The sequence below is a fragment of the Apium graveolens genome, chromosome 7, assembly GCF_009905375.1.
Source record: "Apium graveolens cultivar Ventura chromosome 7, ASM990537v1, whole genome shotgun sequence".
Classification (NCBI taxonomy): Eukaryota; Viridiplantae; Streptophyta; class Magnoliopsida; order Apiales; family Apiaceae; genus Apium; species Apium graveolens.
In genome coordinates, this window is record NC_133653.1 from 204817971 (window position 1) to 204890059 (window position 72089).

General features: G+C 34.4%; 2 protein-coding genes across 3 annotated transcripts; both read left to right on the forward strand.

Annotated features, from left to right (window-relative positions):
* Positions 1–14791: 14791 nt before the first annotated feature.
* On the forward strand, positions 14792–15572 carry LOC141674397 (uncharacterized). The gene is made up of 2 exons (XM_074481105.1): positions 14792–15066; positions 15221–15572. Exons 1-2 carry the CDS (start codon positions 14792–14794, stop codon positions 15570–15572), a joined length of 627 nt encoding a protein of 208 aa, XP_074337206.1.
* A 5521-nt stretch (positions 15573–21093) lies between these two features.
* LOC141672278 (cyclase-associated protein 1-like) lies at positions 21094–26463 on the forward strand. 2 transcript variants are annotated; one of them, XM_074478846.1, is made up of 11 exons: positions 21094–21413; positions 22050–22218; positions 22308–22372; positions 23390–23678; positions 23778–23925; positions 24004–24113; positions 24205–24260; positions 24345–24401; positions 24575–24718; positions 26006–26093; positions 26248–26463. In XM_074478846.1, the coding sequence occupies exons 1-10, from the start codon at positions 21141–21143 to the stop codon at positions 26090–26092; spliced, it is 1398 nt and encodes a 465-aa protein (XP_074334947.1). In that variant the 5' UTR covers positions 21094–21140; the 3' UTR covers position 26093; positions 26248–26463. The 2 variants fall into 2 exon arrangements, 1 of the variants encoding a protein (XP_074334947.1); XR_012555435.1 differs by lacking the exon at positions 26248–26463 and having other exon boundaries at positions 24334–24401.
* Positions 26464–72089: the final 45626 nt, after the last annotated feature.

Sequence of the window (72089 nt, forward strand, 5' to 3'; positions counted from 1 at the left end):
ATTTAAAAAATTCATTAATTTATTCAATTAATTAATTTGTTTAATTTATATATAAATCTGAATTTTTTTCCAAAATTTTAAAAATTATTTAATCTGTTAATTATTTGTTGATTTAATTAATTAATTATTTATTTATTTATTAATTATTTATCTAAATTGATTAATTATTTTTATAATTAATTAGTTTAGTTAAATAATTTATTTTAAATTCATTTAAATTTCAAAAATTATGGAAAAATCATTTATAATTCTAATTTTTCCTAAATAGATATTTAAAATTATAATAAATATTTAATTAATTTGAATAAATAATTATTTTGAATAATAATTGAATTATTCCTATTAATTGAATATTAATTGAACCGTTTGTCCGTTTTAAATGAAACGAACGCTCCTAAATTCAGAAAAATGATCTGTTTCTGATAAAAATAGTTTTAAATCTTAATTTCATTCGGAAACGAGTCGGCGTTTGATATTTATTTATTTATAGACTCGATTAATTAGGAATACAATCTAGTAAGTACTAAAATTTAGGGAACAAGTCAGATATTGTTCAATAATACGAATAATGAATCGATTTCAATTCTAAAAATGTTTTAAAGACCACGATGACTATATGACTTATGTGCTATGTGATTTATATGGTTAATCGAGTCCTAAATGCTAGTTAATCATTATATGAGTCAATTAGTATCGTACGGGTAGACGATAAGGGTTGTGTGGATTCAGATTGATATATGATTGAGGTATAATGTAATAACCGGGCAAATTATGTGAATATTATAGGTTAAATAAATAAATATTGTGTGTTTTATAAATTTAAAGTAATTAATGCCATGATATGAGAGGTTATATCCGTTATGTGTGTTTCTGTGCGGGCCAGAAAAATTTTCGATTGATTAAAAATATGTTTAAATTGCAATTATATGAACTTATCTGCAATCGGGACGCGTATTTATCAGCGTCTTTATTAAGTTACCTGTTTTATTTGATTTTATGCGCGTTTGAATGTACTTTACGTGTTTTCGGGATTTTCTGGTAATTTAGGGATCGTTTCCGTTTTTTCAAAAATCAACGGACTGGGACCCCACCGGGACGACAAACCCCACAAATCGATGTTTTTATTTTTAAAAAATTATTCGTATTTCAAATACCCTTTATTTTTGTATTTTTGAATTATTCACAATTTTTGGGAAATTTTGACATTAATTTTGTATTTTATCATTTTTAAAATTATTCCCCGTAATTATTATTTTGGGGCTTAATTATTGTAATTTAGGTATAAAAACACCCTTAAATAATTTTGGGGATATAATTTGTTATAAGTATAAATAGCAGAATTATTTTATCTTATTTTATTTTTATTTCAGAAATTATTAAAAAAAATAATAATAATAATAAAACAAAAATCCAGAAATTCAATTTGGAGGTTAGGGTTTGTAATAACCCCAAATTTTGGAATTTTTGAAACCCTTATGAATAGTGATTTTGCAGATTATGCTGAATGAGAAAACTTTTCATGCCACACTATGTAGGGGTTCTTCTATTTTTATTCTGAGATCTTATTAGTACTTTATATGGGATATAAGTGTATGTAAAGATCGTCAGAATCCAAATCCGAACACTTTGATTTTTCCTGAAAATCCACCAGATACCGAAAGAATTGAGTATAAGGTAACAAGATAAAAAGGATTTAAATTCAAGGATTATAAGAGAGGATCATAAAAGGGATATAATGTATTGAGAAAGGTTAAGGGAACCTAAGTAATAAGATCCCGGGTATGATCCCTCAAACGAGAAACGAGAACGAAAGTTAAGCGAACCGTATAACAGATCAGCGGTCATTAGGCAAACAATTAGGAGTTAATCAAGGAGGTTAGGGATGATGAGGTCATCCAACCAATAAGAAGAGGGCAAGTAAGGGATGATGACATCATAAGCATGACATAAGGGGAAGGAGGTGTGGTTGAATGATAACCACACAAAGTTCAAGGTTAATAAGGTAATTAACCAAAATCAAAACAAAAACAACCAAGGCAAATCAAAACAAATCACAAAAAACACAAAAACACTCCATTTTCTTCATGAAGCTCTCGACTTCTTTCTTAGCAAAAGGGAAGTCCAAGCTCCTCCACTTGCTAATTTACAAGGTAATTATCCTAGCTTCTCCTAGTTAAGTTACATACTTCCTAGAAATCTTAGCTTCAAAATCCTTTCCTAGCATTTCCTATAAATCATTCAAGAAGATGGTGAATAGTACTTTCTTGAAATTAATTTTTGTGTTCTTGATTTCTTTGAAAGAACAAGCATGTAGGAGGTTAGATTAAGGCTTCCATGGGCATTCCAAGGATCTTTCATGGATTAAAAGCTTCAAGGAAGGTATAACTCTTCATTATCTTAGCATTTAGTTGTTTGGTATAAATGATTATGATGATGGAATGAGAGATTAAGTGTAGTAGTTGTTTTGTCATGATGAGATCTTAGTGGTTAAGTGCTTTTGTTGATTTTGGAGTTAAAAAGTAGCACTAGTTGTTCTTGATGATTCATGGTATGATTTGAGCTTGGTTTAAATGGTTTAAAGTGGTTGATGAGTGATATGGTCATATGGTTGTATTGGGATTGATTGGTGATGATTTGGTGTTGAATTGGTTGGTATAAAATTGGGAAATCGCGTAAACATAGCCGTCGTAATGTCCGATTTACTTTAGACTGCTTTTGTTCATAACATTAGGACCCGAGAACTCCCTGCTAGGTTTTGACCATTGCCATATTTAGATAGTTCATGTTACGAGCTTCGTTTTGATATGTGGTTCGTTTGATTCCGATGTACGGTTTAGGAGAAACGGCCGTTTTAATACTTTCGTATAAGTATATCTTTGGTTATTTAATACTCATTTCAAGTATAAGTTTTACAACTTCTACTTCAATTATTTGTATAAAGATTATTCTTTATGGGAATATTATTTAAATAATAATATTCAGATATTTTCTAATATATTGGGACTGATTTACTTTATTAAATCAGCATTACTCCAAACACTCTTTAAAGTGTTTTCGAGTCTTTAAAATGATTTTCAAAAGTGAGAGCGGATCCCAAAACTCATTTTTTATATATTTAAGATCTTCCTTTTAAAAGGGGATTTAAATACTCGCTCAAAACCAGAGGGATCCGGTTCTGTGGTGTATTTTATATTCGCAACAAGGTTGCGGTTTTGGTAAATGAATTGATTACTTACACAACATTCGGGAAGTAAGTCCATCTATCGAGTCGGCATAAGCAACATGGGCTCAGTGGGCGTCCATGATAGTATAAGTGGCTCAGTGGGAGTCCATCAAATGCGTAAGTGGCTGAGTGGAAGTCCAGCATAAGGTCCTATTGTGACCAGGGTGATGACCAGTGGGGAATTCATCCATCTACTAGTAGAAAAGGTTACTTATTGGTATCTTTGCCTGATCAGCAAGATATCAGGTTTATGCCAAAATTCTTTCCGTTCCAAATTTATTGGATATTGCAATTCTGTTCATACTTTACATGACAGAGGTTTTCAGGAAACGTATGTATATATATCGGGACTTAATGAAGTATCTCGTAACTTCATTATTTATAATGATATTCAAAGATTGAATCTATTCAAATCTTGTCTTGTAGTCTCATCTATGTGATGAACTTTTGAAAGCTCATTATAACTTGAACGGTGGTAGTTCAAGTAGTACTTGGAAAAGATATAAGTATATTGGAGTATCTTGTAACTTCATCTTTTAAACTTATATCTAGTAAATGATTATCTTATGCATGTCAAAGATTTTCAGAAAAACGTTGAGACAAGGTTAGATATATGAGATCACCTTGCAACGATATTTATTTTTATACAATTATAAACTGGAACTCTGTGTATATTATGCATGGAAGAGGACTTCCAAGATTTTGAAAAGTATATATATATATATATACTGAATATTTTGCGACTTCATCGCATTAAGATATCAAACTTGGTTCATTTCTTTTGACCAAGACTTTCATGAGTACTATGAGAAGGCTCATATACTGTTAATCATTATACATATTATTTTGGTGGGCTTGCATCTCACCCTTGCTTTCTTCTTTCATCACACAACAACAGATAGAAAAGATGAACAGGACCAAGCTCCCAATTCGCGAGCGGATAGGAAACGTTCCGCAGTTTCTTATAGGCGTTGATGTCGCTGTAGCTGAGGTAGGAACTACCAATAGGCTAGGCTTCAACTTTTGATGTACCAGATTTATGTATATTTATGAATTGTAATAATGGCAAAGAAATGTAAATTTATTCAGAAACCCTTTTAAGGTGTATTGGTAGATAATTGTGGAATAAAATGACTTGTGATTATTTTTGGATATTCATCTCTGAGACTATAACTTGTGGTGTGTGTGTTTATTGTGGGGTCACAGTATAGAGTAGTTGATTGTTTATTAAGATTGGGTGTTATTAAGGGAAGTGGAACTCGTGACAACCCGGATCCCCGACCCCGGATTTGGGGGTGTTACAGAAGTGGTATCAGAGCTAAGCGTTATAAACCTCAGAGATGATGTGACGTTAAGATAATAAGTTCACTAAGATAATAAGAACTCTTGCCAAGTTCATAGTCGGGCTACCTAACGTAGTACTGACAGTTAAAACCCTTATGGGAACCCTTATAAATATCGTGATAGAAGCGTAGTTCGTTATCGTATATGGTAGCGGGACTCCGAACCCTGAGGTTGAGGAGTAACAGCGCGATGATGTTTTATTACTAATTGGAGATCGGATTGTGGATCCGATAGAGCGTCCTAACGCAGGACCGGATGATGTTGATATTGAGGATGTAGCGGTTGAGGATGTTGTCCTAGAATGGATTGTTGCTGAGGAGGATCCCGTGAAGGATCCTGACAAGAATGAATAAAGGACCACTGAGGAATTGATGACCATGGTTAGGGCAACTCCCAGAGGTAGGATTGGCCGGTCACTGCCGGAGGTTCGTTCAAGTTTGTAAAGATAGTAGCCCCTTTAACGCGGCTTACTCGTAAGACTGAGAAGTTCGAATGGACAGAGAAATGTGAGAACAACTTTTAAGAACCGAAGCAAAGGTTGGTGACGTTCCCTATGTTGGCATTGCCGGATGGAAAATGAGATTTTGTGAAGTGTAGTGACGCTTCGCATAAGAAATTAGGGTGCTTCTTATACAGCACAACAAGGTAATCGCGTACGCGTCAAGACAATTAAGGGAATATAAAATTCGATATCCCCACCCATGAGCTTGGGCTAGTGGCAATAGTTTTGCCCTAAATATTGGAGGCACTACTTGTATGGAGAGAAGTGCGAGATTTACACAAGCCATAAGTGTTCTAGTGCATTTTCACGCAGAAAGAGCTCAACATACGTCAGAGAAGGCGGTTAGAGCTAATCAAGAATTATGATTGGGAGATTCTTTATCATTCGGGGAAAGCCAATGTGGTGGCTGATGCCCTTAGTAAAAAGGAGAGACTCAAGATAATAATGTCTTTGGGAGAGTTTATAAGAGATTTTGAGAAAATGGAAATAGAAGTGAAGGTAACCGGAGCCGGTACCGAAAAGCTGTTTTAGATTGCAATACAGACCGAATTATTGGAAAAGAACATATTGTGCCAGAAAAAGTGATGAATGAAGGCAGAGAGCCAATAAATAGATATGAGATTAATACCGAGAAAGATGATAAGGGAATAATGAGGTATATAGAATTTGGGTTCCAAAAGTTCAAGAGCTTAAGGATGAGAACTTAGATGAGAGCCATAGTTTGAGGAATAAGATTTAGGGCAAACCCTGAATGTGATAGTCAGGGAGGTTACCATCAAGAAAGAAAGAACCCATAACATAATAGAGTGGAAAACAAGGTTTTTAATGTATAAGATAACCCCGATTATGGGAGAAGGTTGAAACATTTCATACAGAGAAAACAGAAGTCGAAGAAGATAGGGAGAACTAGGACGGTACTCCTATGGGGCAATTCATGGATCTGCCTAAACAAAACTTATACTTTTATTCCCAACCACCACCTTGAGGAAACAATGCGGTAGAAAATCCTTTCATGACCTTTAAGTCGCTAAGCTCTCAGAGTTCCAAGGAACAGGTTGACCCAGTCGAGGCAAGAGCCTGGCTAAAGGAAATATAGGAATCATTTGAGATTCTAAATGATTGACGAAGCATAAAAGACTGTTTTTGTCACTTACCCTCCTAAGAGAGAGGCCACCCGCTGGTGAAAGGCCAAGGAAGGCACGGAGCAAGAGATTATAATAAACTGATTTAAGTTCAGTCAATTGTTTTCAGGAAAGTACTTCCCAAGGTTATGGAGATAGTGTAAAAGCTTTAGATCCAGAACAAAGGCAAACGAGTATGATGAATTGTGAATCTAAGTTGTAAAAGTTGTCAAGATTCGTTCTAAGGACACGAATCCAGAATGACGGGATGTTTGAAATCAATGCTTATATTGTGTTGGTTCATGAAATAATGATAAGAGAAAGGAAAATAAAAAGAAACTGAAGTGGAGAGGAATATAAAGGCAATAGAGTTTGAGGAATGATAAAGGAGTTGGGTATGAGGAAACCCTAAAGACTCGTAGCAATAGAAATAGAAAAGTATGTAATCGTCAGGATGAGGGTGATTCACCATGAGTTAAAATTGATGGTTGAAGGCATAAGAGATACATATATTTTATCCCCTGTAAGTTGGGAGGATTCGAGGAAACCTTGAGATAGTTCGAAGCAGAAATAATGAGACGCGGATAGACTGAGGAGACAAGGAAGTAAGAAATTAGGAAAATTGGATGAAGGAAGTGACCTTCAAGAATGTGAAGTGTAAGACCGGTGGCTCGATTCCCAGGAAGGGAGACGCCAGGTATGAGAGATATCCCAACATTGAGATGACTGTTGAGATAAACAACAAAAGTAAATAAGGAATTATTAAGAAGAAGTTCACGTTGAACACGACCAATATCTTCCAGAACATCCTTGTTATCATTACCAAATTAGGCTAAAAAAGTGGATAACCGTTGTTATCTTTTGGAGGCCATATTGATTGACCTCATTTTGAATACAGATGTTATTGTGAAAATTAGGCATATACTATCGAGGTGGGAATGATTGAATAAGATAATCTATCAAGTATATATGACTTGATTTATCCATGGAAGAGTGTAAGTATCTTTTAAAGGTGGAATTAAGGATAGAAACTCAGTAACTAAAATGAATCCTAGGGGAATGCATAAAGGTTGGCATTTCACCCTTAATAGGGATAGTATGAGTTTTGACAGTATGAATTGGAAAGAATTAAGGTAACAACAATCTTTAAGGATCAGTGGAGAATTTTTCAAAAGTATATAGACAATGGTTCTAGTATTAGTAAATGGTATTTTGATATGCCCTGTATCTAGGGAATACAGGAGGAACAATTCAAGGATAACCTTAGAGGTCTTACAAGGAGAAAAAGGTAATATTCAAAGTTCTCAAGAATAGAAATTTTGATAAAGGAAATATGACGTAATTATAATGATGCCAAGTGGGGCACATGTTTAACCACGAGAAGTATGGATCGAACCAGTAAAGGTCGAAATTGTTCAGGGCAAGTAGGGCCTAAGATAAAAGATGTTCTAAGTATGATTGAGAGTCAGTCGTGACAGTGATTAACCTCTAAAGACTGAGGCAATAACTTATGGAAAAATGGTGATATTTTTTTTTACTCATCTGATTTTAAGGAAAACATCTTCACTCAAGCAGTGATTGGAAATGAGGTAGAAAATTTAGTGAAGGTTGTTAAAATGACATTGATTGTAAGGAAATATTACTATCAGGAAGGGCCAAAGAGGTGGCCGACACTTTAAAGGTAAGAGGATAATTATAGGCGCTTGTGCCAAAGGAATACAGGAATGATGGTTAAAGCTGAAGGTTGTATTATGGTTTGGAAGATTGACATTCCTTCTGATGATTGTGCAATACCCAACCGTAATAGTAGTTGGTAAAGGTTTAATTCGTGTAATCTCCATGAGCGGGCTATCTATCTTAGAAGGTACTATCTTGAGAATGAGCATGGACCATGTTTCAAAAGGACTAAACGAACCTTTAAGTTAAGTCTTCTATCGAAGGCATATGATTAAGAATGGTATTAACCTGCTATCGTTGCTTTGATTGAAGCTCTTCTGCAATTTTATCTGCTTCATGTCATGTATGTATGGCAGGATCAGGAGTGTTTTTCATGAATCATGAATGGTGATTATGTTACCTCCTTAGAAGGATTTGATACGACATATATGGACTCCGTATGGTTAGATATTAAGATTTTATGGAAAGTGAATGACGACAGTAGGTCAGTGGTGGACCATAGTAATGCAGCAATGATTCTGCGAGTAATGAGCTGATTACAACCGTGAGAGTTGTATTGGAATGGATGTTGAGATTGAGTACCAATAATCGGGTCGTGGTAGTGTATAAGTTATCATTGATAGACTAATTAAGTAGAGTATCTACCTATTGAATATTTATTCCTTCTTATGAAAAGAGAGCCGTATTACTATATGAGGAAGGTTGCGGTGCAAGCATAGAATTATAGTAACGATGATGTCTAGAATGAGATCCCAGATTCGATTTTCGATATCGAGGGAGTTTCAAAGGTGATTGTGTATAAGCTCGAGGAGGAGCATGGGTCCATAGAATGATGGACGGAATAGTAAAAATAATTAGGCATGTGAAATACGATGCTATAATACTTGATGTTGATATAAATACATATATGTTTTGTTCTCCTATGACAAACCTCTATAGTTCAGAGGTAGATTCCAAGCCAGATATTTTATGGCAATAAACTTCTTTTTTTACGAATATACAATTCTCTTCAGTTCGTTCTTTTCTCTTCTTTTCATTTCATGTAAGCTGAGAGAACAACCCTTCCAGAAGGGGAGGTATTGCCGAATGACTATCTATCTGTGTGATAGAAGCCTAGTAGGATACCATCTATTGTTTAATTGCTTGTCAAGTACTAAAGGCTGGCCACCTTCTGTACTAACTATGCGATATAACAAGTGTTCATGATCATAGTGATCTCTCAACAAATTCCTTTACTTCTACATGATTGATCAAACTTTGGAAAATGGAAACAGCTGAAAAAGGAGTAGTAAGTTATGGTGGTATTCAGAATGGAAGCACATTCGTGATACTAAGGTTGACGTGGTTATTAAAAGGTTATAGAACGCTAACAAGCAAAAGTATAACCAGTATAGTATTAGGAACGGAAGGTAGTAGCGATTACGAACTGGAAAAGAATGGGTATTAAGAAGCAAAAGCTCTAATGCTAAAAGCTATAATAAGAGTCTGTGCAATAGACTTGAAAGAATTTGGAATGATCACTTAACACGGATTGAGTTTTCTTACGACAATAGATCATATGTCAGTATTGAGATATCGCCTTATGAAATCCTTGAGGGAAGACAATGTCGATCTCCCTTATGTTAGGATGAAGTTATAGAGCGCAAGATGCTCGGACCCGTAGTAGTCCAAAGGACCAGGGATATAATAGATCTAATTAGAGGACGGCTGGTAGTAACCCAAGATGGACATAAGAGGTATGCTGATTTGACTCGAAAGGACAAAGAGTATGAAATAGGGGACCTAGTAATGTTATAGGTATCCCTTGGAAAGGATTGATGAGGTTCGGAAAGAAAGGAAAGCTAAGTCTATAATTTGTTGGACCCTTGGATATATTAAGACGTATTGGGAAGCTAGCATATGCGCTAGCCCTACCCCCGAACATGTAGCAAGTTCTTACGTGTTCCACGTATCAATGTTAAGGAAGTGTAATTCGGATGCCAGATAAATAGGGGCATATGAGCGCATAAACATGCAACCCGACGTAACCTATATGGAGCAACCAGGAAGGGTTATAGAGTGAAAAGGGACAAGTGCTTAGGAGAAGGGTTATCAAACTATTCAGAGTTTGATGGAAGAACCACAATGTGGGAAAATTTACTCGAGAGTTAGAAAGTGCAATGTTAAGAGAGTATCCCTATTCATTTTGTATCTGATTCCGGGACGGAATCCTTTTAAGGAGGGGAGACTGTAATAACCCCAAATTTTGGAATTTTTGAAACCCTTATGAATAGTGATTTTGCAGATTATGCTGAATGAGAAAACTTTTCATGCCACACTATGTAGGGGTTCTTCTATTGTTATTCTGAGATCTTATTAGTACTTTATATGGATATAAGTGTATGTAAAGATCGTCAGAATCCAAATCCGAACACTTTGATTTTTCCTAAAAATCCACCAGATACCGAAAGAATTGAGTATAAGGTAACAGGATAAAAAGGATTTAAATTCAAGGATTATAAGAGAGGATCATAAAAGGGATATAATGTATTGAGAAAGGTTAATGGAACCTAAGTAATAAGATCCCGGGTATGATCCCTCAAACGAGAAACGAGAACGAAAGTTAAGCGAACCGTATAACAGATCAGCGGTCATTACGCAAACAATTAGGAGTTAATCAAGGAGGTTAGGGATGATGAGGGCATCCAACCAATAAGAAGAGGGCAAGTAAGGGATGATGACATCATAAGCATGACATAAGCATGACATAAGGGGAAGGAGGTGTGGTTGAATGATAACCACACAAAGTTCAAGGTTAATAAGGTAATTAACCAAAATAAAAAAAAACCAAGGCAAATCAAAACAAATCACAAAAAACACAAAACACTCCATTTTCTTCATGAAGCTCTCGGCTTCTTTCTTAGCAAAAGGGAAAGTCCAAGCTCCTCCACTTGCTAATTTACAAGGTAATTATCCTAGCTTCTCCTAGTTAAGTTACATACTTCCTAGAAATCTTAGCTTCAAAATCCTTTCCTAGCATTTCCTATAAATCATTCAGAAGATGGTGAATAGTACTTTCTTGAAATTAATTTTTGTGTTCTTGATTTCTTTGAAAGAACAAGCTTGTAGGAGGTTAGATTAAGGCTTCCATGGGCATTCCAAGGATCTTTCATGGATTAAAAGCTTCAAGGAAGGTATAACTCTTCATTATCTTAGCATTTAGTTGTTTGGTATAAATGATTATGATGATGGAATGAGAGATTAAGTGTAGTAGTTGTTTTGTCATGTTGAGATCTTAGTGGTTAAGTGGTTTTGTTGATTTTGGAGTTAAAAAGTAGCACTAGTTGTTCTTGATGATTCATGGTATGATTTGAGCTTGGTTTAAATGGTTTAAAGTGTTTGATGAGTGATATGGTCATATGGTTGTATTGGGATTGATTGGTGATGATTTGGTGTTGAATTGGTTGGTATAAAATTGGGAAATCGCGTAAACATAGCCGTCGTAATGTCCGATTTACTTTAGACTGCTTTCGTTCATAACATTAGGACCCGAGAACTCCCTGCTAGGTTTTGACCATAGCCATGTTTAGATAGTTCATGTTACGAGCTTTGTTTTGATATGTGGTTCATTTGATTTCGATGTACGGTTTAGGAGAAACGGCCGTTTTAAGTAACGACGTTTCGCGAACGAAATATTACCCCTCACCTTACTTTGAAACATAGGTTAAAGACCTAAAAGGGGTTAATTAGTGTATGAAACAATTATTTTAAGTGTGTTAGGCAGTTGGTAAGACACTCGGAAAGAATTGCCTTAAAACTCGTAATGGTTAATTTATTAAAAATGGTGGAGCCGAGGGTACTCGAGCGACTTAAGAGAATCATTAAGCGCAAAGCGAGCGTTAGAGTCTAAATTGGTTAAAGTATAAATTTACAAGTGACTTTGGTTTAATTCCAACTTATATGTTGTTTATAGGTTACCAGACTTGTCCCAAGCCATTAATAACCCCCAGTCGCTCAGACAAGTTTTCTACCCGTTATACTATTGTTGTGATGTATATATGTATATGCATTATCTTGTGATAAGTGCATGATTGTTATTAGCAAATTCTTGCGATATATTGGAGCATGTTGATATGATATATATGCATGCCTGTTTCGTATTCTTGATTTATATATCTGTTGGTTCAAATGCTTATTAGTTGCATAATACCTATGCTAGAGATAAGCAGTAGTTGTGTATACCCTAAGTGTAGGGGACCCAAAGGTGAACCTTTTTCAAAAACCGGAGTAGATGTTCCCGAGTATATTATATATATATATATATATTTATATATATATATATATTGATGTAGTTTTCAAAACTATTAATCGAATAAGGTTTATTCGATAACTTTATATTATTTAATGAATATTATTTCGAATATTCATTCGAGGGCTTATGACTCCTTTTATTTTATTAACTGAATATTATTTTAATATCCATTTGAGGACCTATGACTCCGATTATTTATTGAAATATATTCTTTATTTTATTAAAGAATAAGGTGTCGATAATCAAACTTATTTTTGATTATTCAAATAAAGATAGTACTTTCGTATAAGTATATCTTTGGTTATTTAATACTCATTTCAAGTATAAGTTTTACAACTTCTACTTCAATTATTTGTATAAAGATTATTCTTTATGGGAATATTATTTAAATAATAATATTCAGATATTTTCTAATATATTGGGACTGATTTACTTTATTAAATCAGCATTACTCCAAACACTCTTTAAAGTGTTTTCGAGTCTTTAAAATGGTTTTTTAAAATTTAGAGCGGATCCCAAAACTCATTTTTTATATATTTAAGATCTTCCTTTTAAAGGGGATTTAAATACTCGCTCAAAACCAGAGGGATCCGGCTCTGTGATGTATTTTATATTCGCAACAAGGTTGCGGTTTTGGTAAATGAATTGATTAGTTACCCAACGTTCGGGAAGTAAGTCCATCTATTTGAGTCGGCATAAGCAACATGGGCTCAGTGGGCATCCATGAAAGTGTAAGTGGCTCAGTGAGAGTCCATCAAATGCGTAAGTGGCTGAGTGGCAGTCCAGCATAAGGTCCTATTGCGACCAGGGTGATGACCAGTGGGGAATTCGTCCGTCTACTAGTAGAAAATGTTACTTATTGGTATCTTTGCCTGATCAGCAAGATATCAGGTTTATGCCAAGGTTTTCTCCTTTCCAAAATTCATTTGATATTGCAACTCTGTTTATAATTTTCATAACAGAGGTTTTCAAGGAGTGTATGAAATGTATATATATATAGGTGTATATATATATATATATATCGGGACTTAATGAAGTATCTCGTAACTTCATTATTTATAATGATATTTCAAGGATTGAATCTATTCAAGTCTTATCTTGTAGTCTCATCTGGGTGATGAACTTTTGAAACTGATTATAACTTGAACGGTGGTAGTTCAAGTAGTATTCGGATATAAGTATATTGGAGTATCTTGTAACTTCATCTTTTAAACTTATATCTAGTAAATGATTATCTTGTGCATGTCAAAGATTTTCGGAAAAACGTTGAGACAAGGTTAGATATATGAGATCACCATGCAACGATATTTTATACAGTTATAAATGGGAACTATGTGTATATTATACATGTCAGAGGATTTCAAAGATTGTGAAAAGTATATATGTATATATATACTGAATATTTTGCGACTTGGTCACGTTAAGATATCAGCTTGGTTCATTTCCTCTTGACCAAGACTTTCATGAGTACTATGAGAATGCTCATATATTGTTAATCATTATACATATTATTTTGGTGGGCTTGTTGCTCACCCTTACTTTCTTCTTTCATCACACAACAACAGATAGAAAAGATGAACAGGACCAAGCTCCCGATTCGCAAGCGGTTAGGAAACGTTTCGCAGTTTCCTGTAGGCGTTGATGCCGTTATAGCCGAGGTAGGATCTACCAATAGGCTAGGCTTTCAACTTCTGATGTACCAGATTTATGTATATTTATGAATTGTAATAATGGCAAAGAAATGTAAATCTGTTCAGAAACCCTTTTAAGGTGTAATGGCATATAATTTTGGAATAAAATGACTCATGTTATTTTTGGATATTCATCTCTGAGACTATAACTTGTGGTGTGTGTGTTTATTGTAGGGTCACGGTACAGAGTAGTTGATTGTTTAGTAAGATTGGGTGTTATTAAGGGTAATGGAACTCGTGATAACCCGGATCCCCGACCCCGGATTTGGGGGTGTTACACTATGTTACACTCATTTGACATGTTTCATATTCAACAAGTACTAAGACAGAAAAATGTGCAAGCTGACGCTTTGGCTGGATTGGGAGCTGTTCCGAAGGACACCAACTTGGTCAATATACTAATTTTTCACATAATGAAACCAGCAAGTGAAAGGTTAAGGGAGAACCCAAATGTAATTCTTTTGCATGAAGATGGAGATTCAATCAATTGGACGCACACACACAAAGATTATTTACTGCACGATACACAACCAGAAGGCCGTAATGAGTCAAGAACATTGTGAATGAGAGCTTCGCGTTTCACCATTGTCGATGACGTATTGTTCAAAAAATCAAGTACTGGACTACTCCAGAGATGTCTAGACAAGAATGAAGCTGAGATGGTGCTGCGAGATATCCATGAAGGGAAATATGGAAACCACACAGGTGGAAGAAATCTCTCTTCGAAGATATTACAAATGAGTTACTATCGGCATACTCTTAGACATGATGCCATAAAAATATGTCAAGAAATGTGATGCCTATCAACAACATGCTCCTGTTATACATCAACCCTCTGAACAACTCCATGCCACGGTGCCTTCTTGTACATTCATGAAATGGAGGATGGACATTGTTGGAAAAATGCCCCCCACACCGGGATAAAAAGTATTCATGCTAGCAATGACGGACTACTTCTCCAAATGGATTGAGGCAGAAGCATTTAAACAGATTACAAGTAAAGAAGTGATATCCTTCATAAAGAGAAATGTTCTTTATAAATTTGGTATTCTATCTGAGATTGTGTGTGACAATGGCTCTCAGTTTATAAGTGACAAAATAGAAGCTTTCTGTAGGAAATACAACATCAATTTGGTAAATTCGACACCACGGTATCCACAAGCAAATGGCCAAGCCGAGTCCAGTAACAAGGTCATTATTAATAGCTTGAAGAAGAGGTTATCCTTGCATAAGGGAAAGTGCTGAGGAGTTGCCATGGGTATTGTGGGCAGATAGAACAACACCTAAAACATCCACAAGATAGACTCCATACAGCTTAGTTTATGGCACATAATCTGTGCTTTCAACTGAGGTCATGACGCCAATAATCAGGTATGGATTGTCGACGTATGATTCTAATAAGCATGAGCTGACACATGACATAGACACTATTGATGAATTAAGGGAAGTGACAAAGATACGCATGGCTATATATCAGCAAAAAGTAGCCAGAAGTTATAACAAAAATGTTCATTTCCGAACATTCCAAGTAGGTGACATGGTATTGAGGAAGGTGTTCCATAACATGATGGACATGTCATCAGGGAAATTTGCAGATATATGGGAACGAACCTACTTGATAACGACTGTTATAGGATATGGTGCATATCAATTATCAACTCTTGATGGTGTGCAAATTCCTAGGAGCTGGAATGCTCTTCACCTAAAGTTTTATCATATATAAAGTCCACTTGCTCTATATAGATTTATTGTTTTCTTTAGATTGCATGAAATAAGTCAATAGGACATAGTTGCACTTGTAGTGAATCTTATTTAGAAGTACTTTGCAATTTATTTTTCTAACATGGATTGATTTTAACATGAATGTTACGTGAATCATTTGCCTTACTTGCAAAAAGTGATTGATAAATGCTAAGAAAATATTATGACTATTGTTCACATATAAATGCTACTTGTAAGCTTAGTTTTAATTCAATAAGGTAAGCTGTGCTTTAGAAATATAGTAGATTTGATTAAGTACAATTTATTCATAAAACAAATAAAGACTACGAGTAAATGATGAAGGGCTGATCATCCAACTACTACGAATGATTAAATTGAGTTTAACCTTATATCTGATACTTAAATGTATTTTTATAACGGATGATGAAAATATCAAATAGCGTGTTTCAAGAGGGAAAGACCTCTTAACCGCATAACGAGTGCATGCACCAACAAATAATTAAGAAATGTCGATGAATCACAAACTCTACGACCCCAACATGTAATGAATATATGAAAAAAGAAAATTTGATAGTTCTTGTAAGACACTACAAAATTCATCCAAATGACGAAATATGTGATCTATGTGTGTAGAACTGGGAGCATAAAACTACAAGATTGACAATAACAGAAAACATAGAAAGGGATCCCATTAACGTCATCATGAACAAAACAAAATACCAAATGGTCCCCTACTTACAAAGTGAAATATGGACTTAATCTTAAAAGCCAAAAAGGCCAAATCCACAAACAAAAAATACGATTAAGAAAGTTAACAAGTCTGAACTAACAATTTCATGAGCAAAGTTCAAAATAACAGAATGAAACAAGATTCATTCATCTTCAGGAACATGATCCTTGGTTGAGATAGGCTTAACATCATCGCCCTGAGTAATGTAGAGAGGAAAGGCGTCTTCAGGATAAGCTTCGTTATAGATACGAACAGTCTCGTTCACGTCCCACGACATCCATTCTCCACATTGATACTCCAGTATCATCTCAACTCTTGAATGCATAGCATGTTGGGTAATGACTTTTTGAGCCCCTTCGTGCATCCTAGCCTTCAAAGACTGCACCTTAGCAGCAAATTGATCAAACTCCTTCTGGACATCCATGCTAGCTTTCAAATTAGAAGTGGAAAAATCTTGAGCAGTTCATAACTTTTGGGCATAACCGTTGTGGGCAGCTTCCAAGGATTAAAGCTTCTTATATTCATTCTCGACAATCGCACGAACCATGAGGCTATCTTGGAGAGCCTACAACAAACAAAAAATGAAATATATATAATGTGTCACATGTTCAAATTGTATAAGTAACGTTATATTACCAAAATGACAACAAGAGACATGACTTACATGAAAGGTATAGCCGACTGCATCATCCAGAATGACATCCAGAGTCCTAGAAGAATGAGCTTCAACAGTTTGAGGCAACAACAAATCTCCCATCAGGAATGCGAATTCAGCAGGTTTGGAATGGATAGTATATCCATGAGTCATAAAGGGTATGTAGGTCTCAATTTTTCTAGTAGAGGCAGGGAGATTGGTCTTCAACTTCTTGGCATCAGGGCTAAAGTTGGGTGTGAGAAGAAAGGGGGTCTTAGAGGACTCGATTTCAGTTGATTTCTCATCGCGAGCCCTCTTAGAAAATAATTCTTTACTAGAAATGATCAGAGGTTTGATGACATGAGGCTTAAACTCTACAATTAAATAGAACGGCTCAATACTAGTTAGTAAAATGAGTGAAAGACACATGCTTGTAAAAAGATGTGTGACAAGAGTACATAAACGTCGAATACCTTTAGCATAAATGCGGCTAGAACTCATCTCGACAGCTTTGTCATCTTTGGGGCATTCTAGTGTCTCGGACGAAAGACTTTGGACAGAGTGAGAGGACTTTGTCAATGGAGTGTTAATGACGACTTTGCTCCTGGTCCTGTTAGCAGCGGTCTTGAGTAATGGTCTCTCAACAATCCTGGTGGCCTTGGATTTCTTCATTTTGTTGACAAAATCTTCAACATCCACGGTCCCAGAGTTTCTGATGGGACGATTCAGACAGTTGGACCACAACATGTCCCCAACAGGAAGTGCCATGATCTTGTCAATAATGTTCTTTGAGGTAGAGTAGCTCTTATCAAATTCAAAATTCGGTTCTGATAGTAAAAAATATATGCACATGAGAACAAAAAGGAAAAAGAGAATAGTATATAAAACTTTGGTCAAATCAAGGAAAAATGACAGATTCAACAAGAAATTCATGAAAAATTAGATTTACGGAGTGAAGGTTTTAAGAGTTACCATCAGAAGACCAACGATCAAGTAAATAAGAAGCATCATTTCCCATTGTGGCCTTGTTAGCAAAAATGTAATCTAGCTTCCATTCTCTATCATTCACGACATCACAATTAAGGATAAGGGGATCGTCCTTGTTCTTATTCACGAAACCGAGTCGACACCCACTAAATTTCTTAAGGGAATAAGAGTATTTAACGACGTTGGCGTCAATTTTCAAGTCATGTTTGGCCTCAATGGCGTCAAGGCAAGCTAAGGTTCTCCAAGAAAGAGGCATTAATTGAGCAGGAGCAACATGCATAGTGATTAAAACATCTTTTACTAAGTTAGAGAAAGAGAAAACCATACGGACATCGAAAGGATAATAGTAGAAGCATACCCAACCCTTCCGGTACCAATTAGCTCGTTCAGTTGAATCAAAGATCACAGCTTCACTTATTTCACTGAACAGTAACTTGGCCTCTTCAAGTTTTTCCTTCTTTATTGAGCTTGCATTGCTATCACGGGAATCCAAAAGATTGGTGGGAACCATTTGTTCGAGCCAGATAGAGTTTCAACGGCGTCGGTGTTGTGAGAAGAAGTGGTTTTGGAGGTCTTTTTTAGTCATTTCCATAAGATTTAAAGTTAGGGTTTTTGAGAGAGAAGAAAGATAAAGGGTTGAATGGACTGATGGGATTTATGGGGAGAAGGAAGGTGATAAAGTGGCGTGGAGAAATGAAACTAAATAAAAAGATAGACAACACAATAATCGAGGAGTCTATTTGGTATTGTTGTGACTTATCAACTTAGAAGATGGATAAATTTGATTTTATCAATTAACAAATAAATTGATAAAATCAGGGACTAATGTTAGGCTTCAGTTTCACCAACGTGTGGACGTGAAGCTGAACGTGATCACGACATGACGACAAGACGGGAAAGGATGCTGTCATGACACGATCGAGGCACATGACGTGTATGGAAGGAGTCAATAGACGAAGCTACAAATGAGGGATAAGTTAGAGACTAAGTCTAAACCAATAACCAGATCATGGAGAGAAAATAGGGGATAATGCTAGTTTGAATAGGAAAAATGTATTATAAAGAGATAAATTTTTACTTTGTACCATACACAATTCGACACACTTCTATTGTTAGAAAAAATAGAACAACTTGTAATAGGAGATCATAGTGAAATACTTTCGACGGGGCATCGATCCCACCCACGATTTTTACCAATTTGGATTTTCCGCGTCACCAACTTCTCGTCTTGTTTTCATTTATTTAACATATATCACAAAATCAAACCAAGTTAAATTTAGCTTTTGACCTTCAAATAATTTGTAAAAACAAAACATATACCCAAAAGATGGATTTTATTGTCTGCAATTATTACATATTACGTGATAAAACTTTGGATGAACATTTTATATCTGTGATACACGATCAACTGATAAATAATTTTATTTTATAAAAAAATGAGCTACTCTATTTGCATAATTTACATATCGTTTAACGAATCTTAACGTTACGTTTTGACTTATCAGTCGTGTTAAAAACCAACACCTGCATTCGTCCGTTATTAGACCACCATTCTACCATTATTCGATCCCTATAAAACAAACACGGATTGGATCTACGTATGTACCTGATCAATCTCAAGTTATCAATTTTCACGTCTATATTGCGTTGCTTATTCGATTTCACCCAAGGGTCTTACGAACTCCCATTCTGCAAAAATCGGAGTATTCAATTTTTGACAGTATTATGATCTTAGCTCTATCAAAATATTACCGAGATCCCGAACAATGAAGTTGTGACTTTATCCATGTAGATTCTCAAATAGTATTGTGTCGGAGTTAATCTTAATTTATATTATACTATAATAACTGGAATGCGTTATAATTTGTTTCAACGGTTATCTCCTAATTTTAGTTATTAAAAAAATAAATAAACAATGTTATATATTCGCTAAACTACTAAATTATACTAGTATAATTTGTTTCAATGGTTATATCCTAATTTTGGTTATTAAAAAATAAATAAACAGTGTTATATATTCGCTAAACTACTAAATTATTAAATTATTAGACACATAGTCTACTTATCGTACTAAACTACAATCACAACCTATCCTATTATTAAAAAATAGTGTTATATATCTGTTAAACCTAACTAAATTGTTAAACTATTTGATATAATATACTTATCCTACTAAACTACGACCATAAGTTATTCTATTATTTTTTTCATAAATTTATTATTATTAAATATTTATATAATTAATTTTAAAATTATAATATGATAGGATAAATAAAAAAAATTAAATATAAACAGGAACTCGTGGATCGCACAGGAAGCCGTGGATCGCACATTATTTAAGGTAGTTCTTTTATTGAACTTGTCATTACTCGAAACCATTCTCTGTCATATAACCCTTAATATAGGATGTTTTATTTTAAAACAAATTTTCGACACATGACGTTGTTTTTACCTATCGATAAAGTATAGAGGGAGTTTTTATTATAATATTATTTGGGGTCACATGAGTACTCATTAAACATTAAATTCTATAATTTTGCAATATTTTTATTGATGAAATGATATAAATGCACATAGTTCATCAACATTTATGATTCAAAAATCAATCAAATTTTGACACATATCTTCTTATTCTGTGCTCATAGGCACACAATAGAAAATTCTTATTACTTATTCACGTACAATAGAAGAGGGGATTATGTAGTCAACAATTAAATAATAATAAATAAAAATATTTTACCAAAAAAACTATTATAATAATGAATTAAATTTATATATTATAACCTGCATAGGGGTCAGGGGATGTTAATACCTACATTTGAAAATATTTAATGTAAGCTGCGAACATTTAATGGTGCCATCTCGGTGAAATTTTTGGTTGAAATCTTAATGTTTCCAGCATTTCAACAAGTTTGAGCAGAATCAAATATAAGCTTATTAAAAATATATTTTTTAACCAAATATTTGATCGAATTACAAATAATAAAATTGGCTAAACATTTTACTAAATTAAAAATAAAAAAAAAAGGTAAAGAAAACACATTTCTTTTTTTCTTCTACGCCAAAAGCGCCAAACGCTGACGGGCTGTCACGTGTCACGTCCCCCCTAAATCCGGATACTATATAAGCCCAATACACAAACAAACAGCCTCACAGAACTCTTCAAATTCGTTATATTTCTAGAGAGATAATAAAGTCTAGAGAGAGAAAGTAAAACAATGGAGGAATCATTGATACAGAGGCTAGAATCTGCCGTGACACGGCTAGAGTCACTCTCCGACGGCCTCCGATCAGGTTCTTCGCCGGCGATTGGTGGAGATGCGTCGTCGGATCCGTCAGTGACGGCGTTTGAGGATTTGATAAATGAACATGTAGGTAGGATTGTGAGAGCTGCGGAGACGATCGATGGAGAAGTTTTCGATGTTACGAAGGTTCTAGAAGAAGGATTTGCGGTTCAGAAGGATCTTATTATTCAAATGAAACAATCTCAGGTCTCGTTTTATGGAGAATAGTTTTATCGTAAAACAATTTTTGTGCATTTTTTTTATGTACATTGTAAATATACGAATTAATATATATATACATATATATATATATTTGGATTTTTAATGATGAATTTTGCTTCATGGTGTATTAATGGCATTAAAGTATGTCGAATATATCCGTTGTTCTGGATTATTATTTGATGAACTTTTATGTATGATATTTTATTATCATTTACGTAGGTAGGATTTATCTGTAATATGTATGCGTGTACGGGAGCTGTGTGTCATCGTAATTAATAAAGAGATAGAAATTTAGTTTGATGGACTTTGCTACATGATGTATTAGTGTCATTTAGGTATGTGAAAATTGGTTTGTTTATTGAAATGTGATTGAATAGTGATATAGGCATGTCCTAATTTTGGATTAGTTTGATAATGGATAATGAGGTTAATGAATAGAAAATTAGCGATGTTAATAAGATACTTGTTTTACGATCCCTCATTTTAGTCATTCATATACATGAACAAAGCTTCATTTGCAGACTTTCAGGTGCGGGGTTGTAAATTGCAGTCAAAGCTTTTGCTATAACGTTTGTTTTTGTTAGGCGGTCTTGTAAATTTGATTTTGTTATGATTGTGCAGAAACCTGATATGGCAGGTTTGGGTGCATTCCTCAAGCCATTAAATGAGGTTATCACAAAAGCAAACCAGATGACAGGAGGGAAGGGATCCGATTTCTTTAATCACATGAAGACTGTTGCGGAGAGTATGTCAGCTCTTGCATGGATTGCATATACAGGAAAAGACTGCGGTGAGAAAAGTAGCTCGATTTTGAACTGTAGGTTACAGATGAACACATATTTTATCTTGGTTGCTCATCATTCATCTTCCCTTTATTAGGTATGAGTATGCCTACTGCGCACGTTGAAGAATGTTGGCAATCAGCAGAGTTCTACAATAACAAGGTACTGACATTGCATTAGTAGCATTACTAACTACGACTTCTTCAGATAATTAGCAAAATGATATCTGCAAGTTAGGGAATAATTAATATATCATGTTAGAAAATAAAAATTTTGATTTGTAGGTTTATTTCGTATGTTCCCGAGTCTTTAAGAAAAGAAAATGAAAATATGTTGAATATTCAATATAATTATTACTGCAATTTATCTTTCTCCCTCAATAATCCCACTTTTGAAAAGAAAGTTCTGGAGAAAAATTAGCCCATATTTAACCTTTCTTTCTATTCTTTTCTTTGCTTAAAAAATATCTTAGACTTTAGAGAAATTAATCAACACAAATCTTTCCGTTTCTATTCAAATTTAAATCCGGGAACATAGTTCATAGTTTATAGTTCAGGACTGGTGCAGCAAACTGTTCTACGGAGGAAAACCCGATCCCAGTTTTTCTAAGTGAGAGGAATAACTAAAATTTTAAGTACATTTTGTGCAGAATATTCATCAGAAAGTTTTTTTCGTATGTTGCATTGAATATAGTAGTTATATTGAGGGTTCGTTGGTGGCTTAATGGCAAGCCTCCTTCCAGGCCCTCTTCCCCTCATGACTAAAGGACATCAGCTTAGATCATCACTCTCTTCTACCTGTATATTTAAAATAGCCAACTTGCCAAACCAAAGTAGTAAATTTAGCGATTTGGCTATCAGAACATGTTTTTTGGAAAACAGTAGACGACATATTCATGAGTGCATTTGAGGGAGTTACGTAATAGTCATACCAAGTTCCAGAAATATTAACATGTTATAATGAAAGAGTAACCGGCGAAATTACATCTTTTTATGTCAATGTTTTCAGCGTTGTACTCGCATGCTTTTGGTATCTTTACTTACTCTACATGCTTCTGTTAGACTAGTATAGCTTGTACATGCATATATCCATCTATATTACACATTCTGCAATCTGATAGCACTTAGCAAACATTTAAAGTAATTCTGCAGTCACTGTATTATCATTGTGTTGTGCAAGGTCTTAGTGGAGTACAGAAATAAAGACCCAAATCATGTGGAGTGGGCAAAAGCTTTGAAGGAGCTATATACACCGGGTTTGAGGGATTATGTGAAGGCTCACTATCCTCTCGGTCCTGTATGGAGTGCAACAGGGAAGACTATAGTGTCTGCCTCTTCAAGTTCTCCTGCTCCTCCACCTGCTCCATCAGCCTCACACTTCAGTTCAGGAACTTCTAAGCCTTCATCATCAAACTCAGCTGGGATGTCTGCTGTTTTTAACGAAATTAGTTCAGGGAGTGCAACTTCTGGTATATTTCTTTCTTTTTGTCCTTAAAATTTTGTATTCAAATTCTATCTGCTGCTCAACAATTATTAAATCGATTTGATTAAAATAAAATTATATGCAGGGTTAAGAAAGGTCACAGATGATATGAAGACAAAGAACCGTCCTGATAGAGGTGGAGCTGTTACTACTACCGAAAAAGAGAGTCGGCCCGGTTCATTTTCTTCTGCGAAGACTGGACCTCCAAAGTTGGAGCTTCAAATGGGTCGAAAGTGAGTATCAAATAATGGTTATAAGTTTCCTTTTAACATAATAGTAAATGTCATGTTCTGTGCTGTGTATTTTGGCAGATGGGTGGTTGAAAATCAGACTGGAATCAAGGATTTGGCAATTGATGACTGCGATGCAAAGCAAACTGTATACATATTTAATTGCAAAGATTCCGTTCTTCAAATCAAAGGTTTTGCTACCATAAACATTCAATTTTATCTTATTTAATTTAGTTATTTTTACTTCAAATTGAAGAGACCAAAAACTACTCGGATGTGCAGGAAAAGTGAACAACATTACGATTGATAAATGCAACAAGATGGGAGTTGTGTTCACGGTTAGTGCAATATATCATTGAGTGAAGTCGATTAAGTTTGTACAAAAAATGCAAGGCTTAATTTATGTTCCAGTTTTCAAATAGGATGTCGTGGCTGCTTGTGAGATTGTTAATTGCAATCGCCTTGAGGTGCAATGCCAGGTAAGCTCATAATTGTTATTTGTGCGTCGCATATACACAGTTAACGTGTCTGAAATACTTTTATGTGGTATAGTGGCTTTAATGTGCTATATATTTCATAGATGATTTCTTCCCTGCAAAGGCTCTAAACTGGTTAAGTTAAGCATTCCTTTTTGTTCATGGTTGTTCTATAGGGTATATCCCCAACGATATCAATAGACAATACGACAGGTTGCCAGTTTTATTTGAGCAAAGATTCCTTGGAGTCTTCTATAACAACAGCCAAGTCAAGTGAAATAAACATGTTGGTGCCTGGTGCTACTCCTGAAGATGATATGGTATTTTTCTACAATTGTTTTTTATTCGCAATTTCATTGTGTGTTGTTGCTGGAATAGCTAATGCCTAAACTCAAAACAAATGAATAGGAACCTTAATATTTGGCTAAGAGACACTGAACTGTAAATGTAGGTAAAAACGTGGATTATTTGATCTAGTCCATTTGTTTCCCTCAAAATTTGTGACTGGTAGCAATTCATTGAATAGATGTGGAGTTCTAGTTTATTTTAAATCAGAATACATCTTTTATTATTAGTATAATGATCTAATATTCATGATAAGAGCTTGTATGTTTGATATTAATGACTAATGAGTACTCGGTATAAAGGATATAAGCAACTTTTAAGGATGGTTATGGGTTTGAATCCTAACTCACCCAGCCAAAAAATTTAATCTATTGAAATATCGAATTGCATACAAGTACAAGAAAACACTGTACACGGATCAGGTAGTTATCTTAACACCTTGAGGTATAGAAAATTTGGTCATGACTCATAAATATTGTATTGGCAGCCCAAATTACCTAGAGACCTCAAGTTTTAGCCGAAAATGTTTCACTAGTTCAGACTTATCATACATCCGGTTCGGACACCTTTGTTAATTTTCGCCTCAAAGTTCGGTTTTTACCAACTCCTCAAAGTAGCTGGGCTCATAGATTGATCAAAGTTAGGCACATGCCAATCAATTTCAAGTACTAAATTTTCCTTGTATAGTAAATTTGGCTGCCAATGATGGATCAAAGTTCTGAATGATGGAAAGGGGAGTGCTACAATGCATGACAAACATATTAGGCTGAACCATGATAATCTGTGAAATCTGTTCACCTTATAGGATCCTTTTTAATTATTTCTTTTTTGCTACACCATTTTTGATCAAATGAGGTCAAGAGCAAATCTGTTATGTGTTTCTGTGCCTGTTGAAAGTTAGACAGTAGAAGAGCTCGTTCTCTTCGTGGGACAAGTTTAAGGATAGATTATAGTCTATTAAACCCATCTCTTTTCTTATTTGTTCATAAGTTATCAGGCTCACTTGACCACCCTGTCTCCGCCCCACCCGCTTATGCTAATGAATGGAGGCACTGAAAAATGAAGTATTTTAGGGGTCCATTTTTTCTAAGTAAGAAAATTTAGGCCCTACTTCTACCTCATTTTCCTTGTCCTATTTTAACATGTGAAAAGATCAGCGAAGAAATATTGGCCAATGACTTTTGTAGTACTTAGTATCATGTTATGAATGCCAAATCTATCCAGTTTTTTTCTCTCGAGATGACTGTAATTTCCTTTTGCAGGTGGAACATTCCTTGCCACAACAGTATGTTCATGTGTTCCAGGAAGGCCAGTTTGTAACGAGTCCAGTATCCCATTCTGGTGCTTAATGTATGCATCTTATCTTCTCATTCCATCATCATTAGCATCGTGTCATTTTTAAAAAAAAAAAAAAATCTTTCTTTTATCACTTGTATATAAAATGTGCTGTGCATTTCGTTTTTGGTTCCAAATCATTCTTAATATTTCATTTTCTATCTTTCAGATTTTTTGAAGAAACAAACAAGAGTTCATTAATCATGTCATCAGAGTGTTTTTCGTGTTTAGCAACCGAAGTTATTTCATTGTATCAAAACTCTCAAATTTTGCAGTCTTATTGCTTTATCAATATATAACATTGTTATTGTTAGAATATTTGTCCAAATCAGAGCTAGTTCACTCTACTAAATCTTCTATTCACATTTCCGAACACAGAAATCTGTGCGGGATTATTATATTCAGTTTATGCAAATACCATGGGACGGATCGAGAAATATTTCACGGGTGTATATGGAGTAAATTTTGAGTATATACCCTTACATTTTCAAAGATATAAAATTCTAGTATCGCAGTGAACTTAAAACATCACATAAAATAATATACTTTTTTCCAAAATTCATCACTAGAATCATCCTTGTTCAAAACAAACATCCAATTTAGTTCTTAAGCTTTTCAGAATACAACTTATCTTCTGTTATCATGCTTCTTATTATTAACTAATCTTATTATAAAACCAATTCTGATAATTTTAAAATCTATTTTAAAGACTGTTAACTTTTGATAAAGTTCTCCTGTCACAATAAACCATCCCTCTATTTTTTAATATATAACATTTGATTTTCCAGCACACAGGAGATTTGATCATATAGTTATATAATTTTTTTCGAAAAATTCTTTTTGTGAATAAAAGTTTTGATCTCATATTTTTATTCAAAAAAAAAGATTTCTTAAAAATAATAATTCTAACTATATGGTCAATTCTCCAAAAAATATGTATGCCAAAAAATTAATATTATATATTAAAAAAATATGTGGGTCAAAAAGTTAAACATTATATATTAAAAAGGGGTAATTGATTTTGTGATACCTTGCTTCGGGGAGCACAGAAATAAAGTATATTCTGCTTACTGGACACTGGTTACAAGTTAAAGGATATTTAACCATGATTTTCACGCCAAGTCTGTTGATTAATGATTAGAGTGTTGGCTTTTTTTTTTCTTAATGACTTGTATAATCTTCCTTCTTGCCACCTCGGGAAAATCAAGATACTTGACTTGAAGATATCAAGAAGATAAAAAGAATCTGAGCTTCAAACTATGGAATTGAAAGAATTGTTTTATAATGTGCGTTGACGGAGGAATCTCGTAACAAAAAAGATTGAGGTTTCTCGTCGGAATTAAGATCTATGACGGTGATTGTTTGCCGGAAAATTAAGCGGTGTGTGGTGGTTTGTGGTTGATTTAGGCTGAGATCGATCAGAGTAAGTGGTGGCTCCCTTATCAGCTCTCAACTTCTTACCCCTCTCAATGTGCCTACGTATCCTTTATATAGGGATCAAGCCTGACGTAGTTCTTGTGGAACAAGAAATCTAATGGGCTTAGACTTTTTATTTCTAGGCCCGGTAGAAGCCCATCCAGAATCCATCTTCCGCTAGCTTTAGGAATGTCCAACTATGAGGCCCAACCGCGAAGACCCAAGGCTCGTTCGTAATCGTAAGACTTCACGGATAGTGTATCTCCCTGTGCAAGGATAACACTCCACTACAGCTATCTCCCTTGATTTACGGACGCAGGTATAGCCACGGTTCACCGCAAGTGCTGGACGCATCCCTGTCCCCCGAATGAGGATAACCCACCAGATAACAGGACAGATGATCCCAAGCTCTTGAGTGCAAAGTGCAGGATGACTCCAAAGTTCTCCAACGGTTAATCCCGCATCCCCAACGAGGACACCCGTTGAATACAGGAGGAGGTCTTCAATCATCAGGCATACCCCTGGAGGCCTTCAAGATTTTCACGGTCATCCCCCTCCTTGATCGTCTCAAGGAGGAAATTCTTCAAAGAGTACCTACAACAAATATGTTAGTAAAGATAGCCATCCATTGCTCCTTTCCATGCATACTTTTACCCTGAGGTCACCATTGAGAGTGTATTGACCAAACACAGGACGCGTCCTAAGACCCTGGGCGCGTCCTCACCCTTATGAAGCCTGTGTTGTTTCCTCAACAACCGCCTCCCACAGCATTCCACAGTGACAGGACACGTCCTAAGCAGGACAGGCGTGTCCTCCATCTTCTATTGCCAAAAAACCACAATTGCCAGATACTTTCACCATAGTGGACGCGTCCACTACGCCTAGGCGCGTTCTGCCCTAATCATGTACCTTCAAGCTTTCTTATCATAAATCCATCCTTCACAAAACACACCCTCAAAGTCGGGCGCGTCCTGTATGCCTTGACGCGTCCTCACCTTCTACAACGTAATAACGAGTTTGACCGTAATTAGTCCGCATTTGACCCGCGTCAATCGAATGTCAAATTTTGGGTATAACAACTACCCCCCAAATTCCATTTGCAGTTGAAAACAAAATTGGAATTTTACTTAAAACCCTAAGCAAAATTTGGATTGACCCATTTGTAATACATGAGGACGCGTCTTGTTTCCTAAACGCGTCAAACCTTCAGACATTCAATATCGACCGTTGCGTGACAGCTGGTATACACGTCAGCATCCTTCTCTTCTATAAATACCTCTCACCAACCCACACTCTTACTTTACTCTTTCTCTCTCTCTCCAAAATCGCCATTACCGCCTTGAAGCTTGAGATCCACTATTCCGACGATTCAACCGACCATTCTTCAAGTTTTTACAATCAATAGAACCCCCAAGTCTCAAGGTATGCAAATCCCTTTTCATTTCTTCATTTTATCGATTGAACATCTCACAGTAAGTAAGAAACCGTTCGTATCCTCTTTTTCCACACAAATGTTCTTCTTTTCCTTCTGTATGTATAGTTGTATGTATAGGCCAAAACATAATGTTTTGCTTTCTTTTGATTTCCATTTAAGTGTTTTTAGGGTTTCATTGAATTTCCCCCAAATTGATTATAGCCGATTAAAATTCCATTGCATTGTAACCATTTTAGACGCGTCTTCCCGTCAGGGCGCGTCCTACTTATTTTTATCACCATTTCGAGTTCTCAACCAAACGTTGTTTAGACGCACTGTCCACCTAGGACGCATCACCTTAGAACGTTTCCTTCGATAGAATTTTAGGACACGCCTTCAGGCACCTTCTCTTTTCCCTTGCTTTACATATTTTCAATTTCTTTTATAAACATTTTATCCCTTCTTGTTTCAGCTGAAGGACGCGTCTTCATCTTCTCCTTTCCACCTGTTCAAGGTTCTCAACAAACGCCTTGGGATTTACTCCCCACCTTCTATTTCTTTCACACCTGAGCTCCCTGAACTTTATACGACAAATTCCTTTCTTGGAGCAGAAATACGCGTCTTTGAACTCCTCAAATCAAAAACCTCGATTGTGACGCCCTAAATCTCTGGGTTAGAAAATGAGGACCCACACACCTTTAATCTACTAATTTAATAAGCATAAACCCCGATTAGCTACTAACAGGATCAAACAGGATAAAGTATGAGACAAGATTACAACTACCAACCATAATATATATAACTTACAACCCCAAAATACCATCAAATATACATAGTCGATCCCGGCTTGGAACTGATAGATAACCCATTATATCTTTACAACTCTCTGGCTAAGCGCTTGCTCACTCAAAACTTTACTACCTGCTCTGGCAACTGGAAGCCCTCAACACGGTAGGGACCACCAGGTACGCTCTTACGAGCAGTGCGCCTAAGCCTGGTCATCTTCTTGCTTAACTTCCATGGTTAGATTAAAACAAAACATATGAGTATAAAACTCAGCAAGTAACTATGCAGCAGTTCTACGAAATAAAATTCCATAATATACTTTACTGATCTCAGGGCATTCTACTTTATCAATTCTAGGTGGCAGATTTCTAATTTTAGATTATGAAAAAGGGGGTTATGAAGAAGATTTTTGGGCTTTCAAGGAACAAGGCTCAAGGTAGGGTGAAAGCCGACATTCATCATAAATCATTAACAGGATCACAAATGATCTTTCGAATGGAAAGCGACAATCTTTTCATTACAAGGAATTAATTATATGATCAACAGAATTAAAAATCAGGGTTCACGAGCTATAAGCTTCACAATCTCACAATCAACTCGTTTCAAAGCAATATAAACCACTTTCATTTTCAAAGAATCAATTACTGAGTAGGAAATTTCAATTCCTTTTTAAAATCAATATAGAACCCTTGATTGGACCACTTTATCTTTCATTTCATAATAATAATACGGGTGATCAGCCCGTACCGACCTCCATCCGGTCTTTAAGGTACCAATGGTATAATTTCAGCCTTAAACTGAACTAGCCCCGCTAGCCTCTTACTATGACTAGACTAGTCCCACTAGCCTCTTACGTCCCAATCCAATCCATCAGGAATTCGTTTGGAAAACCATGAGTTGGAAAAAAGGTAGGTTTTTCTAAATTCATTTTATCATTACCAAGAATATGAAATCATTCGGACTCTTTCAAGTCGAAACTCATTCTTAAATTCAATTTCAAGAAGTCAAAGTTGAGGAAATGAATCAAGGATAAGCAAGGTTCAATTCTAGGGATCTTGAATCAATGATAACAAGGTACTCAAGTTAGAAAAATCAAAACCATTTTAAGGATCAATAGGGAAATAGGTAATCAAGGAATGAAGCATCATTACAAAGGGTTCGTAGGGTTTATAACAGTTCATGGTATAACAAATAATTGGAACAGGAAAAATGGGTTACCAAAAGGTTGGATCAATAAGCTTATCAATAACAATTTCCCGAGATCAAACACAGGGTATCTCAAATTAATAACAGGGGTTCATTACTTTAACAATTCAATACTCTACATGGCATGAACAATATCCTCTCTATAACCATTTACACAAGTAATTAGAGTTACTTGCCTGAATTCGCTTTCCTGTTTCACGAAGGTTGAACTACTGCCACCTAGTATACTTTTCCCTTTTCCTAGCCTGAATGCCCTCACGTTCCGAATCTACAATCAAAACCAAAACCTTAATTAGTTTCTCAACTCTCGTTCCCGGAACGTTCACTCAATACGATAGCTCGATTATACTCTTGACTCGAACTATACGAGTATAGCTTATATACACACATGCACATAGCACATAACACATTCTTATCCCATAGCCTTTATATCTTTATATACTCAATAATCAACTTATACTTGCCTTAATCTCGGCTATTCTTCAAATCAAACAATTATAACTCATACGAGTACACGATTACATTCATAGCTAAATGTTTACGACCATAGCTATCACTTATAGCTTTTAAAATCAATCAACTTAGTTCCCTTTTCTTTTATTCCTTAATTCGAACCACATACTACATTCAAACAAACAAACCCATAGATATTCACATATAAACACTCAATCATTCTTTCAATTAGCAAAAATCAAGTCTTGACTTTTAATTCCTATGGCCTTTTCGGCCTTATCACTTAACACAAACAAGAATCAAACATGCAAAGCTCTTAATTGACATGCATCAAGTATATCATCCCAAACTAGTTCAATTTCATTCTTACAACTCATTTAAACTCATAATTTAAACCTAAACATGGATGATCACTCATTTTTAACACATAATACAACTTAATTTCTTAAAAACAAGTAGGGACACTCGAAATTCCCAAGAATCGAAACATTCATGCATCACTTTGGACCTCTAAACTACAACTCATTCTAATCACTGTACCATTTATAAAAACAATTATTAATAGATCATTTACACCAACAAAAATCAACATGATCTTCCCAAAAATCAAAAGCCATTCGGTCTATTCTTTTTTTATTAAAGAAACCTCACATGCAAACATAATTCCAAATCCTTGCATCTTTAATCACCCTAATCTCTTAACATTATCCTAGAATAAACATCCATAACCAACATAATCAACTCAATAACTTTTGAAACTACAATTCCATTCGGCTTTTCATCAAAATACCACATGCAAACACAGAAAATTGATTTAAAAGATACTAGAGCTCAGTTTTAACATCATCACTCACCACCGGTTCACCGGAGTTCATCACCGGTGGCGGTGGCTTCACGGTGGTGCCCCCATTCGGTGGTTTCCAACCTTCAACCACCAATTTACACAAGTAAATACACACATGCAAACACATATCTTTACTCCAAATTATTTAAGAATCAAAACCCTTTTTTCATCAAAACCGAATCAAACCACCAAATCCAACTTTGGATTTTTTTCAAAAACCTTGAAGATAGTGACATGCATGTGTATATATGGATAGATAAAGCAAAAACTCACACAATCATGGTCTTATAATCGAAAGAGGATGAAGAACAAGAGGGAGATTGAAGAGAGAGAGTACTGAGAGTGAGAGAGAGAGAAGTCCCGAGAGGGAGGAAGAAAATGAGAGAAAAAAAAGAGAGAAGAGGGGTGCTCGGGTGAGAAAAGAAAGAAAGAGGGGGTGGGTGGGGTTATATACTACCAAGGAAGGGTAGATTAGTAATTAGGCCATTTTATTTCCAATTCACTCTTTATTCTAAAAAAACGAATTCGATTTGCAAATATCTCTCTCTGAATAGATGAATTTGATACGAATGATAATTTTAAAACGTGGATCTAGAAATTAGCTTTCCGACCATTACTCATAATAAACTTTTGAGTGTACGGTTGATTTTATATGATTTTTACAAGTTTATGCCAAAAATAGCATTTTAATACATAAAAATCATTTTAAAATGCAACGATCATGAAATAAACCCGTCTATCATTTTTGGAAAGTTTCTAGGACTATTCTGAAGATAACAAAATAAAACTCATTTCTTTACCTTACTCAGATAATTTTATAAAAATGTGCGAAGGTTAAATAAATCTTATTTAAATCAAATAATTCCCTTAAATCCATAAAATATCAACAGATCACGTATTCATGCATACAGACAAGCAAGCACGTATACCGACACATCACAACTCATATCTGATCATAAAATTTTTCCCTTTTTATTATTATTATTTCTCTTTGCGCGTACCGGGTCACATTCTGCCTAACGGCCCAACGCTCAGCGTTTCAGTTACGCTTCACAATATCATTGTCGACCGACACGTCACTAGAACGTAATACTTTACTCAAACATTTCATTTTACATAATAACACATATTTCATATTTTAAATATTTTAATCCCTTTTTAGGACGGGTTCCGTTCTACCTGACGGTCCGACAACACAGCTTAACTCCTAAGCTGACTCTTTAAATTGGAACGCTTCTATCTACGCTCCTAGATACTTATATACCATAAAGAAAATTAATCAACACCTTAATCACATAATTTATAATCACATCACATAAATTATACTTTATTGACTTAATTTCGTCGCAATCTACCCTCCTTAAAAGGATTATGTCCCTAGAATCTAGTCTAAGCAAAAAAATGGGGATACTTTTCATTCATTTCACTTTCTAATTCCCAAATTGATTCTTCCACTATTGGATTTCTCCACAACACTCTGACTAGAGGTACAACTTTATTCCTAACTGTCCTCTCTTTCCGGTCTAAGATTCGAATTGGTTGTTCCACATAAGACAAATCTGGTCGAATTTCTATTGGTTCCAATTTGATCACACGGCTCGCATCAGCATTATACTTCATTCGAAGAGACACATGAAATACATTGTGTAGATGTTGCATTTGCGGAGGTAGTGCCAATTCATATGCCACTTTTCCAACTCGTCGTAATACTTCGAATGGTCCAATATACCTAGGACTCAACTTCCCTTTCTTTCTGAATCTGGTTAAACCTTTCCAAGGGGATATCTTTAACAAGACTTTGTCTCCAGGTTCGAATTGCACATCTTTTCGTTCTCGATTTGCATACTTCATTTGTCGATCTTGAGCGGCAATTAATCTTTTCCGAATCATTTCTACCTTTTCTTTCATTTGTTGAACTAGCTCTGGGCCAATTAATTTGCGCTCACCAACTTCATCCCAATATGTAGGGGATCTACATTTTCTTCCATACAACGCTTCATAAGGCGGCATGCCAATACTCGCGTGATAACTGTTGTTGTAGGAAAACTCGATTAACGGCAAATGATCGTCCCAATTTTCTTTGAAATTTATTGCACAAGTTCGCAATATATCCTTAATTTTCTTTGAAATTTATTGCCTTTGATGTTCCACTTTTACTCTTTGACACGTATAACACTTACTTATCCATTCCGCAATTTCCTTTTTCATGTTTGGCCACCAATAACTCTCTTTTAAATCCTGGTACATTTTTTGTACTTCCAGGGTGAATTGAAAATCTCGAGTTATGCGCTTCTTGCAAAATCTCGTGCTTTAGCTCCACAATATTAGGTATCCAAATACGTGAGTTAACACGATATATTCCTTTCTCATCTTTTTGGGCTTTAATTTCTTCTCCTGATAACTTATCCTTTTCGCGATTCATTACTTGCTCTTAACAGCATCGAATCTTTTCCAAAATTTCGGGTTGAAATGACATCGCATATATTGCTTCACCTCCAAATTCTGGAGTCTGCACTTCTATTTCCATCTTTTCAAAATCCTTAATCAATTCTTCCGACGACGTAAACATATTCAATCTTTCTTTGCGACTTAGAGCGTCTGCTACCACATTTGCCTTTCCAGGATGATAGTTTATCGCACAATCATAATCTTTGATCAACTCTAACCATCTTCTTTGTCTCATTTCAATTCCTTTTGAGTGAAAATATACTTTAAACTCTTATGATCCCTAAAAATCTCGCATCTTTCCCGTATAAATAATGTCTCCAAATCTTAAGGGCAAATACAATTACTGCCAATTCTAAATCATGCATGGGATACTTTTGCTCGTGCGGCTTGAGTTGCCTTGACACATATGATATTACCTTCCCGTGTTGCATTAACACACACCCAAGTCCTTTATACGAAGCATCACTGAATATTACAAATTCTCCTTTTTCTTCCGGTAACACCAACACTGGGGCGGTTACCAATCTCTTCTTTAACTCTTGAAAGCTTTCCTCGCACTTTTCCGTCCACACAAACTTCTCATTCTTCCTTGTCAATTTCGTTAATGGAACAACAATTTTAGAGAAATCTTGCACAAACCTTCTGTAGTATCCGGCTAATCCCAGAAAACTTCTGACTTCCGTAGGAGTCTTGGGTCTTTCTCAATTCATTACAGCTTCTATCTTGGCTGGGTCTACTTTGATTCCCTCTTTATTAACTACATGACCAAGAAAATGCACTTTCTTTAGCCAAAATTCACATTTCGAAAACTTAGCGTACAGCCTTTCTTTCCTCAGAATTTCCAAGGAAATCCTCAAATGCTCCTTATGATCTTCTTTCGTCTTGGAATAAATCAGTATATCATCGATAAACACTATAACGAACCTATCCAGGTATTGCTTGAACACTCTGTTCATGAGATCCATAAATGCGGCTGGCGCGTTAGTCAAACCAAACGCCATTACCAAAAACTCGTAGTGCCCATATCTCGTACGAAACGCTGTCTTGGGTATATCTTCTGCTTTAATCTTTAATTGATGATACCCAGACCTTAAATCAATCTTGAAGAAACACGAAGCTCCTTTTAACTGATCAAACAAGTCATCGATTCACGGTAGAGGGTACTTATTCTTAATCGTCAACTTATTCAATTCACGATAATCAATGCACAACCTCATACTTCCATCCTTCTTCTTTACAAATAATACCGGCACACCCCACGGGGATACACTCGGTCGAATTACTCCTTTATCCAACAATTCTTGCAACTGTGCTACCAATTCCTTCATCTCGATTGGCGCCATACGATAGGGAGCTTTCGATACTGGTTCCGTTCCAGGTGCCAAATCAATCGTAAACTCAATCTCTCTATCTGGAGGTAGTCCAGGCAATTTATCAGGAAATACATCAGGAAAATCTCTTACTATTGGAATATCTTCAATCCTTACAGATTCTTTTTCCACGTCTTTAGCATGAGCTAAATAAACTTCGCATCCTTGACGTAATAATCTTCTCATCTCGATAGCCATTAGAAATTTCTTCTCTTGCCTTTTTCCTTTGAATATCACTTCCTCACCATCCTTGGTTCTTATCTTCACCTTCTTACATCTACACTCTATTTGCGCCTCATGGTTTGACAACCAATCCATTCATAGTATAACCTCAAATTCTCCTAACTTAAAAGGAATTAAGTCAGCAGAAAAGTGCCGACCTTCTATAACCACATCACAATCAGGACAAACTTTATTAACAATAACTTTCTCTTGATTTTCTACCTTTATAATCAAATTAGGTTCCAGAGGGTACGCAACACAATTTAGCTTATCAAGAATACTTTCAGAAATAAAAGATCTAGTAGCTCCAAAATCCATCAATACTTTTACTTCTACTGAGTTAATAACAAGCATACATGCCACCACGTACACATCTTGCACCGCGTCTTTCATTGTCATATTAAAGGTCCTAGCTCTGGGTTGAGCTGACGATGCTGGGAGAGATGGCGGTCTAGCAATCCTAAGAACATTGGCCTTCTGAACAGGCTCCTTGCACCTTCTGGCCATATGGCCCACCTTTCCATATTAAAAACAAGCCAAGTCAGTCTTCTTTTCTCCATTGAGACACTCTGAAGAGTAATGCCCTTTCTAGTTACACTTGAAACAGGTCACGTCCAACTTATTACATCTCCCCGGGTGTCTCTTTCCACAAACCTTGCATTCTTGAATCTGAGGTCTGTTATCTTTTCCCGGTTGTCCTGCTTTCTGGAAACGGTTCTTCTGGGCTCCGTTACCCGGTTTATACTTCTAAAACTTTTGGTTCTGACCTCCACCATTCTTGCCAAACTTTCCTCTAAACTTTGAACTTCCTTGTTCTTGCTCCGAGCTTTCAAACTTCTTTTTTCTTCCTTCATTTTCTCTCTTTGCAGTTTCACGCTCTCCTTCTACTATCATTACCTTATGTACCAAGGCGGCATAATTCTTGATCTCCAACAATGCCACTTGACTTCTAATCCATGGCTTAAGTCCCTGTTATTACCTTTTAGCCTTCTTTGCTTCCGTATTTACATACTCAGGTACGAATCTAGACAGCTCTGAAAATTTAACTTCATACTCCGCTACCGACATATCTTCTTGTCTAAGGTCCAGAAATTTCATCTCCAACTGATCTTGCATATAACTTGGCAAATATTTCTCCAGAAACATTTCAGTAAACTTCTCCCATGGTAAGTCCTTTCCTTCCAACAATGCCTTCGAAGATTCCCACCAGAAGCTCGCTTCATCTTTAAGGTAATAACTCGCATACTGGGCTTTCTTGTCATCCCTAACTTCTGCTAATTCAAATGCTTTTTCCATTTCTATTAACCACGACTGCGTTTTAATCGGGTCTGGAAAACCTAAGAATTATGGGGGATGAACAGATTGATAGTGTTTGAAGTTTCCAACTTTAGGGGCCACAAGTTGTTGCAAAAGCTGAGCAAGTCTGCTCATCATGGTGATTTCTGGGTTTACTTCTAGGTCTTGGGTTGGAATTTCTTCTTCTTGGTGATCTGGTGAGTTGGCCATTTCTTACAAACCTGATTGAGCAATTATTTAGCAATACGATAGCATGACATATATAACAACATTTTATTATGAATCTCTTTTGCGGGTTTTAAGCTTTACCCAATTTTGCACATGCAATCCTATTACTACATAATCCTCATATCAGTGTTGTTTTCTCATGACACAGGATAGGGTATTACGAAATTTTAAACACGGTTGTATGAAAACATGGTATTCAGAACAGTTTATGCAGATCTTTAGGGTGCATAATAGAAAACAAGATATAATGGATTTATCAAAGGGTACATAAATAAAAGTCTGGTTATCACAACAACAGGGTTAAACAGAGGAAAAACTGGAAAATATCCCCTATCTAAACTACTACTATAAAGTTCTGAAATACAATACAACAAATGAAAAAGGGATCCCGGCATCTGACCAAGTATCCCAAAGCCTACCGGCGCTGGAAAACAACAACTACGAACTCAACCAACAGTCCCACCTAACAACTAATCATCCAGAATCTCTCTCAATACAACCAACATCCAACGAATGATCTTATGCAGCCTCCGGGCCTCAGCATCAGCATCACTAGTGGATGGTCCCTCATCCAATCTCCTCCGGGCAACCTGCTCCACCATCTTAATCCGGACTCGCCACTCATCATCCATAACTGAAGTGCTCTGCCTAGTCTCTCGAGCTAGCCTATCCACCAAAGCTCCCAACTCAGGAATACGGGAGTAAACAAAGTCTCGGTCCTGGGCTAACTTGCCACCTATACTGACAGGCACAATCTTAGGCATCTCAGACTCTGGCTCAGGGGCAGGGGTCTCTGAATCTGGCCTCAAGGGTGAAATCTGCATAGGGATCTCACCACTCTCAGAAGGATCCTCTTCTGGATCTGAACTAACATACACAGGCTCCTTTGGAGAGGGTGGAATGGGGTCCACTAGGGTACCATTCAAACTAATCTCTGAATCTGAATCACTACCACTACTAGGATCCTGAGAGAAAACATAAAACAGCAACCAAGAAACAATGTTAGGGTTAAATAAAGCTTCTTGCTAAATCACACCCTAACTCTAGTCTCCACTTTAGCTAATAAACACTCTTTCTTAGACTATACCTAATAGTCTAACTCAACTCTATATGAGTCGAACTCTCTCGCGATATAAATATATACCCAAAATACCCTTTTAATCCTAACTTGTCTCAGGGACTAGATCCTGTAGCTCTGATACCAACTTGTGACGCCCTCAATCTCGGGGTTAAAAAATGAGGACCCACACACCTTTAATCTACTAATTAAATAAGCATAAACCCCGATTAGCTACTAACAGGATAAAGTATGAGACAAGATTACAACTACCAACCATAATAAATATAACTTACAACCCCAAAATACCATCAAATATACATAGTCGATCCCGGCTTGGAACCGACAGATAACCCATTGTATCTTTACAACTCTCTGGCTAAGCGTTTTCTCACTCAAAACTTTACTACCTGCTCTGGAAACCGGAAGCCCTCAACACGATAGGGACCACCGGGTACGCTCTTACGAGCAGTGCGCCTAAGCCGGGCCATCTTCTTGCTTAACTGCCATGGTTAGCTTAAAACAAAACATATGAGTATAAAACTCAGCAAGTAACTAAGCAGCAGTTCTATGAAATAAAATTCCATAATATACTTTACTGATCTCAGGGCATTCTACTTTATCAATTCTAGGTGGCAGATTTCTAATTTTAGGTTATAAAAAAGGGGGTTATGAAGAAGATTTTGGGCTTTCAAGGAACAAGGCTCAAGGTAGGGTGAAAGCCGACATTCATCACAAATCATTAACAGGATCACAAATGATCTTTCGAATGGAAAGCGACAATCTTTTCATTACAAGGAATCAATTATATGATCAACATAATTAAAAATCAGGGTTCACGAGCTATAAGCTTCACAATATCACAATCAACTCTTTTCAAAGCAATATAAACCACTTTTATTTTCAAAGAATCAATTACTGAGTAGGAAGTTTCAATTCCTTTTTAAAATCAATATAGAACCCTTGATTGGACCACTTTATCTTTAATTTTATAATAATAATACGGGTGATCGGCCCGTACCGACCTCCATCCGGTCTTTAAGGTACCAATGACATAATTTCAGCCTTAAACTGGACTGGCCCCGCTAGCCTCTTTCTATGACTAGACTAGTCCCACTTATAACGACTCGCGTATTTTTGAATTATTTAAATATGTAATTATGGAAAATATAAATTAAATAAAATATGTGTCTTGGTTTTGGCAGCAATGTGTTGATATATACTATTTGTCTGTGATTTACTGGTGTTAAGGATTGGAATGTGTAGTTAAAAATTTATTTATATTGTTCTATTTTTTTAAAGGTGATTTATTACAGCTTTAAATCCGTAAATATTTGGATGGTCTCTAAAATTAGTTTTATGATTCTATAATTTCAGTAATTATTTTTGGGATTTTACAAAATTTAGATATCAATATTTATCAATTATTTAACCCTCTATGATTTTTTGATTACATTTAATTTTAAAATCTGTATTTAATTCCAGAATTCTTCAAAAATTACGAAATTCATATTTATGTAAGTTTGGAATATTCTGAAAATTTTAAAATTATTTTGGAAACTTTCGGGATTAATTTTACCTGCGCGTTATTTCATTTAATTGTTAAAAGCGGGTATAAATTGTATTTCAGAAATTATTTTAAAATTACGTAATTTATGTTTTTATTAATTTCGGGAAATTTGTAACATTTTAGACCATTTTTGTAATTTTCTGGAATTGTTTTGTGTGCACCTCGATCTGCTAATGTCGAGTCTCGGGATACACCGGGTCTAAATGGCGCTTCAAAAATTGTTTTAAAACTTCGGAAATTATGATTTTATAAATTTCGCGATATTTAGGAAATTTTTAGACTTATTTTGGGTCTATATCGATTAATATTTATTTGCATTAACGTTAAAATATTATAACATTCGGAATTGGGCTTGCAGTTTAGAGAACGAGACACGTGTCCAAATAATTGGACACGCGGCGTTGTATTCGGCAAAATCAGAAGAATGCTATCCCTGTATTCTTCATAAAAACATCAATATATTTATTTGTTTTTCTTTCTACCCTTTTCTTCATCAAAGGGCAGATGCATATATATGTTTATAATCTTCTCCCTCTTATAGCCCCTCGATTCTTCACCTCTCGGTGTTGAATCGCCGGTGGTTGTTTCTTTTTCCGGTGCTACGCCGTCATCCCTGGTTGTTTCGGTGACTGGTGGCCGTTCCCTCCCTTCCCCTGTGCGCTTTCAATCGCGGGTGTGTGTTATACGTATATATCTATGTGTATCTTGATGTTATGATACAGTTTTTCTTAATTTTCCGTCGCCGCCCCTCCCGGGTTGCGGTGGGGGAGGTGGCGCGTGTGTCCTGCTCTGTGTTGGTTCCTGTTTACGTTATAGTGATTCTGTGACTCCAGTTACAACTTATTTTATTTTATTTTAATATTCTCCGCAAGAAGTATTTGAGTATTATTCGTAAATGAATTAATATTTCGTGTGGGATTTGTTAGTAATTAATCGGTGGAATCTGTGATTGGAAACCCAACTCGGGTACCTCCGGATTTTACTGCCATCGGCAATGAATTTCGACGAGCGGACGGTGGACCGTGATGATTAAATTTTGAGTCCTAATTTAATAAATAAATGTAAAATACGAATAATAGTTAATAATAGTATTGAATTGGCGTTTGGGAAATTGTGGATGTTGGTTGTTGTGGTTTTGGATTGTTGTGGTGAAGTGACGTCGATTGATGTTTCGACGGGTAGTCCGATAAACAAAGGAGACGCTGCCCGATTTCCGGAAAATCAATTATGGAAATGCGGGAGCGTATCCGATAATTATCGGGACGTCGAGTGAATATATATATACTTATACTTTATACGAACTTGATTGTTTGTTGTCGTGAACGTTCTGTCCAAAACTCAGTAACCCTCACTTCGTAAGATGACGAATATACGTATTTTCCGAAAACGAACACTGAACCGATTTCGAGAACGTGAACCCTAATTGTTGTTTGTGTTATTATAATATGAATGACTACGAGTCGAAATATGCTATCGTATGGGTAGGTGGTTAGTGAGGATATGTCAAGCATAACTGAGTGTCTAACATAGAGTATTTCGCCCCTATAGGTGCTAGTCGGGAAACCGAAAGTGGACGTTGGACTAAAGATGACCTAGTAGTCAGTCGACGAGCTCAGTAGAGTTTCAACAGAAAAACCTAAGTGTCGAAGTCGAATCTAATGTGCTCTAGTGGTTGGACGTTAAAGCCTGAGCGGCAGAGTCGGCTTAGAGTTGATCAGTAATAGTTGTAAAGCCCTGTAAGGAAAGTACTTCTAAGCTTCTCTCGTGATATAGTGCAAATATTTCTAAACTCTCTTGTGACATATTGTTAAACATTCAAAATAATTCTATTTTATATTGTGAGTACTTTGAATCATATAGCCTTGAAACCGGATCACATCATTTGAACTTTGAGCCGTAAGCCTTATTCTTTGTAAACCATCCTTTGTTGATTTTCAGATACCAAACCACACAAATATGATACTACTCCCCAAATGTATAACTACCAAACACCAAACCCTGGAACAAAATTGTTTGAAAACACAGAAACTTTTATACTCCAACCATTCTTTATAACATCAAAGAACTATACCTTAAAAAATCATTACTTGTCTAATACCTGATCCTTTTACAGACTGAAAACCGTTTCTTATACGTACCCTGATATACCCTGGTGATATCCATAAATTTCTTTACGTTTTTATTCAAGTGTTTAATCATCATTGATTATGATCTTGTTTTATTTCAAGTATATTGTTTATCATATTGAACTACTTTAGAATTGGATAGTTTTCTTTATGTGGACCAGATTCGTGGTCAGACCAGATTAATGGTCAAGCTAGGCCAATGTGTGCCTTGGATCCAGTAATTAGAGCAGTGCTGTGTGCTTTGCTCGGGGTTAGTGCGTGACTGATCAGCAGCCTAACCTTGGTTTTAAAACTTAAAAAAATGAATATCCAATTCTATTGATTGTTTAACAAGAAACTTGATTCCTCTGAATCATCTCGTTTGATCATTGTTTAACCTCAGTTATCGTTATTATGACTTGCTGAGCTAGTTAGCTCACTCTTGCGAATCTTTTTATATATTTTACAGTTAAAAAATGATATGGATGATAGTGAAGTCCCTCAGTCCAAAGTGCGAGCTAGGATGACAATTTGAGTTGGATCGAGCTAGCAGGAGCTTCATAAGATAGTTAGATAATAAGATTGTAAGAATAATTTCATTATCAGTTGTAAGTTAAATTAGTTGGGATTTGGTATGTTGTAATAAAAGTTAAGGTTGTGGATTATTTTCATACTTTAGCCTGTTGCGATCCGTGGTTATGTAAAGCAGGGTCTGGCAAATAATATTTCATATACAGGTTTATATATTATGTATGTGTTGTGGACCCCAAACTTTTGAGCTGGGTTTGGAGTGCGCCACAGGTTGATATCAGAGCTACAGGTTATAAGTCACTGAAACAAGCCTAGATTGTCGGGATTGGGTAGAGGGTTAGGATTAGGAATAGGAAATAGAAAGATAAGACGTTGTGAGGTTGAGTGCGATTGTATAGTAGGTCTCCGGCACGGTTCGTGTTGCGATTCGGGATTCTTAACTTGCGACGTGATTTTCAGACCACGGCAATGGCAGATCCTGATTTCCCTGTATCATTTGATCATTTGGAGTCTTCCGTTCGAGGATCGTCATCTTCTCCCAGATTTGATTTGCACCTTGTTCTTTTATCCTTACTAATGATATTACCTTCTGTTATAATAGCTTTACTCCTTCAAGCTATTCTACGCTATTCTACTACCTTTTGATACGAGACTATATATTTAAGAATCTCCATCTGTTTATCCTTGTTTTATTAAACATTCAGCTGTGAGTGTATCTTTTCAGTTTACTTTATACCCTGTTCTATACCCCTAGTTTAGAACTCGTCCTATGAAGCAATTGTACCTATGAGAATGGATTCGGGAGTTGCAGTAAATGGTGAGTATTTGAGATACAAATAAAGGTGAGAAGAAGTTTAGAAAGAAGATTCAAGTGTTCCGGAGGATAGCTGTTACCAGGTTTACAAGAAGCTATTAATGATTAGGCCACCCATGACTAGCTTGTGGGATGGAGTAGATAAGTGTTGAAAAGAGAGAGTTAGAGGAGATTATGGATCTGGAGATTTCTTGAAGTTAGATAATGGTGTTATGATGATGTGATATATATTTTAACAAGGTGATGTGACATTAGCCGACTTGTTGACTATTGGATAGTCTGTTCCACTTAACGATTGTATAGTTTATAACGGGAGTATTACCAGTATGGAAGCTTGATGTGAAGCTACGAATAAGATAGCATGCAATGACAACTGAAGTTTTCGTCGATTAAGGAAGGAAAATGGACCCAATAAAGGAGAGAGGGTAGATTGAAGTAAATGGATCTTTATGTGATCGTTTCTTTAATTTGGTACCTTGTTATAAGAAGGAAAGACAACAACCAACTCATATAGTAAGGACAACCAGATTTGTGATTTTCAAAATTTTTAAACAAGTTTTCGAAAAAGATTTTTCCTTACAAAATTTCTAAAAGCCTTTTTGAATAAAATAAGTTTTAACACTAGTTGTCAAGTTACTACTTGAGTTTCTTGCTTGTTAAAAGACCCGGATTACTTGGAAGGATATTTATTTTAGACTTGGTATTGTTAATTCGGAGAATAAAGTGATCCGCGATTATGAAGAAGTTGATTATTCCTAACAGAAAGGTACAAATATTGTTTGATAAGATTAACAACAGAATCAGCGTACAGAGTAACTATTTATCCAATTACTAGGACTATCAGAGTTCAAAGAATTCATTGATTTAACAAAAGCCTGGGCATGATCGAAGAAGATTGGGAAGATTTCCAGACTTTTCTAAAAGAAGAATATTATTAACAGAAGGATCGTTATGTTGAATGATTCGTGGTTATTCTAAATTAAAAAGAGGAAACTCGAAGTTATCTGGTAGAAATGCCATGATGATTGAATTGTTAAAGTACTACACGTGTAGGTGCGATGTTAAAGACGCAAGACGTGACAAATAAGAATCTACCATAATGCTTAATTTGCGAATGCATTTCAGCGTGCTTTCTAAAGTTGTTATATGACACAATTGGGATATGATCGAACAAGCTCGAAAGATGAATACAAGTGAAATATGGATGGTGACCAATGGTATCGTTCTTGTCTTCAATATTACAGCGTATATTCCTTTTTAATTCCTAAAAATGTATGAACTTCTTTTCTTAATAAACTCCTTATGATGATATCAAAAAGGAGGATATTGCATTCCTTTCAAATTTAATTGTTTCCCTCAAGTTTTGCTTTCTGACTGGGACAAACAGTGTTATGGTGAGACACTTTGTCAGAATGATGAAGAGTCGGGTGGGACGCCACCTAATCATGTGCTGTATATCATATGGTACGAAAGACTGGCCATCTTAAGTACCAATGTGACTGTCTCATTCATATTCAAATCCTTACTTCTTCTTTCTTTTCAATTCTAATTTGTGTTGAATTGTGAATCCTTCTAGTTGTTTCGTTGTACTGTCATTCTTTGTAAGAGTTTTTCAAACAGAAATCAACGTATTATGAACCAAGCGGGCAAAGTTCCATCTACCTCTCATGCATGAAAAGGAAACAAGGGCATATGGCGAGGATTGCAAGTCACTAGCCCTAGCCAGGAATGCACTAGGTGTCAAGGGAATCTATTTCAATAAGGACTACGTTTCCGAGAACAAGAATTTGCAATTTTCCTGTGAAATATGTTATTTAGAATATGGATGTGATGACATGGATGATTATTGTGGATACCTTACGCGTTAAATTATTAAAAGAGGTGAGGGCAACTTGATTGTTTATCTCTCAAGGTTTGGTTAATAAGATGAACTACCCTGTTGGATTGGTAAGATTATGACTAAAGGACTAGCAAATTCAAGAACGTGTATTTGTTAAATAAGTAAGTACCAATGGTGAAGGTGAGATTTCTGACAATAAGGTTGTGAGGATTTGACATTATTCTAAGAAATGGACTAACTATTTAAGTGTGATGCCCAGATAGACCATCGTGATGGAAGATAGTTCTGAAGATGCCAAATAAGAATATGAAGAAGTTTAGAGGACGAAGGAAGGTAAAGAACTTGTTAACAATGATTTAAGATTACAGTGTCCAAAGCCCCGCACAGAATGGCGCCAGACAAAATAAAGGAGTTACCAGAGCCAACGCAAGAGATAATTAGAAGAGAAAGCAACTGGACCTAGCGTACCCCCCTAAAGTGCACCGGTAAGATTTGTTAATATGAAAGATGGAAGTGTAAAATTATGTGTCGACTAGCGGAAGCTCAACAAGTTTACTCTCAAGAGCAATTATCTGTTACCTCGAACTAAGGGTCTGTTTGATCAAATGAAAGAAGCAAAGTATTTTTATAAGATTAATTTAATACTGGGTATATTACCCCTTGAAGATTGAACCTAGGAACACATCAAAGATAATTTTCAGAACTAAGTACTGTTGTTATAAAATTATAGTAATGTTATTTGGATGAACTGATATACCAGTAATATTTAAATTTAATGAGCAGAATCTGGAAGGAAGATCCGAATAAGTTGTACTTATGTTACTTAAAATCAAAGGAGGACAATGCAAGAATTTAATGGTAGCTGGGAAGTCGAAGAAGAAAGAAGATGTATGAAAAATTTACAAGGTGAAAGTTTTGATGGTAGAAAGCGTAAATAGTCAGTGAGGAGGAGACCAAAGGAGATTCAGTAGAAATTAAAGTTACTACGGATAAAGAAAAACCAAAAACATCAACAAAAGTAAGAAGTTTTATTATTGGCCGGTTATTATCGGAAATTTGTTCAAGATTTCTTGAAAGTTGATGCACCTTTGATGAAGCTTACCAGGAATAGCGAGAAGTTTAGATAAAATGGGAAAGTGTGAAGAGAGTTTTGTGGATTTTAAAAGAAAGAACGGTCACAACACCTGCTTTATCACTTTGAAAGTATCAATTAGATTTGGTAGATTACAGTGATACTTCTCATAAGGAAATAGGATGTGTGTTGATGCAGCACAATAAAGTTATTGTACATGCATCCAGACAACCGAAACCTTATGAGCAGAAGTATCCTACTCATAATTTAGGGACTAGCAGTAATAATATTCGCTTTGAAAGATTGGGAAACATGATATGTATGGAGAAAGGTGTATAATCTATACGGACCATAAGAGTTTGAAGTATGTATTAACTGGGAAAAGCAAATGTAGAGACAAGCGATAAGCAAAAAAGGAGAGAACGGACATAGAAACTGTACCAGAAGAATTATCTATGGAATTTTAGAAGTTGGAATTGGAAGTCAGAGTTTATAATCCAAAAGGATCAAGGATGGATAGTATGACCTTTTAGTCGAAGTTGTTAAGGGAAAGATAAGGAGATGTCAAAAGAAGATAATAGATCACGATGTTAGCAGTTAGTAAGAGGAAATTTATGTGCCGAGGAGAACGATCACGATATTCCCAGGTTTTCTTCTAGCACTTGGATGCTACAAGTAGAAGAATTAAGAAATGAGATCCCACAAGGAATTCATAATATAACGTATTTAATTTATTTAAGAAATGCCAAGATATACGTAAATTTAAAGAAAAATAATGATAAATAGGTATAAGAAGAAAATTTAAAAATGGATTAAGAAGTGTTAGACATGTTTAGGAGTTAAAGCGGAGTATTGGAGGCCTGGTGGACAAGGCGGACCAAGGAATAGTTTTACAAGAAGAGAATCGTAAAGTGTACCCATGATGTTGATGGAGAAAAGGAATGAAATTATGAGACTATGTACTGATTATCGGGAGTATAACAAAACAACGAATAAGAATACGTGACACCTATAAAGAATTGATTACTTATGAGACCTAATTCAAGAAGTGTGTTATGTATCAAGGATTAACTTAAGATCCGACCTGAGGACATATCAGAGATTACGATTAAAATGAGTTATGAGCATTGCAAGCTCTGGTGATATCATGTGAAGTAACAAGTGTATCAGTCGACTATAAGGAATTAAGGAACATGGTGTATAAGGAGTACTTGGATAATCGAATTGTATTTATTGATAACATCCTCAACTATTCAAAGAATAAGGAAGTCTGTGTGGAATGCCCAAGGATTTTTCTCCAAAGATTAGAAGGAGAGCAACTATACGTTGAGTTCTCAAGTATGAAATTTTGACCGAGGTTAACAAAAGATTCTGATTAATCCATTAACAACTACCTAAACAAAGCCGAATGGTAACAGATGCCTTGTACAGAAACAAGAGATTGGATGTAATTAAGATCACTGAGGAGTTAATAAACGAATTGGAAAAAAATGGAATATGAAGTTCAAATACCTAAAGGTGATAAGAAGTGAATATATGAAATTACCTTTCAGCCTTAATTGCTGGAAAAGAGTAAGAGATGTTTGAATGCTGGAATACTAAGCTTAAAATGAGCACCGTCTATCATCCTTAAACGAAGGGTCAAAGCGAGGAAGCGATTCAAAAAAAAATATATGTTGAGAGGTGGAGTTTTAAGGAAAACTGGAATGATCATTTACCATCAATGCCAGCTTTAGAATGCTACTTTACCAAGCCTTATGTGGATGCAAGTGTAGGTCACCACTTTATTAAAATAAAATGGGAGAAAGAAACTTGTCAAGTCCTAAGTTAATTCAGTACACCAAGGGCATAGTGATATTGATTGAAGCAGCTCGGAGTAGACAAAGAAAGAAGGCGGATTTGTATCGAGGGAGACTATGAATATAGAAATAGGACCATTAGTGTTAGTAAAAGTTTCATCTTGAAAGAGATTGGATAAATCTGAGTAGAAGGGACAAGTTGAGTCCTGAGTTTAGTGAATCATTCGAGGTATTGATAAATATAGATAAAGTTGTTCATGAGTTGATATTACCGTCACAGCAGTATGTACATATAATGTGTTTTGCCTGTCAATGTTAAAGCTATAAGTATCTGATTCGAATCAAGTGATTGATTAGGAGCTAATGGGCTCTTGTTCAAGTTATTCTGTATATAGAGATCGATCCAAATTCTTGATCGTTAAGGCAAGTCCTTGGACATAAGTGCATATCTATAGTGAATGTGTTTGAAATCCTCGAGTAGAAGAGTCTACATGGAAATTAGAGTCAGATGTGCTTGACAAATATCCTCACTTGTTTATTTAGATCAGATTCTGAGGACAGAATCTTTTTAAGGGGGGAAGGATATAACGACTCGCGTATTTTGAATTATTTAAATATGTAATTGTGGAAATTATTAATTAAATAAAATACGTGTCTTGGTTTTGGCAGCAGTGTGTTGATATATACTATTTGTCTGTGATTTACTGGTATAAAGGATTGGAATGTGTAGTTAAAAATTTAGTTATATTGTTCTATTTTTTTTAAAAGGTGATTTAATACAGCCTTAAATCCGTAAATATTTGGATGGTCTCTAAAATTAGTTTTATGATTTTATACTTTCAATAATTATTTTTGGGATTTTTACAAAATTTAGATATCAATATTTTATCAATTATTTAACCCTGTATGATGTTCTGATTACATTTAATTGTAAAATCTGTATTTAATTCCAGAATTCTTCAAAAATTATGAAACTCTTTTTTATTTAAGTTTGGAATATTCCGATAATTTTCAAATTATTTTGGAAACTTTCGGGATTAATTTTACCCGCGCGTTGTTTCATTTAATTGTTAAAAGCGGGTATAAATTGCATTTCAGAAATTATTTTAAAATTACGGAATTTATGTTTTTATTAATTTCGGGATATTTGTAACATTTTAGACTGTTTTTGTAATTTTCTGGAATTGTTTTGTGTCCACCTCGATCCGCTAATGTCGAGTTTCGGGATACACCGGGTCTAAATGGCGCTTCGAAAATTATTTTAAAACATCGGAAATTATGATTTTATAAATTTCACGATATTTAGGAAATTTTTAGACTTATTTTGGGTCTATATTGATTAATAATTATTTGCATTATAAAACGTTAAAATATTATTACATTCGGAATTGGGCTTGCCGTTTAGAGAATGAGACACGTGTCCAAATAATTGAACACGCGGCGTTGTATTCTGCAAAATCAGAAGAGTGCTATCCCTATATTCTTCACAAAAACATCAATTTATTTATTTGTTTTTCTTTCTACCCTTTTCTTCATCAAAGGGCAGATGCATATATATGTTTATAATCTCCTCCCTCTTGTAGCCCCTCGATTCTTCACCTCTCGGTTTTGAGTCGCCGGTGGTTGTTTCTTTTTCCGGTGCTACGCCGCTGTCCCTGGTTATTTCGGTGACTGGTGGCCGTTCCCTCCCTTCCCCTGTGCGCGTTCAATCGCGGGTGTATGTTATACGTATATATCTGTGTGTATCTTGATGTTGTGCTGCGATTTTTCTTAATTTTTCGTCGCCGCCCCTCCCCGGTTGCGGTGGGGGAGGTGGCGCGTGTGTCCTGCTCTGTGTTGGTTCCTGTTTATGTTATAGTGATTCTGTGACTCCAGTTACAACTTATTTTATTTTATTTTAATATTCTCCGCAGGAAGTATTTGAGTATTATTTGTGAATGAATTAGTATTTCGTGTGGGATTTGTTAGTAATTAATCGGTGGAATTCGTGATTGGAAACCCAACTCGGGTACCTCCGGATTTTACCGCCGTCTGCAATGAATTTTGACAAGCGGACGGTGGAGCGTGATGATTATATTTTGAATCCTACTTTAATAAATAAATGTAAAATGCGAATAATAGTTAATAATAGTATTGAATTGGCGTTTGGGAAATTGTGGATGTTGGTTGTTGTGATTATGGATTGTTGTGGTGAAGTGCTGTCGATTGATGTTTCGACGGGTAGTCTGATAAACAAAGGAGACGCTGTCCGATTTCCTGAAAATCAACTATGGAAATGCGGGAGCGTATCCAATATTTATCGGAACATCGAGTGAATATATATACTTATACTTTATACGAACTTGATTGTATGTTATGGTAAACGTTCTGTCCAAAACTCAGTAACCCTAACTTCGTAAGATGACGAATATACGTATTTTCTGAAAATGAACACTGAACCGATTTCGAGAACGTGAACCCTAATTGTTGTTTATGTTATTATAATATGAATGACTACGAGTCGGAATATGCTATCGTATGGGTAGGTGGTTAGCGAGGATATGTCAAGCATAACTGAGTGTCTAACATAGAGTATTTCGCCCATGTAGGTTCTAGTCGGGAAACTGAAAGTGGACGTTGGACTAAAGATGACCTAGTAGTCAGTAGACGAGCTCAATAGAGTTTCAACAGAAAAATCTGAGAGTCGAAGTCGAATCTAATGTGGTCTAGTGGTTGGACGTTAAAGCCTGATCGGCAGAGTCGGCTTAGAGTTGATCAGTAATAGTTGTAAAGCCCTATAAGGCAAGTACTTCTAAACCTCTCTCGAGATATAGTGCAAATATTTCTAAACTCTCTTGTGACATATTGTTAAGCATTCAAAATAATTCTGTTTTATATTTTGAGTACTTTGAATCATCTAGCCTTGAAACCGGATCACATCATTTGAACTTTGAGCCGTAAGCCTTATTCTTTGTAAACCATCCTTTGTTGATTTTCAGATACCAAACCACACAAATATGATACTACTCCCCAAATGTATAACTACCAAACACCAAACCCTGGAACAAAATTGTTTGAAAACACAGAAACTTTTATACTCCAACCATTCTTTATAACATCAAAGAACTATACCTTAAAAAATCATTACTTGTCTAATACCTGATCCTTTTACAGACTGAAAACCGTTTCTTATCCGTACCCTGATATACCCTGGTGATATCCATAAATTTCTTTACGTTTTTATTCAAGTGTTTAATCATCATTGATTATGATCTTGTTTTATTTCAAGTATATTGTTTATCATATTGAACTACTTTAGAATTGGATAGTTTTCTTTATGTGGACCAGATTCGTGGTCAGACCAGATTAATGGTCAAGCTAGGCCAATGTGTGCCTTGGATCCAGTAATTAGAGCAGTGCTGTGTGCTTTGCTCGGGGTTAGTGCGTGACTGATCAGCAGCCTAACCTTGGTTTTAAAACTTAAAAAAATGAATATCCAATTCTATTGATTGTTTAACAAGAAACTTGATTCCTCTGAATCATCTCGTTTGATCATTGTTTAACCTCAGTTATCGTTATTATGACTTGCTGAGCTAGTTAGATCACTCTTGCGAATCTTTTTATATATTTTACAGTTAAAAAAGGATATGGATGATAGTGAAGTCCCTCAGTCCAAAGTGTGAGCTAGGATTCCAGTTTGAGTTGGATCGAGCAAGCAGGAGCTTCATATGGTAGTGAGATAGTAAGATTGTAAGAATAATTTCATTATCAGTTGTAAGTTAAATTAGTTGGGATTTGGTACGTTGTAATAAAAGTTAAGGTTGTGGATTAATTTCATAATTTAGCCGGTTGCGATCCGTGGTTATGTAAAGCAGGGTCTGGCAAATAATATTTTATATACAGGTTTATATATTGTGTATGTGTTGTGGACCCCAAACTTCTGACCTGGGTTTGGAGGGCGCCACACCACTAGCCTCTTATGTCCCAATCCAGTCCATCAGGAATTCGTTTGGAAAACCATGAGTTGGAAAAAAGGTAGGTTTTTCTAAATTCATTTTATCATTACCAAGAATATGAAATCATTCGAACTCTTTCAAGTCTAAACTCATTCTTAAATTCACTTTCAAGAAGTCAAAGTTAAGGAAATGAATCAAGGATAAGCAAGGTTCAATTCTAGGGATCTTGAATCAATGATAACAAGGTACTCAAGTTAGGAAAATCAAAACCGTTTTAAGGATCAATAGGGCAATACGTAATCAAGGAATGAAACATCATTACAAAGGGTTCGTAAAGGTACTTATAGGGTTTATATCTATAACGACTCTTATATTTTTATTATTTAATTGTGTAATTATTGAGTACTTAAATAAATAAAATATGTGTATGGGTTCAGTCAGCTGGATATAGTTTTGTTATTAATCATATGTGATTATTGGTGTTCGAGGATTATTTGTGTATTTTTTTTATAAATAATTATTATGTAATTGTATTGTGATTTTTGGTAAATTGTCTGATGATTGGTGTTGCTATGTGGATGTTTATATGTGGTAAAGTATAAGTATGTTAATTTTATTATGTACAGAATAAAATATAGATAATTAAGGTATTTTTCTGGTAATTTTTGGAGTGTTATATGATTTTATATTGATTTATGAATTTATTAATTATTTTCTGAATAATTACAAAATCATTTTTTAAAGCCGGGAATCGTCCAACCTCAACCGTTTTTGTGTTTTTACAACCCGAAACTCTTCCGAAACCTCCTTCCCAACCTAATCTGGTAATTCCGTACATTTTTCGTATTTTGACTTTTTTGATCCGGATTACGGTTTGACCCGTGTGCGGCCCGAAATTTTTTTTTTTCGATACGATAACCCTTTTCGATAACATTATCTTCGTACAAAGCATATCCAGGGAATATTCTATCCAAAAGTATAGTCAAGGAATATTCCAAAGTATATTCATGGAATATTATATCCAAAAGTATATTCAAGGAATATTCCAAAGCATATTCAGGGAATATTCTATCCGAAAGTATATTCAAGGAATATTCCAAAGCATATTCAAGGAATATTCTCAAATATTCCTCTATAAATAGCCCTTTCTGTAGTTTTATTTCGCGCATATAATCATTTCACCAGTAAAATTTCATAATTATCCAGAGAAAGTAGTAAGTGTTCTTCGTGTTCTTTATAATTAAACTACGATTCAAAGGTGTTATGGAACTCCGATTTTGGCGTGCAAGTAGTCGAACTGAAGCTCGCGACACGTAGAATCAAGTTTTATCAACCATATCACTGTAGATTGAAGTGGATGGAAGATCTATGGTAAAATCAATTCGAAGTTCGGGTATCTCTCACCATCTCTCTGTTTTCTCTATTCGATTCCTCCTTTCTCTCTTCCATCCTCTATTCTTCTGTTCCTCTGCCATCTTCGTCGTTGTTTTTCATGTGAGTCGCCGCTGTGTTTCTGGTACGGTTGTTTTTGCTCGATTCTTGCTGTTCAGTCGTGTGTACATTTATGTGTATATGTATGAGTTCGTATGTATATGTGTGGGTACTGCGTTGTACGTCCCTGTGCTTTCGCTTCCTGCTCCTTGCTATTATGAATTTCGGATTATTGCAGTGATTTGTGATGAAATTATTCGGTGGTTATTATTTATTCGAATTATTTCCAAAAAGATTCGAACGAATTTGTAGTGATTAATCGAATAGTTATTTTTAATTATTCAGGAAGTTTAATTAGCAGTTGTAATGAGTTAGTCGATAATTGTGTAAACTAATTTGGAGTGTAGTCGTTGGGATGTGGTTGAATGGATGTTGTGTTATGATTGGGTTGAATCAGAGGTTGGGAATTGTATTTGCATTAATTGTGGGTTGTTTGTTATTGATTTGACGTCGAGTTGTTCAACGAGTAGGCCGATAAACAGAGAAGGTGCTGCCCAAATTTTTGGAAATTAAATTCAAAAATTTGGGACATACCCTATAATTATCAGAATGTCGAGCGAGTATAAATAAGTATATACATATATTTTGTGCGGAACTTGATTGTATGTTGTGGTGAATATTTTTCCAAAACCCAATAACCCTAATTTCGTAAAAGGACGAGTATGCGTATTTTCTGAAAATGAACATCAAATCGATTTTAAGAACGTGAACCCTAATTGTTGTGTGTGTTATTATAATATGTGTAATTACGAGTCAGGATTTGATATCGAATGGGTAGGTTGTTAGCGAGGATATATCAAGCATACTTAGACATCTAACGTAGGGTATTTCGGCTCTGTAGGTTCTAGTCGAAGGACTCAAGAATTGATATCGAACTAAAGATAACCTAGTGATCAGTCGACAAATGCAACGAGGTTCCAAGCGAAGGACCTGAGCGTTGAAGTCAGATCCAGGATAGGCTGATAGTAAGGCGATAAAGCCGAGTGTCCAAGTCAGTCCAAGGTCAATCAGAGATAGTCGTAAGCTCTGCAAGGCAAGTACCCCTGACCATTCTTTTATGGTTCAGTATGTATGAATAGCTAAATGTTTTATTCTCGTAATGGAACAGAAATGTTTTAAGTTACGTATCCCATGTAGTTATAAATCACTGTTTTCAAATTATTTTGGGGAAAAGTTACTTCACAAGGTACCTATCTCGAATGAAATAATTTGCGAACTGGATTTTATATGTGTGCTGGTTAAATAAATGATTTTGAAAATGAGATAGGTACAAGTGTTTTGAAAACTGGATAAAACGGTCAGATATGGGATACATTGGGGCCAGAGTAGGCCTATTGAGGTGGCGTAAGAGGCTAATTCGGTTGCGCGCACTATATAACCGATTAGTCCAGCAGGTCAGAGACCTAGCTAGTCTCTGAGTTCCGGAACAGGTATATAGGATGGCAGTGAGAGCCGTCCAGTATTGATAGCCCGATCAGCTGTCTTCACATATCCGTAAGTATCTGATTTGGCTTTGTGATTCTCGTAATGGAATAAGTAAGTTATATATTGGATTTGGAAATGAAAATGGCATGCTAGAATTAAACTCTGGTATTTGTACACAGCACACTACTACGTTTGTTTTGTTGAAAGCTTGCTAGTTTTGAGTATCCAGTTTATGAATGTTTTACATATTTTGTAAACGAGCTATAATCTCTGTTCCTATCATTGTTTTATCGTAAACTGTTTTATTATTATTCATATAGTGGTACTGCTGAGCAATTGATTGCTCACCCTTGCAGAATATTTTATATATGTATTGCAGATGCCTAGGAGATTCTTGCGTGGTAGTCAGGGCAGAGTTCCAGCTCCTTTCGTGTCAGGCTCCTCTGAGGTAGTTGTGCTGGACCAAATATGATCTGTTGAGTTGCTGCGTTAGGTTAGTTATGTCAGGATTGTTAGAAATTAGTTGGGTTGTAATAGTTGTAACCTAAGTCATACTTAAACCTGGAAAAGGTCTTGGTAAAGGGGTCGTAGTTATGTATTATCAATGATTGGATTGAATTATGATTGTTATTATTGTTGTTGATGACGTCAACTCCTGACCCCGGGGTTGAGGCCGTCACAGTTGGTATCAGAGCTACAGGTTTGAGTCCCTGATTTAGGTTATGAGCAGAGTCAAAAGTGTTGAGAAAGGTATATATATAGATGTAATTACAACTCAATCAGAAGAGCGAGTTTAAGAGTTCAGTCAAGGGTTTCTAAGGTATAACCCTGACGTTTTTTGAGGATTGACTGGAACTACCCTAGTTTAGAGTACGTCTCCTTCGTATATGTATTATTAGTAATGTACGATAGAGATTCCTAGTTTCCCTTTCGAGAATTCAAGTCTGATTGAGAAAAGTCAGCTTCTGAGCAGACCCTTGATGTGTCAGCTAAAGAGATGCCCACGTTATTTCTAAATACCACATTTTCTATGACGGGGAATGTTATTAGACTGATTGTGTGACCTTGGTGAGTTTGGATAGCGTGATAATAGTCAGGGGCTGTTATGACGACTAAGTTTTGTAGTGAATGTGGATCAGAACGGGAGGTGGTATCTTTGAACCCTTCTATTTCTTCCTTGAAATGTATTTTATCTCCAGAGTAATTATTTCCTATTCCATAAGTTGCTTATCTTTCCTGTGAGAAAGTTGTGAACCCGAAGTAAGCTACTTAGGGTTCTGTTGATCTCATTACAAATCAGATTCACCCCTTCCTATTTGTGAATTTTCTTTTTAATATTGTTTCTTTTCTCGGAAATTCTATCAGTTGATTGGGGCAAACAATGCATATGAGTTGACCATATGTCTGTGTGGAAAAAGGGTCTGGTGGGATGCCACCGAAGTATGTGTTGTGAGCTATGCGGTACTAAGACTAGCCATCTTATGTACTTGTATGGTTGCTCTCAGTCATACATATATCTTCCCCACTATTCGATTGATTCCTTGACTTTGAAATTTCATTTGAAGCCCCGAGGCAGTGAATTATGAGTAGCTTTTGTAATTAGAAAGTCCTGGTCATTGAAAGTAATTGAGAGTTGACTGTCTCGAGGAAATAGAAGATTTACACCGGATTGCTAGCTATCTCAGAAACGATAGTAGAGAGGATTCATGATTAGATATTGTAGGTTGCGGATTTAGAAAAGTTAACCCTGTGAAAGATAGGTTAATGGTAGGAGATAAGAAGTTGCCTTGGGAAGGAAAGGTAATTCAGTGATTGATGAATCACTTGAGGGTGACTAGTAATATAGCCCGTGCTTCGCACACGGGAATTTCTCGCAATATACAAAATTTATTTTTAAATTTTTTTTAGTGCAATATCGCAAAATTCATCATATCTTTGTATTGTTCAAAAAATGCAAAGATTAGCATAGGTGGCTGCACTGAATTATTATGTGGAAAAACATAATTATATTTAATTTTTTACGATTATAAAAAAGTACATGGAGTAAACTTTAAATTTGTTAAAAAAAAATTAAATTAATTATGTTAGTGAAATTACATCACCAAAACAAATTGTGCGTGCAGTACTGTATAATAATTGAAACACATAAAATTAATAAATTGTTAATAAATATAAATAAAATTTATAATGATTTATGAATTCCCACCGCAAATATTCAATGAACTGGTTAAAAGATCCAATATCCAATACCACTGCGCATTTGAAAATACTCCGTTCTTAATATCTTATCGAATATATTGGCAATTTTAAATCTTTAAGATCTTTGATGATGACTAATAATTTCACTCAGTAAAAAGCCGTCCATCAAATCCTTCAAATTCAAGACTAAAACAAAAAAACATGGTAAGATATTAACAAAAAAAATGTATAAATAATATAATTGTAATTTAAAAGTGAAAAATATAAATTAAGTTAATATATTTAATATTTAATATTAATATAACATAACTTATAATAAAAACACATATGTCTCATTATTATTACCACCTCCAAATCATGATTAAGATATATCTTCGATGTAGGGAAATTGGTTATTGCTATTGAGGCTTTTAAAAATATAAAAATGCAATAATTGTTAATATGTTGTAAATTATTATGTGAAAAATATGAACCTAAAAGTAATAATATTAACATTATGTCTCTTAACGATAACCTTGTACAAAATCACAACTAAAGGAGTTTCTAATACTTGGTCAAAAACTTGATTCATAATCTTTAATTATTTTTTCACTACATCAATTGACTGATATGAAAAGATGAAACTGTAATGATTTATGATTGATAGATATGGATCCAAAAGGAAAGAAAAGTTGATAAGTCATACCTAGGTAAATTTAAACTTTTCTTTAGTTAGTTTGTAGAAAGAAGCTAAAATAATTATTTCTTTTTATTTTATATAGCCGATATATTATACAAATGATTATTGAGAATTCGAGTAAAAATATTATAAAAATTAAAGCGTATCCGGAAAATCAGTATATCAATTTTAATATTTTTTTGATTTAACTTTGGAAACAAATGCATGTTTTCAAGGAAGCATGTAAATTATAAATTTCGTTATTATTGTTCTTGTTTTTTTTAATTTGAAAAGATATCGATTGACTTATTACAAATCTTCATTAAGTTTTTCCAGTGATTCTTCAAAATCATATAAAGATTTAAGTAAGCTAAATATATGAAAAATGTATTGTTCATAAATATATTAGTTATCTTATTTTACCTAAAATTATCCAATATGTTAAAAAAAACCTATATATATATAGATCTTCATCAAATCTTCATAAAGATATTTATTTAATTAGATTGAAAATTATTGCAACAATTAAGTAAAATGCATAAATTCGAGAGATACAATGTAAAAAAATCCTACAAAACCAAGATGCATTGTAAAATGATCTTAGATTATAAGTTCTATTAATATAAAATATCATCATGTCAGCTCTTGTTGCAAGTACAGTTTAGCACTGTACCATCTCTCTCGTGCAAAAATGATGAATATTAGTTTGTACTTAGTTTGAAAGTACAAAAACACATATATTCTAGATCACCGCTTTTGGTGAGTTACACTATAATGTGTTGTGTATTATTATTTATAATTTAATATGATTTACATAACAATCTCTTGCTAAGTAATGTCAAATTATTTTATTATTTATAATCTATACACTGCTTGTGATATTTAATCTCTACATTATACTACAAGTTGATGTTTGGATGAACAAAAAGTTAGCCTAGTTCTGACATATTTTTTGAAAAAATTTAGTTTTTATAATTTTCATGAAAATTACGTAATGATTTCAATATTATCAAATTTTGCAAGGTCGCTTATCAAGAACAGAAGAAGGCCTTAAAGCTAAGAGGAAAAACTGTTTAGTCGGAATTTTTGAACCTAACTCTTTTGGTTCATTGGTATGTAATACAATACTCAATATAGAGTCGTTGGTAATTAATATAAATGTGAAATTGATCGTTTGCGTATATATTGATGACAGAGAGTACCAAAACCATTCGCTATGAAATTTGGTGCCAAACTTCCTCGACAAATCTTTCCTATTTGCAAAGGAGGAATTATTTGGGAATGATTTTATGATAGTGATAATAAAAAATTACTTGGATTTGAAAATTTTATGAAAAGCCATAATGTTCGACACATGTATACGGTATTGTTGGATTATATTGGAGGTGGAAATATTTTTATTGAGATATATAATTCATCTGGTCTGACAATAGATTATCCTGGTTATGATTCGCAAAATTGTGTGAATATACCTAATAATATAAAAGAAAAAGAGTTCATTCTCGGTTTGGATGATTTGGAGGATGAGAAGGCGAGTATGCGATACTTTTTAGCGTAATTGGAAGGGAATTAAGTTTTTACGAACATACCATCCGCCCATCTGATATTGGCCCATGGATTAGTAAAATGGCCGGTTGATACATAAATAATTTCTTATATCTTTTTTGTGTTATAAATGTTTAAATTTTTGATTATTTTACTGATACAGCTACTTCCAAAAACAATGTCAGAATTATATGGACAATGTAATATAATTGTGTTTTTTGTATAAAATCTAGGAAGTTAAAATTGAAAAATCCCACAATGATTGTTATTTTGGTAATGGATGGAAAAAATTCGTGAGGGATAGTAAAGTGGAAATATTTGACATTCTTGTGTTCGATTCACTTATTTCATTAGACGAACACCTGGTTCATGTTTGTTTGTCCGAAAGTGATGATATTCGACCATATGAAATGTCATTAGGTAATGTTGGGCCTTTTGTGCTTTATTAGTAATAATAATACTCATTATATGATAATAGATGATTAATGCTACATCTATGATTCTTTCTAAGTATATATATTTTGAGCAGGAACTGAAGATGGGACTGCATCTTTTTTACATGTAATACACTTGCATACGTGACATTACAAAGAAATTGTAAGCTGACTTTGTACATGCATTAAATTTTTAGTTTACAATTTCAAAAATATGTACTACAATGTCTTCTAAACTATTGTTACATGACAGATTCCACCAATGTTGGTTTGTCTATTTTATTATCATATGCTTTCCTACGTGAATATAGTACATTGCGGAGATACTATTTTTCCAGTATCGTATAAAAAAGACACAGGGTATTGGAAAAGTGGGAAAAATCTTCAAGCAATATAGTCTACAAAGACGTGATACCTTTTTAATCTCGATTAATGAAAATTATGAAGCCAGGATGAGAATTTACAGGAGCGATGAGATGGAGGTGGAATATGATTTAATATCTCTAAGACCTGATATTACACCTGAACATTGGTTTATGAAAGGTATGTGGAAAGAAGAATATTCAAGTACTTTATAAGTTTTTACATAATTTGATATATCATTATAATAATATAATGAAGCATAATGTATCTTATTACTATATTTTCAGACGTGGATGATATAGATTACACAAAAATAATATCATAAGAAGGAGAAGAACTAAATAATAATATAATTGTCCAAATTATTGATGATAAAGATGGTCATGATAATGAGACTGAATACAATCACATAGACAATCTTAATATTATTGATAATAGTGATGGAGACGATAATATCGAAGATGGACTCGAGGAAATGGGCAAAAACATTATTGAAGAAGTTGCATTTACTCTTATGAAATCTCATGTGGGTACACACTATAATGGATTGGTAAGTTTTCAATTTATTGTTTTTAGTATGGACAGTAGTGGAAGATTCTTAAATACCAAAAATTATGAATTGGAAACAATAATTTTGGAGTACATTGATGGGACCCTGCATCCTATCATAGAAGATTTGGGCAAATTTGGAACACTGGAATTAATGTGACTAATGGAAAGAGAAGGTTCTCGGCCGGCTGGAACAAATTTGTGCAGGAAAACGGATTGAAAGTTAACAATGGAGTTGTTCTTAGTTTGCTGGCAGATGAAGTAACTTTTGTAGTAGTTGTTGAGTAGTATTTGGTAATCCTTGTTTATACTTTGTTTTTTTTACCATTTTGGCCTGATTTTGCTACTACTTAGTTGCAGTTCACTATTTTGATTCTGAATATTTGTCAGTAGTCCTCCCTATGGTTTTTAAAGCAATGTATGCTTGTCCCTATGCAATTTTGTTAACTGTTAAACTGCATTTTTTCCAAGATTTCAGACTGCTAAACCGCAACATATTATCACTATGACTTGTCAACTATTCCCCCCATATTTATCCTATGCATCATTCTTTCTATTCTTCATTACTTCTTGGTTTGTTAATTAATTTTCCACTCTTTAAGCCATGTTTAATACCTGCAACCAAACACTGGTCAAGTTTTAGCGGAATGTGAAATCTTTAATGAGCGGTTCTGCCTCCTGGAAGAAAAGTAGCTGTAATTCCAGAGTAGGCCACGTGAAATACAATACTGCCTAAACTACGTAGTATGCAATAGAGTATTTTCCAGATAAATGTCTTCCCACAGCCACTTGAAGCATATACAAAAAACACACCACCAGCATTATTTGCGACACTGCTGAGCATAGAAGTATATGCCTGAAGTTGGTATTCGTTTAAACTTGTAAACAGCTTCTCATGTTTCTCTCACTGCTGAGCTTGGTTGTAACCAAGCTCTAATGTAATTAGCATGTTCTCTAATTCATGTAAGAAACTGGCATCAGAAAAATAATAATGGTGAAATCCTTGAGGATCTTCCCAATATCTTTGAACTATTTTTCTATTTATGTAGTAAATGGTAGATAGATAAATAAGAACTCTATAATAGGAGAAGTGACATACAAATGTACATTACTTAAATAAAAGTTGCTTGTAATTCTATAAAGGTGTCGACAAATTGATAAGGTACATGATTCATTGTTGCGGGTAAATTTTGGATGGTGGACCAAGGTCCATGTATCCACTCCAGAAATCTGTCATATTCCACATGATGGTTGACCAAAGTCCATATATCCACTATAGAAATCTATCATATTCCACATGGTGAGATGATTAGTTTGATTATACTTCCTACAATAATTAAAATAAAAATAATAATTTTTAGATTTATTCGATTATATGTATATGAGAAACAATCCAAGCCGACATTCCTTTTGTTTAAATGTTAACTATGTCTGAATCATTTATGATTTGTAATGACAGACATTATGGAAAATGATTTATATCGTTCTGTCCTTATTTTTAAAGGTTCTAAACCCAAACATATAAATATTGTTTAGGAATCCTTCAGCTAATATCACCCCAAATAATAATATTTACAGTTAGGTCTCCATGATGCTCATATGAAGATGCTCCCTATTAGTGCAGGTTTCCACTAACAATTTTTCACCAAAGAAGCTCCAACTGCCGATGAGGGTGATACTCTAGAAAAATGGGGGTTGTATGAGCAGTTAAATCTCACCATAGATTCCTCAGATTATTTGTGGTACCTTACAGAGTAAGTATGATCGTCTACTGATATTAATCATTATCGTCTTTTGAAACATTTGTTTTAAACTAATTTTATATCTTAATTTGTTCTCTCCATCGTGAATATAACATCGAATGAATGGTTCCTCAAGCATGGAAACGATTATATTCTTACTATTATGTCAGCTGGCCATACTTTGCAAGTGTTCGTCAACGGACAACCATCAGGTAAATAGACTAATGTTGAGCTAATGATTTTTCCGAAGAACCTTCTTGCAAGATGTCAAATTATAGGATAAATTTCTTATTTCGATCGCCATTGTTTTATTTGAAGTGTATTAAGTGCTCCACAAATTCTGTAAATGAAAGAGATCTTAATATTCTTAAAAAAAGAAAAGAAAAAGAGTTTACTCCTGTGTAGAAATCAGTTGTTGTTAGTTCTTAACTTATTTGCAGTGTTTCAGTGTTCGTTAACTCACAGACGCATACCAACCATGAGCACTTGTTTTAATATGATCTTTAAATTTTTAGCTTTTGTAGGATATGGTTGATGCACAAAATTGTACAATATTTTATTTTGGTTAAATTGGCATTGGAATAAATTTGCTCATCCTGGTTGTTGTCCCGTTTGCTTTTGTTGTAGTACAGTTTTGTTTTTATCAATTTTTACTAATCTAATAGTACAGTATCTATTCCAGTAGAATATCCAACATTTATTCTTTGGTGTTGATTGCACATATTTCCAATAGTGTCCAAGTAGAAACTTATTTGATCATCATGGTTATATTAAGATCATCAAATATAGAGGTTAAAACTATTACTTGATCATCATATTAGATCATTAATTTATATCAAATTTGATAATTACATTGATAGATGAGTGAACTCGTATGACTAATCTTCCCAAAGTAAGACATCCAAAGTTAAAGTACATATGGCTATAACTTATAAAAGCCTGTCCAATGGGAGAAATTCTTAGTTAAAAAAATTTACGCGGCAGTCATTAAATATAATATATATAAACTTTGACACTCCGACCATACAAAACCCCTGAAACAAAAGAGTCATTACACTAATAGTCATTAAATTTGTTGAATCTCTTGATTTTGTTTTAAAGCAAAAATGAAAAATATGGAAACATTACACTTAAAAGTGTCTGGGAAATAATAATAAAAATTGATTGGTACGACCAAAATGTCAAAAAACTGGAAATGCCATGATCACCCTATGCATTCAGAACAAAGATCCAGGCGAAAATGGACATCTACCTTTCCTAAAAAAGAAACAAATATGTGTAATTAGAATTCAGGTTTATCACTGAACTATATATCAGAAAAGTGTCAAGTTTATCACTTTTATATGTGGTAAAATAATAACAAACTGCTTACCAATTTTATTTTCTTGCTGGTAGACCTAGCGGATCCGGGAGTATGTCCATGGTCCGTAATTTCTACCACATCAGACTGTAAAAAAATATAGGCATTGAATCATCAATTGTGAATGATATGAGATACAAAAAATAAATAGTTTAAGGATCATATGATGAAATCTGAGCATTACAATAAGACTTACATTTACTGAGTTTGAAATTTTATAGGCCACAGTATTTGCAGACATGAAAGATGTGGAGCCATTAGTATCATAAGCATCAATTTCATAGTAAATTACATTATTAAGAATGATGTTTAATCATTGAGCTGAATTGGGAGTGTAATCTTTTTCCCTGCAATAGTCTTAATATGCGGAGGATATGTTCCTGAATCCTAAAAAAGAATTGATTTTGACAAATAAATTATTACAAAATAGAAATAAAAAACTGAATTTAAAACAAAGATACCATAATAACAAATTGGCACATCTAGAAACCCTTAGCAGTAAGTTTTATTACTATTTTACCCACCAATCATTTTAAAGCACGGTTATAGAGATGGAATTAAACGCTTCTATAGAGTCTTCTACAAATAGAAAAATCTTGAACCTAAACATTAAAAAAATGATTAAGAACTTATGTGATTTTTGAAGTTTCATATAACTGTAAACTAGTTTAGTTTACAATTATACAACCTTTTTTTAGGAACATGATTGTTTTGATTGCATGTGGAGCATTTATATTTTCCTGCAAGTTTTGTGACTTCTCCAGAGCAATCCACCTTGCTGCAGTTATGGTACCATCAGCCGACACTCTCCTCCACATTATTAACTTTCACTTTGTATAGGAAAATTATTTAAAAAAAGATTAACATATGATGAATAAAATTATTTGGAGGCAGTAGAAAAAAAATAAACTCAAATTTCTATACATATGTAGTTAGTATTACTGTGTAAAGCAAATAATTAATTATTACCCTTTAAAAAATCAGTTGCAGTTTTTTCACTAAGTTCTTTTAGCGTGATAGTATGAATAGTATGATAAATTGACCCTTCGGATTGAGTTGATGATGATATAGCTTTCCACGAAGGAATGTAACCTTCTTCACGGAGTCTAACATGTAATAATTTTGGTATTGAGAATAAACACATACTAAAGAGCCATAATTACTGAAATGTGTCAGCAACGTTAACCCCCGTCTCATCTCAAAAGTGACATCATGGTCCAAGTTTAGATAAATTTTGAAAGCATGTATAGTGCTAATCTGAACAAAGGTTGCAACCAAGAAAATTTTAAAATTAAGCTTCATTGCTGCAATTTTTTTGATATTTTTATTAATAAAGAGGTTAGTTCATTAAAAATTAACTAATTATAAAAAATCTTAAGTTTGGCAGTGGTCAATATAAAAATCACTCGCTCTTCTTTTGGAATCTCTTTATAACGTGCATCAATTGCAATTGCAAGATTAATCCACGCGGTAACTTTGGAGGAATGCATAGAATAAAATAATAGATGAAGTAATAGTAAACATACAATATGGAAAGTAATATTAAATATATGTACACAAACAATAATCAGAAAGAACCAAGAAAATTAATATCTTCCATCAGTAATTCGAAAATGGACAATGTCCTTTGACCAAACTTAGTACCAATATTGGAAAGCTCCTCAAAACTCTCTAATACTCCCATAACATCTACAATCAATCTTGACGTTAGACACTTTGCCTAGAAAAAAATTACTGGAAAATTTTAAAAAAAGATTGTGTCATCAAAACCTGTTGCAAATTCTGGAAATTCTGCACCACCGTTTGCTTGTGCAACAACAAATAGTTCACTTAGATCCACAAATTTAAATTTGTGGGTAGATATCATAATATCATCATCAACAGGATCTATAGTTGTCATATGTGAGAAATTAATTATTAACCTAGAGGAAACAGGTTTTAGTCTTTCAAGAGCTTTTTTGGTTTAAAAATTAGAAAACACGTAAACTCCACCCTCCACTATCTTATCAGAATGCATTTTCCAGTAATCTGGATATATGTAAGTATGTACATGACAATCCTACATAAACAAACAATGGTAAAGAAGTGGTTAAACATAGCAAACATTTTATAAACAGATTAATATTTAAATATAAGTTTATGTAACCATTATAAGTTAAAAACATGTAGATTTTATAATATCATCCAACAGAATGAGGTTATATACCTTTATGGCATCACTTGCGGTAGAAGAGTTTGGAACCGAAGGCCACATTCGAGTTACTCTTGCTTCAATTTTCCAGGTGGTTCTAGAGATGTCGACAGAAGATAGTTGATCGAACATTGTTGCTAAATATCTGGAAAACAGTATATTCAGCGAATTAGTTCGAATCAATTCAAATTTTAACTACATGATAGATACATAAAAAAAACCATGAGAAAATAGAAAATCAGAAATAGTTGAGTATTATTACATTTGTGTAGTGGAAGCTAACTGTTAGTATGAAGATGTGATTTTGTGTGAAAGAATGAACATGGTTTATATATGTGATTGAGACATAATTAGAGGGAGAAATTGATGTATGTATAGACAAATCAACACTTAATAATTGTTTCCATGATTCAAATAATAAATTAGTGATTTTTTAATCATAAAAGAATCAATTATAGCATGAATTATGGACATGTATGATATTATTTGGATTATTGATTTTATAAATCATAAAAAGAATCAATTATAACTATATCTATATTTTTGCAGGGTGTAATTTGCTATTAAATAATTTATATGACTATTTACTCTTATTGATACATGTAATATTTTAATCGCTACCAAATTATTGTTGAGGATATTAAATCTCAATAAAAATGTTTAACGTAATATATATGGAGTAGTGTGTTGAGGATATTAGTTTTTAAGGATATAAAATTAATGTTAAAAAAATTAAACATATTAAATGATTAATTGGTAAATTTTCTTTTATAAAAGTAGAGAATAATTGTGATCAGTAAGATTGATGGTACATTCCTCATTTGTTTGAAGAATAAGGTGTCATTGATGTTATCAACTTTTTTATCATGGTAGTTACCATGTTGGTTGCACATCAAATCTGTTGGATAGTAAGTTGGGTTACCAGGAACCCATGGATGGTAGATGGAGTATCCGATCAAATATAGTATTTTTTTGAACCACCACATTGAAATCGACCGAACCCATGGGTTGTCATTGGATCAATATGATTATTATGGATAATCCAACTGAATTTTTGTGTGAAAGAATGAACATGGTTTATATATGTGATTGAGACATAATTAGTGAGAGAAATTGATGTATGTATAGACAAATCAACACTTAATAATTGTTTCCATGATTCAAATAATAAATTAGTGATTTTCTAATCATAAAAGAATCAATTATAGCATGAATTATGGACATGTATGATATTATTTGGATTATTGATTTTGTAAATCATAAAAAGAATCAATTATAACTATATCTATATTTTTACAGGGTGTAATTTGCTATTAAATAATTTATGTGACTATTTACTCTTATTGATACATGTAATATTTTAATCGCTACCAAATTATTGTTGAGGATATTAAATCTCAATAAAAATGTTTAACGTAATATATATGGAGTAGTGTGCTGAGGATATTAGTTTTTAAGGATATAAAATTAATGTTAAAAAAATTAAACATACTAAATGATTAATTGGTAAATTTTCTTTTATAAAAGTAGAGAATAATTGTGATCAGCAAGATTGATGGTACATTCCTTATTTGTTTGAAGAATAAGGTGTCATTGATGTTATCAACTTTTTTGTCATGGTAGTTACCATGTTGGTTACACGTCAAATCTAATGGATGGTAAGTTGGGTTACCAGGAACCCATGAATAGTAGATGGAGTATCTGATCAAATATAGTATTTTTCGAACTACCACATTGAAATCGACCGAACCCATGGGTTGTCATTGGGTCAATATGATTATTATGGATAATCCAGCTAAATTTTTGTGTGAAAGAATGAACATGGTTTATATATGTGATTGAGACATAATTAGTGGGAGAAATTGATGTATGTATAGACAAATCATCACTTTATAATTATTTCCATGATTCAAATAATAAATTAGTGATTTTCTAATCATAAAAGAATCAATTATAGCATGAATTATGGACATGTATGATATTATTTGGATTATTGATTTTGTAAATCATAAAAATAATCAATTATAACTATATCTATATTTTTGCATGGTGTAATTTGCTATTAAATAATTTATATGACTATTTACTCTTATTGATACATGTAATATTTTAATCGCTACCAAATTATTGTTGAGGATATTAAATCTCAATAAAAATGTTTAACGTAATATATATGGAGTAGTGTGTTGAGGATATTAGTTTTTAAGGATATAAAATTAATGTTAAAAAAATTAAACATATTAAATGATTAATTGGTAAATTTTCTTTTATAAAAGTATAGAATAATTGTGATCAGCAAGATTGATGGTACATTCCTTATTTGTTTAAAGAATAAGGTGTCATTGATGTTATCAACTTTTTCATCATGGTAGTTACCATGTTGGTTGTACATCAAATCTGTTGGATAGTAAGTTGGGTTACCAGGAACCCATGGATGGTAGATGGAGTATCCGATCAAATATAGTATTTTTTTGAACTACCACATTGAAATCGACCGAACCCATGGGTTGTCATTGGGTCAATATGATTATTATGGATAATCCAACTGAATTTTTGTGTGAAAGAATGAACATGGTTTATATATGTGATTGAGACATAATTAGTGGGAGAAATTGATGTATGTATAGTCAAATCAACACTTAATAATTGTTTCCATGATTCAAATAATAAATTAGTGATTTTCTAATCATAAAAGAATCAATTATAGCATGAATTATGGACATGTATGATATTATTTGGATTATTGATTTTGTAAATCATAAAAAGAATCAATTATAACTATATCTATATTTTTGCAGGGTGTAATTTGCTATTAAATAATTTATGTGACTATTTACTCTTATTGATACATGTAATATTTTAATCGCTACCAAATTATTGTTGAGGATATTAAATCTCAATAAAAATGTTTAACGTAATATATATGGAGTAGTGTGCTGAGGATATTAGTTTTTAAGGATATAAAATTAATGTTAAAAAAATTAAACATACTAAATGATTAATTGGTAAATTTTCTTTTATAAAAGTAGGGAATAATTGTGATCAGCAAGATTGATGGTACATTCCTTATTTGTTTGAAGAATAAGGTGTCATTGATGTTATCAACTTTTTTGTCATGGTAGTTACCATGTTGGTTACACGTCAAATCTATTGGATAGTAAGTTGGGTTACCAGGCCATGGATAGTAGATGGAGTATCCGATCAAATATAGTATTTTTTGAACTACCACATTGAAATCGACCGAACCCATGGGTTGTCATTGGGTCAATATGATTATTATGGATAATCCAGCTAAATTTTTGTGTGAAAGAATGAACATGGTTTATATATGTGATTGAGATATAATTAGTGGGAGAAATTGATGTATGTATAGACAAATCAGCACTTTATAATTGTTTCCATGATTCAAATAATAAATTAGTGATTTTCTAATCATAAAAGAATCAATTATAGCATGAATTATGGACATGTATGATATTATTTGGATTATTAATTTTGTAAATCATGAAAAGAATCAATTATAACTATATCTATATTTTTGTAGGGTGTAATTTGCTATTAAATAATTTATATGACTATTTACTCTTATTGATACATGTAATATTTTAATCGCTACCAAATTGTTGTTGAGGATATTAAATCTCAATAAAAATGTTTAACGTAATATATATGGATTAGTGTGCTGAGGATATTAGTTTTTAAGGATATAAAATTAATGTTAAAAAAATTAAACATATTAAATGATTAATTAGTAAATTTTCATTTATAAAAGTAGAGAATAATTGTTATCAACAAGATTGATGGTACATTCCTTATTTGTTTGAAGAATAAGGTGTCATTGATGTTATCAACTTTTTTTTCATGGTAGTTACCATGTTGGTTACACGTCAAATCTGTTGGATAGTAAGTTGGGTTACCAGGAACCCATGGATAGTATATGGAGTATCCGATCAAATATAGTATTTTTTGAACTACCACATTGAAATCGACCGAACCCATGGGTTGTCATTGGGTCAATATGATTATTATGGATAATCCAGCTAAATTTTTCATGACCAAAAAGGGCAAGCAAATGATTTAACAGAGTAAAATAATGAAGGGTATTTAAAGTAATTTGTAAATCCTAGTGTTAGTAAACATTAAGAATATATTGATAAGAAATTATCCCTGGAGAGAAGGTGGGTGATATAGCCAGCCAAGTCTTGTGATATATTAAAGTTGATGTGGTAATTGAGTAGTGGCGGGAAGTTAGTTGGTTGTTGTTATATTGAGGAGTCGTGCGGCAGTGCTTAGTTTCCATGTAATTTAGTTTTCCTGAACTATTATTGATTCTGCTACTGTCATTGTTGCTATGATTACTAGTGCTATTATTCTAGATTTCTTTTGTAAATGGACCCCGATATTAAGGACATGGGTATTTTATTGGGCAGCATTTTCCTGATACAGGTGCACCGTTTAAATGGTGATATCTTTTGTCAAACATTTTTTTGTGTCTTGAATAAACTCATTTATATATTCCAGGAAAATGTCACCCAAGAAAGCTATCCAGTCTAAAGAAAATAGTAGTAGTTTTGCAGAGGGTCCAACTATAAATGAAATTCCAGGTTTGTTGCGCCAACAGTAGCGACAACAGTTGCGGTTATTCTAACAAGTTCAGCAGCGGTAAAAACTGTTGCAGCAGCAACAGCAAGGAATGAACCCAAGTGTTTGTTTCAAATCTTTTCAGAATGGTAACCCTTCTGAGTTTAAAAGTGAACTTAATCCAGTAACTGTTGGAGCATGGTTAAAAGAAATGGAGGAAGTTTTTAACCTCGTGCAAGTAAGTGATAATCTTAAGACCGATTATGTAAGTTATTTCTTGAAAAATGAAGTGAATTATTGGTGGGAATCAACCAGAGCGTTAGAAGGAGAAGGCCCTGTTTCATGGGCTAGTTTACTGAGTTGTTTTTGGAAAGGTATTTCCCAGATTGTGTGCGGAGTCAAATGAAAATTGAGTTTCTAGAACTGAAATAAGGTGAAAGAAGTGTGTTGGAATTTGAGGCCAAGTTTATAGAATTGGCCCGATTAGTTCCTGAGTATGTAAGTATGGAGATTCAGAAAGTAAGGAGGTTCCAATACGGGTTGAAGCCTAAAATTCGTAGAGGAGTTGTGGCATTGCAACCCAAGACATACTCCTCTATGGTTCAGGTCGCCCTAGTAATGGAAGGTGACCAGAGGTTGACTGTTAAGGAAGATAGTGATAAGAGAAGGAAGTCGGAAGGTGTTAAGGATAGAGCAGACCAAGGAGAATCCATTCAAGAATTTTAGAATTGGTTTGGCCGGAACATGAGTAAGAGATTTTGGAGATAGAGTTTATTTCAGGCTAGATCTGGTGCTACCTCAGTTGCTTCCACTCCAGCTCAGTCAGTCAAGTGAGCAGTGGATTGCAAGTCCTGTGTCAGGAGACATAGCAGTTGTGTAAAAAAAAGAATGTGCAATGTTTCAAATATAGTTATAAGGGTCATCATGCGTCGGAATGCAACCCAGAAATCCAGGAGTTACGTGTCACAATTGTGGAAAGAGTGGGCATATTGCAAGGAGTTGTAGAACGGTTATTTAAGATACTACATCCCAAGGGCCAACATCCAGCTCAGCTAGAGATAGAACTT

What these genes read in the sequence shown, in the direction of transcription:
- LOC141674397 (XM_074481105.1), top strand. Translation starts at nt 14,792, where the DNA reads ATGACGGACTACTTCTCCAAATGGATTGAGGCAGAAGCATTTAAACAG. An exon ending in ATTAATAGCTTGAAGAAGAG is followed by an intron (nt 15,067 to 15,220) that starts GTTATCCTTGCA and finishes GCCAATAATCAG; the next exon opens with GTATGGATTGTCGACGTATG.
- LOC141672278 (XM_074478846.1), top strand. Translation starts at nt 21,141, where the DNA reads ATGGAGGAATCATTGATACAGAGGCTAGAATCTGCCGTGACACGGCTA. An exon ending in GAGCTTCAAATGGGTCGAAA is followed by an intron (nt 23,926 to 24,003) that starts GTGAGTATCAAA and finishes GTATTTTGGCAG; the next exon opens with ATGGGTGGTTGAAAATCAGA. An exon ending in TTCCGTTCTTCAAATCAAAG is followed by an intron (nt 24,114 to 24,204) that starts GTTTTGCTACCA and finishes TCGGATGTGCAG; the next exon opens with GAAAAGTGAACAACATTACG.